Source organism: Sus scrofa, unplaced genomic scaffold (assembly GCF_000003025.6).
Source record: "Sus scrofa isolate TJ Tabasco breed Duroc unplaced genomic scaffold, Sscrofa11.1 Contig1256, whole genome shotgun sequence".
In the NCBI taxonomy this organism is placed as follows: Eukaryota; Metazoa; Chordata; class Mammalia; order Artiodactyla; family Suidae; genus Sus; species Sus scrofa.
This window is the reverse complement of record NW_018084847.1, coordinates 1-61,746: the sequence shown is the minus strand read 5'-3', so window position 1 is coordinate 61,746 and position 61,746 is coordinate 1. Positions and strand designations below refer to the sequence as shown.

At 42.8% G+C, this 61,746-nt stretch overlaps 1 protein-coding gene across 1 annotated transcript; it reads right to left on the bottom strand.

Annotated features, from left to right (window-relative positions):
* Window positions 1-1,271: 1,271 nt before the first annotated feature.
* On the bottom strand, window positions 1,272-20,213 carry LOC110258110 (CTD small phosphatase-like protein; the record flags this gene model as incomplete). Its single annotated transcript, XM_021081264.1, has 5 exons — window positions 20,191-20,213; window positions 19,769-20,033; window positions 11,770-11,802; window positions 4,425-4,526; window positions 1,272-1,327 (listed from the first exon to the last, which is right to left on the bottom strand). Coding segments are annotated over exons 1-5 (479 nt in total), but the record flags the coding sequence as incomplete, so codon positions are not given.
* Window positions 20,214-61,746: the final 41,533 nt, after the last annotated feature.

Sequence of the window (61,746 nt, the reverse complement as noted above, 5' to 3'; positions counted from 1 at the left end):
CAGATCGGGACACCAGGGCCATGCTCATAGTCATGAGGAATGAAGGATTAATTTCTCTCCTAATTCCTACCATGCCAGTGGGCAGCCTCTCCTTTGTTCATTTTGTAACATGAGCCAAGATAATAAATGCAGAAGTCTTAACTGCTTCTCAGATGCTGAGTTAATTCGGCTGATGCTTCTGCAAATGTTAAATGCCCAAGTACCTGCCATTTTGGCTCCCTGATGACTTTTAAAAGCATGAAGTGTGGAATCACTAGGGAAAGCGCTGCCTTTCCCAGGGATGGGTTCCCGGCAGGACCTTCTGGCAGGGGAGGAGAAGAGCCCTGGGTCAGGGGCAGGAGACTGAAGCTCTCATGTTTATTCTTCCTATGGTATGACCTTGAACTAACTCTCTCTCCGGCTGAGCCTCAGTTTCCCCCTGTGAACAACGAGGTGGCTGGGCCAGCTGATTCCCAAGCTCTGACACCCTGCATTCAAGGGCAAAGACGTTACTGACATCATAAGAAGACCTCGCTCAGCCCAAGTTCAAGCACCAAGGGAGCATTTTCTCCTGAGTATATAAACACACAGCCAGAGACTCTCCATTTAAGACCTTGGGATTGACAAGGAAATGACCTGTGATCTTGGAAGATATCATCCCTGTGAAAACCTACAGTGTTTCCTACCATGGTCCAGTATTCATAAATAAACTATTCCCGAGGGGCTCAATGCAAAAAAAGAAAATAAGGAAAAAAAAATCAGAACAAAGATCATGCCAACTGACTAAGGCACCTTATTTAAAGCTCCTGCTGATCAAAAATGTCCCCCCTCCTCCTTACCTTGGGTTGGGTTTTGCTAAATATCCACTGGCAAACAACATGCAGAAGAGACAAGATCATCTGGAGTGGCTGGCATTGGAAATGGACAACTTTCCCCCAGAATCTACTGTAATGGGGTACTATGACCTTTTCCTGTTGTCTGCGAGAAGGGTAGCAAAAGCAATTACAGAGAAATAAGTAACCATCAAAGCCATGGGACAAGAACCAAAATCCACAAAAAAGTAAATTGAACTTGCAACACATCCAATATTGACAAATAGATTATAATTTCTATTATAAATTCAGTGTAAAATCATCTAAGTGAAAAAAAGCAAAAATCATTGCATTTTAAAATAAAGTTGCTTCCTTTGATTTAGTCATAAAATGATACTGAATGGGAATTTAGAAAATAAAGTTCATAGAAATGTAATTCCAAAAAAGCGAACTGAAACTCAGATTAGCTTGATTTCTTACCTGATTATAGTTCCATCGATTTCAACGGGAACAATAAAATCAGCATTACTAATAGGCTAGAGAAAAAAGAAACTATAATTAGTATGTCTCAAAGAACAAAATAAAACTGGGCATTTTAGCACAAAAAAGCTTGCCTGGACCAATGTTTTTATTACGGGAAAAGACAGTTCAGGAGATGCTGAAGCAAGTATGCCTTGGTTCCTCAAAATAAACATAAGGAAGAAAGCACATTATTTTATGTTCTGAATACTGTTACATTTTCAGCATCTTGGTCCAAACTCTTAATCACCTGCTTGGCCCTAACGGACAAGTATGGCATACCTGGTTTGGGAGCAGGGCTCCTCAAACTCCCTATTTAGTCCTTTCAGGATAGCAGAACCTCTGCTGGCCACCAGGGGGAGGAGGTGAGAGTGTGAAGTCCCTGAAGACAGTGCTGTTTGCTGAGGGGGGAGGGGTATCATTTGCACTAGACTCACAAGTACAGGCTGCCCTGTGAGGGACTGCTTGACAGATGCTGGCAGGACATGGACCCAAAGCAAGGCCATAGATATGTGGGTTGAAGTCAGAGGCCAGTGACCACGACCTTGGGCAGGCTCTTTTCCCTCTGACCTCAGTTTCTCCTATCTTCCACAGCTACAGCAATGGGTCTGATGAGTGCCACGCTCCATTCAGCCCTAGCATCAATGATTTAGGCTTGACTGGTACAGTAGGGAGAGACAGCCACCTAGACTGCTCAGCTCAGTAATATAAACCTAGCATTTGCATATTAAAGTAACTCTGACAATTATACTACCTAGCATTTGCACAAACTTGGCATATTTAAAACAATCATTGACAATATGAATTTGAATGACACAAAATTCGAATATGATTTTTTGTAATCTCTGTTCTCAGTGATGACTCATAGACAGTTCTAAATGGAATCCACAAATTAGGTAGAAATGAACAGGCCCAAGAGAACCACCACACCACAAACCCTTGGGACAAGCAGGAGAAGGACAGAGGGAGGAAGAACATGTGTGTGGTGGCCACTGGGCAGGGATACGGATACAGGGTCTCTGGTCAGAATCCAAACTAGCGCCTGCCTTTAGGCCCAGCACTATACACACATGTTGTTCACTGATATGAAACTGTAAAACGTGGAAAATACGAGATCACAGAACATTACTCAGCACTCAGTAGAGAATGTGAGGCTTAAGATCATAGCATCTTCACTCTGATAGCTGGAAGGCTGAGTTTGGTATTTTATAATTCATGACTAAAATACAGAATCGAGCTAGACAACAAAAGACTGAAGGAAGAAACTCTCACAAGGCATGAGACTATGGAGTCATGTTTCACAGAGTATATAATAAGAGGAAAACAGCTCCCAGCTCAGAGCAAGGACCTGCCCTCCATCCTGCACTGGGGTAAATAAGGCTGGGCCAAAGCCAGGGCTGTAAACTTGGGTCCACAGGCTTGGGTGTTATACAGCTGTATGGTTTCAAGGAGAGCAGTTCACATCTTTCAGATTCTCAAAGAGCTGTGAAATACCCAGAACATTAAAAACCATATAATAAAGAATATTCTGCTTGCAAATGACAGCAGGCCAGGGAGGGAAGCAATGAAGAGATGCTGTTCGCATCAGCCTACTGCATCAGTGTCCTCTGAGCAGGCCCTGGAGACAGCAGGGGCTGCTAAGACCCTGCCTCTGGAGCCAGAAACTCTCTGTAATCTCGGGCTGTGTGACCAGCAATGCCCACACTCCCAGAGCTGCCTGGAAGGAAGCTGCCTATGCTGCAATGGCAGCTGACCCCTGCTCTAAAGGGCTTTCCTCCTGAGGGACTTGAAAAAGTCCTGAGCATCCTGCTCACAGGGGAGAAAAGGCTTCCCATGCTGTTCAGAGTTGAGCTGGGATAGAAAGTCACTGGCAGCTCCAGGACCAGCCCTGGAAGGGTTGTGGGGGTGGGGGTGGGGCTGGACAATGATGGACAATGTCCCTATTGCCCCCGTGGCCAGCCAGGTCCTGTCTTGCTGCCAAGGCTGAGTATAGCCCTGCCTCCATTCGCCAGAGGACTCTAGGACAACCACCTGGCCTTGTTCCATCATGGAGGATTCTGCCTAGAGAGAAGCAGGCCCAAGGAGGGATGTTTCTGAAAGAATTTGATGGCTCTTCTGCTTCCCAGACAGCTGTCAAGGAATGACTGGCTGGTGTGACATACACTCCATCTTAGATGGTGTCTTTCATGTCTCTCGGCAAAGAAAGGGGGGTTACGGGCTGGGGGCAAAAGAGAAATGTGGTTTAATTGGCTAGTGACAGTAGAACAGTTCATTGCCAGAAATACCCTAATGAAAATAGGATCAGGACCCTAAACACCCGCTTCTTTTCCCCAACACACCAATCCCCTATTTCCAAACCTTTTCATCACCTCCTTCTTCTAAGCAATTTCAGAAAATGGAAAAAGGATGATCTCATTTCTTAGTAGTGTCGGGACAGCTGTTTTCTGCACGGAGGCTCTTGGGGAATCTGGAGTCTTTGCTGCTCCTCTGGTGGGAGATGGACAGAGAGCAAGGGAGGTCGTGCAAATGGACACTCTCTTAGCTATGAGGCTAGTGAAAAGTCCCAGCATCTTCTTGTCAAGACAATGGTCAAAATCAATGGCTAAATCTGTTCAGATGCCATAACTCTGGACGTCTTCAGAGTTGGACATCTTCCAAAACTTGGTCTGGGAAAATGTCCAGGAAAGTAGGCTGCCTGACACTTTTCAACAGTGCCTCCCTTTGCCCTCCCAATAAAACATACAGCCCATACAGCACTCTGGCTACCCTGACAAACACACAGCAGTGTCCTAAAGTACTGATGGCCTGTGGCACCTGAAAAGTAATTCTGCAGGGGGTAGAGTGTTGGAAAACTCAAGTCTCATAAGTAAGAATGAGGTCTCCAGGATATTGGCAGCCCAGTGTTTTTTTTTTTTTTTTTTTCCTGCCAAACTATGTTAATATTCAACTGCTTGAGTTAATGTTCACCTGAGTTAATAAGCAACTATACTGGGATTTCTTGATGAACAGTGAGGTTATATGCCAATGACCACATGCTTCAGCCTCTCTATTTCTCCTTTTCCAATACAACTGTGACCAAATCACAAAGATCATTAATTGTTGATGCTGATTTACCTTAAATGAACTGTGCACCAATGTTTCATCTAAATCAATGACCACACACTTCTTCCCATAGTCAAGCACCGTCACCTCTGGAAGGAGGTATTTAGCTGGTGGCTAAAAGGGAAAAAAATATCATTACCTTTATATAAAAGATAAACCAATTCCCTTATCATTGTATTATACTAAGTCAATGAAACCTCCTTTTGAAACCAAACGTTTAAGTGCCTGGTCAAGCACATCATTGAATTTTATTAAAAACAGTAAGAACAAGCAGTCTGCAGTTGCAGTTTACCAAACAAATACTGTGTCACATCTGAATGGTTATTATGAGGGCCTGGGCTTTGGAGCCAGACAAACTTGGGTTTGAGTATGAGCTCTATTTGCTTCTCGGCTGTAAGTTGAGATAATAACACCTACCACGAAAGGCTGTTATCAACTATAATTGCAGCAAAATGCCCAGCAGCATCCTGCCTGGCACATGTACAGTGGCTTTAGTTATTATTAAAATGGACTACATGAAAATAAATGCTTAATTATAACAGTTACTCTAGCCATGCAGGCCCATATTCTGAGGTCCTATTTCATCTGAAATTCACTGTGGTATATAAGTATATTTTTAAAGCAACCTAAATGTCCATCGACAGAGGAGCAGATAAAGCAGAGGTGGTGCATATACATGATGGAACATTACTCAGCCATAAAAAGGAATGAAATAATGGCATTTGCAGCAACATGGATGGACCTAGAGATTATGCTAAGAGAAGTTAGTCAGACAGTGAGACACAAACGTCATATGCTATTACTTGTATGTGGAATCTAAAAAAAGGATACGATGATCTTTGCAGAACAGATACTGACTCACAGACTTTGAAAAACTTATGGTTACCTAAGGAGACAGTTTGGTGGGGGGAGGGATGGGGTAGGGGTTTGGGACAGAAATGCTATAAAACTGGGTTGTGATGATCATTGTACAACTATAAATATAATAAAATTCATTGAATTTAAACCCAAAAAAGTATATTTTAGAGCTACATTGGCCCACAGCTTTTTTTTTTTTTTTTTTTTAATGACTGAAATCTCCAAAAAACTTTAAGAGAAACTATAGAACCACCAGGAAAATGCAATGCGAACTGCCCCTCGATAATAGAAAACAGAAATAAAACTGGTCCGTGAACCCTGCGTTGTGCCTGCCCCACTGTGCTATATAATATTGAGTGAATATGGCATTTTCATGCCTTGGAGGGATAAAATGTCCCTGTCTCTGGAAGTTACATTTTAATCCACTTGCTGTGTGTTAACCAAAAATCCATTTACATGTCCTTGTAGTAGCTTCGAATCTTACGAAGAAGAGGTCATAAAGAGTTAGTAAAATGCAAGGTATCTCCAAGCCAATCTTGATCTTGACACTCAATCTTGATGTAGAGTATTTATTTCTTGGGCCATGCTTTCTTCTAGAAATGATGTGCAGTATTTCAGTTTATTTTGTGGCATATTCAGTATCCAATGTTAACGAGTTATTTTTTGCCCTGGAGGAAGGTCAAGCTCTATTCCATTTTTAACGCAGAGCAAAACACAAGAAAATATCTGTCCCTAGCCACTGAAGAATGGATAATTTCGCTTATCCAATAAAACAAGAAAAAAAGAAATCAAGAGGTATTTTCTTTAAATGGCTATTTCTTTTCCTTTTCTTTTGGTCTCAGTTGAACATTAGTCAAGGAATTAGAGTTAGTTTTGGACTTTAGCTTGTTCAATAGTGAATGCAATGTAGGCGGTCAACAGATTAGGTAAATCTGCAAGTGCAATGATGTCTTGGCTGAAGGGATTGTCTAGGGCTGAGCAGGATGAGGCCACGTGTGGGGACAGGAACATTTCTAATGCCAGGTGGGCTCTTTCTACTGAATGTGGGTGTTTCATCCTCTCTAACACCACCCTGATGGCCCATCAATAACCAAGGCTCTAGTTCATGTTTACCAAGCAGCATCCCTGACCAGGTGGGCACTGGGAAAAGACATGCCTTAGATTTGGGGCATGGGATCCAGGGTCCTGGAAAGGACTCTGTCCTTCATTACACATCAGTAAGCAAGCAGGTTTTATTTAAAAAAAAATAAATTTGCAAGTAGTTGTTCTTTATCAAAAAGAGGTTTAAAAAGGCAGGGTGCCCTGAGCCCAACAAATGAACATAATAGAGAAGACTGGGTTATTTCTATTGTGTGGGCCATAGCAGAAAGCAATTGTGCGACTAGAATAAAATTTGTCTTTGTTTTTTTTTTTTGTTGTTGTTGTTTGTTTTTTTGGCTGTGCCTGCAGCATGTGGAAGTTCCCAGGCTAGGGATCGACTCCACGCCACAGCAGCGACCTGAACCGCTGCAGTGACAATGCTAGATCCTTAACCCACTGAGCCAGCAGAGAGCTCCTGTTTTCATTTCTTCTTATACAATTATGTAATAAACATACTCTCACTGTAAAGGACACATACCTAAAACACAAGTATTTCCTCTTCCACGTCCCCTTTCTCCTTTCCCCAGATGCCTCTCTTTTTAGCTTGATGTGTAATGGGTTAGATTTTTCTCTATGACTTTATATGCTAAAACAACATTTTAACTTTATGTAATTGTTAGCCTGGAAAATAAGGATCTAGAACGTCTATTCCCAGCATATCGGAAAACATCAAAGATCTGCCAAAAGTGGCTCAGTTTTTTTCCAAACCTGAGAATAAAAGTGACTTTCTTCGCATATTTAACCCACACTTTACAAGCATTCTCTGAGTTAACAGTAAGGAAAAAGCCTCACTGCATTATTCTAAGGGAGAAAAGAACAAGCAGCGTGAGAGGCAAAGTAAGCAAGCTATTGATTTAGCATTTGTGCTGCAGAGAACAAGGCCAGGCTGGGGCAATGCGCTAGGAGGGCTCCATTAATCCTTCCCCCATTTCCTAAATGCACACAGCTTCTCTGACTGAGAGCCTGGCTCTTAACAATGCAAATTCTTCAGACCCATGGTAAGAATTCTTCTGGACAGCTGTGTCCTGGAAACACATAAGGACACTGGATAATTGCACTAGTGTTTTGTTACTTCAATTGATCTGTTCAGGTGATGCTTGAATCATTAACTAAAAACATGTCCTGAGGCAAAATTTCTCTCAGGCCATTGTAAAGTTGAAGAACAAGAATAACATTAGTTAACCAAAAGAGTCTTTTCTAAACGGAAAGACTTGCTTCAAAGCACAGGTGGGCACTGCCGGGGAGGTAGGAGTGGGTGTAAGAAATCCTGGGGCGGGGATGAGGGGAGGTTTGGGGAGGGCGTTCATTCTAGTGCTCCTCCTGAGACTGGATGTGAAATTTCCTATCCTTGGTGGCCAGCCCTGGCAGCCAGGAATAGTTAATCTAAGGTACCCACCTCATAACACACCCTCACAAACCTTATGAACAAAGTGCCTCTTCTTGCTACATTGGATGGCTATCTGTGCACTGACTTCTCAGGCTCTGAGTCTGCACCCTGTGTCCCTGGAGCCTCAGGGCTCTGGGCAGAGCTCTCAGGGCTGCTATGGAAGGAGCACATGCAACAGCTCTAACTAGGAGCTGTCTTGCTTATACACTCTCCAGAAGGTTTGGTGGAAAAAAGTATACTTCTGCTTATTAAAAGACCTAGGCCAACAGCACAGAAACATAACTGGTAGAAAGCAAATTTTTCCTCTCCCCTTTCAGCATTTTTGGGCTCAGCTTCACTGTCAGCCATGCACTGTGAGCATGAGAGTGGTGTATAACTCGAGCAAAAGGGCGTAAAAAGTAGGTACAGGTCTCACTGGAGCCAAAGTATCCGAGTGAGCACTTTCAGCATTACCACTGAACTTCGTGGTTTCTGAGCTTATTCCTCTGGACTTTTCATTTCCCTTCAATACCCTTCAATACCTGACCTTTACTGGAGAAACCAGCTGCTAACCAGATATATTAAGGGGTCCAAATTGCAGTTTGAAGCTAGGAGTACCAAGTAGAAGGTTTAAGATCAAGTCCAGATAAAGAAGGCATTTCCAACAGGTGTACAAAAGATGGGTTACTCAGTAAATGATGCTGAGACAGCTGACTTGCCACCTGGAAAAGGAAATAAAGCTGGATTGCTACTTCATGCCCTCCAATAACAAGATCCAGAGGGATCAAAGATTTAAGTGTAATGATGAAACCACTAAAATACCAGGAGAAAATGTAGGTCATAGTCATAGAATGAGGAGATCTTTCTAAGAATGACATAAAGTTCAGGAGTCAAAAAAGATAATTCCCCTACATAAATAACACTTCTTTGTGGCCAAAGGGATTATAAACAAGGCCAAAAGGTATACCAAAAATTTGGGGAAAGTGCTAATTGCCCCAGAGTTTAGACAAGAAAAAGTATAAACTCTAGAAGAAATGAACAGGGAAGAAGAAATACATATATGGACAATAAACTTGTGAAAATATGTTCATACTCATTCACGAAGAAACGCAAATAAATCGATACCGTTCTTTACTTTCAGATTAGTAAAGATTAAAATACTTGATAATTACCATTTTTGATAAGGGAATGGACAATCCCATATACCTTTGGTGGGATGTAAATCAGGCTTTGGAGGATAATTTGGCTTTTATCTACCAAAAATGCAAAACATGTCCTTTGATCTAGCATCTCTACAACTAGGAACTGATCACCCAGATATTATTGCTCAGGTGAAAAACACATACGCACAAGAATACCTGTAATAGCACAAAAGTGGAAATAAGGTAAACGCCATCAAATACATGTAAAACAATGCGGTAGATCGTTAGGTACTAATATTTGGAAAGATGTTCAAGGTAGCTTGCTAAAAGCGAAAAACAACTTGCAAAATTCTCATTTGTTTAAATATGCCTGTGTTGATTTAGCAAATTTCTGGAAGGATACATAGCAAATATTAAAAGATTTACTCTAGGGAGTGGGACCAAGCCAGGGAATTTTTTTCCCCTGTTTTAATCTTTCAGTATTTTTTAAAATCATGAGTTTGAATAATGAAAAATATGAATAATGAACTGAATAATGAAAAAATAAGCTTAGTAAAAAGATCAAAAGACCAAGCCTACACATACAAACAGCAGCATGGAAATTTAAAAAGGGGGATTCCTGAAGGGAGCAGCAGAGATAAGGACCCTAGCTGGATCTCCTCTGGGCACTCACAGCCTCAGGGGCACCTTTCATCTTCAGGGCCTAGGAAAATCTTTGAAGGGGTGTCAAACCTGGTTTGCAGGCTCAGCACAAGCCTGGATTTCTGCTCCTATGTGGCAGTACTCCAAGCTCTCAGGGGCTCCCAACACTAACCACGTCACTATGTGGTCCCAAAAGTGCAGGGCTAATGTTTATAGGACCTGAGGCCTCAACAGATGGGTGCAAATTTTGCAGGGGACCCCAAGGCTTGAATCCTCGGGCAGAGCTAGCCTCCAGATGGACTTGGGCTCAGGGCTGCATGCTAAGCAGTTAGTGGGGATCAGACAGTGCCCATCCAGACAACTGCTTTTTGGGAGGTGATAATTCAAAGATGCAAACTACTTTAGCTAGGCTTTATTTTCCTGCAAGACATTTCAGCTTCATCAGCTCTTACCCAATGTCTAACAGGTAGGAGGAGTTAGCAATTTAAAGACCTAACACTGGGCTAAATTATACAAGGTATCTTTTTCCTCTGGGCTATTTAATCCCAGGATTCTAGGAAGAGATTTGTGGGAAAAGGGTCATTTTTCTGTTTTGACTCTGCCAAATGCTCTGATGCAGCACTTAACTTTATACATGGCTATGAATTAATTCTGAGAAAAAACAGGGCTATCAGAGTATCAGAGATAGGGAGAGAGATGCCAACTGCTGTCACCTGTTGAATGTAGGCCCCTTTGCAGGAAAAATATACAAACTACTCTGTATAAAGATTAAAGAGAGATCTCTGCTATCAATCCCATTGGGTATCCTATTCAAACACTGGATAAAAGTCATGCCGACTGATCCATCTTTTTGATCAAAGTCAGTTCCCAACAAAGCCCAACCCCTGGGCATGCTGGCAAAGTCAGAATTACTTCACAAACCCCTGCACCTTGTTAATCAATGGAAGTTAAAGTTGTGAAAAAAATGCAATTATCAAAACCTTTTGGGCAATTTATAAGTGACACATGCCTTACCAAATTTGGAGTCAAACTGTACTCAGGAAATCCATCATTTCTTTCAATGTAAGATTGTCATGTCTCTTGGATGTTCCCAGGAAATATGTGAAATCTGAACCAGAGAATCTCTATGGATTAAAACATCAATTTATGGACACCTTAAAAAACCTAAATCCTTCTCTAAAGACACAGGACTATTTGAGAGATTTTGTTTGATGTCGACATCTCAACTACACATTTCTTTGGGGAGTTGGTCTCTGTTCTGCTCCTTGCTGACTGGCCTAAGGCTTCACGGCTCTGCTGGCAGAGCAGAAGGAAGATAAGGAGTGGCAGGACAGCATCTGTCTGAGAGGTGGCTGGTCCAGGCCTGTGCTAGGGTCAAACACTGGTGCAAGACTGAAAACAGAAGTTGGTGGCCCAAGGGGGCACCTGGTTTGGGGCAGAGCAGCAGTACGGCCAGCTGGCAGGAGCTGGGACAGGGGGTGGCATGAGGGGGGAGGTCCTACAAATTCAAGGAGTTGGACTGGGATGATTTTTCTGATCTCAGAGCCATGGCCAAGCGACACTGTTGAATAGTCAAAAACTGTCTGTTCCCCTTGAAGGAGGGCCTCATGAACCCAGTGCACTGTTGCAAAGAACCCTGATGAGGCAAAAGTACTTTCTCCTAGTCTACGGAGTGGGGCACTGCTGCCTTAGCTTATTCAGTGCCCGGGCGGCCTTTTGCAGAGAGAAAGGTGAGAATCTGGTTTATAGATGCTGGTTCCATTGCTGTTCCTGAGAAAAGAAATTTGTACAGAACTTCCTGCTCACAGTTTAAAATGTGGCTTCACCTTTTTTTTTTTCTTTTTTTTTTTTTCTTCTTTTCATGGCCACACCTGCAGCATATGGAACTTCCCAGGTCAGGAACTGAATCTGAGCCTCAGCTGCAACCTGTGTCACAGTTGTGGCAACACCAGCCCCTTAACCCACTATGCCAGGCCGGGGATTGAACCTGCACCTCTACAGCAACCCAAGCCACTGCAGTTGCATTCTTAACCCACTGTGCCATGGTGGGAACTCTCGCTTTTTCTTTTTTTAAACACAACAGAGCTGTTTATACCACATGATTAAAACTCAATATAAGCAAGAACATTTAAAAAATCTTTTATAGTAGTATGCCCAAAGCTACAAGACGCTATGAAGGTTTAAATAAAAATTTGATAAATATACATACACTTGGTATGGGAATGACCTGCCTCTGGTCACCCTGAGGAAAAAGAAAAAAAAGTCATTGTCAGGTTTAAAGAGACATAGATCACATTCTCAAAAGAAACTTCAAAGCACTCTCAAGTACAGCAGGCACATGACTGCTCACTCTGTACCCGGCGGTATTTAATGAACAGGAGGAACCCAAAGGTTTTCCACCGTTAGGGCCCTGGATTCTACGCTGCCTTCCAGACAGCCTCTCCCCTGACAAACCAGGCCAGGTCCCTGAGGCTCATAAATCATCTTGTTTATTTAAATAGTGCCTCATTTACTCCCAGGAATTTAATCCTTAATTGAAAAGTTAAAAAAAAATAAAAAACCCCAAACCGAGCAACCCATATTTTACTTGATCCATGAATCTCTCTAATAACTGGCTTGTTTCTTCTTTTAAGTAAGTTTTTCCCTAAAAGACTTAAGTCATTACAATATGCAGGGAAAAGAAGACAGTTCCATCAGACGATGAGGAACCCAGTGGCCACCTGGGGTCGGTCCTCTTTGAGGGGAAGACTGGGCAGAAGGTACAGGCAAGGTGCAAGGTTTCCTCCAAGGCCAGAGGCATGGAATGGATTTCCCATTGAGGGGAAGAGAACCTATATCTGTACAGAGTGTTCAGAAAATTCAGGCTCTGAGGAAGGGCTTCAACCATTACTTAACCCTGGAATGTCAGCCATTCCAAACCTGGTTGTTGGAAACACATCATTTTAGCATCATTAAGAAAAGCTAATAAAAGAACATATGTGTCTCCACTGAGAATTCCCAGGGTCTGTGTCTCCTTTTCTTCTTCAGATGGTGAGATGGGAGGTAATGAACCACAGTGTCGTGGTCCCTGATGAGATGCACTGTTCCACGTTCTCTCACATTGAAGGATTTACCAAAGTGTACCCATTTTTATTGAGGAGTCACTGGTGACTGGGGTCTCATGGGAAGGCACCATTCCTGACTGTCAACAGTGGCAGGTGGCTGACACCTTTCTCAGCTCTGCTCAACTCAAAGAACCATTTAGCAACTTCCTGACAATCTCCAGCCCCTCGTCATCACCCCTGCAGTATGACAGCAACTGGAATCTGCTTCCACATCCACTGAGCTTGAGTTTTATGTTCCAGGTGTCCTGACCAGGTGAGCACAAAGGGCAGAGTCACCCCACTTTGACACGGCTCGTTCTATGGGGTCTGGTTTCATACATGGAATAGTCACAGATTATGCAAATGATGCACTACTCAGAGTTAACTTACTTCTTTAAAAAGCCACTTAGACAAATGTTAATTGAAGGAAGTTTTCATGAATGAATACTTGGTCCAGGAAGCTCTCATCTCTGCCAGAGGAGCTGCCTCTAAAGGCCTTTATTCTCTGGTAGATGCAACTAAGGGTTCCAGGAAATCTTCCAGGGGTACAAAACCATCTTCTCATTTCATTTAAGCAGGTATTAGTTAAAAATAACTTTTACCATGACAGCAGTGATTCTTCTCTTTTTTTATCCTCTATAGGCCTAAGGTAAAAACTATGTCCCCTTTATTCACAGTGATTGTCTACATCAATGATTTTTTTATTATTATTATTTTATTTTTATTACTCAAATGAATTTATCACATCTGTAGTTGTATAATGATCATAACAATCTGATTTCAGATTTTTTTTTTTTTTTTAATGGCTGCATCTGCAGCATGTGTAAGTTCCCAGACCGGGGACTGAATCAGTGCCACAGCAGTGACCCAAGCCACTGAAGTGACAATGCCAGATCCTTAACCCTCTGAACCAACAAGAAACTCCCCTACAGCAATGATTTTTAAATTTGGGCAGGGAGAGTTTGAGGCAAGTACACTGAGGGGGAGATATCTGAATGGGGCTGTGATAAGGTTTAGAGTGGAATCTCGTCATACAAATTCCACTGATATATTTTGCTACACCAATATAGCGTAATGTTTAATGTCTCTTAAGGCAAGTTATCTCTTATTATATTTTCCTAAAAATTTCTCAGATATTCTTAGACACTTTTTCTTCTATATAAAACTTAAGTCTTCCTATCCAGAAGCACAGTACATTTCTCACTAATAAGCACTCAAAACTTTTCAATGATTCTCATTTTTTGGTAGTATTTTGGGTTTTCTATGTAAATAATCACACCATCTACAAATAAAACTGGCTTTGTATCTTTTCCACACGTAGACCAATTCTTTCATTTTCTTGTCTTATCACATTAGCCTGTACTGCCAATGGTTCTCCTGTTGTTTGCTGTTTATTTCTAGAAGATAGCTTTTGATCATGTTAAATGGTTTTCTTCTATGTATCTGACTGTACTGTTGATTGCCATTTAAAGGTATATGGCTATTATACACTTCATTCATTAGATCTTTTATCAGAAAATGTCACTCTTTCTCTTTTTTAATGCTTTTAGTTTTTGAATTTGGTTTTGTCTGATACTGATTCTTTTGCCTTTTATTTGATCTGCTTCGTACATTTTGCCCATCTCTTTATTTTCTAACTTTTTTTTTTTTGGTTTCACTGTATATTAGATGCTGGATCAGAAACTATTAGCCAGCTACCCTAACAGTTTTCTTTCTGGGCACATGGTAGGATTACACTTATCCATGTTTCTTGAAGTTAGGTGTATTTATGTGAACTACTCTGGACAATAAAATGTAAGTTGAAACAAATCTTGTTACTTCTGAGCGAAAATTTTAACAGCCAGTGTTCACCAAATTCCTTTTTTTCCTGATGTGAACAATGGTGGAAGCAAAATATGGGCCTTCCTTAGTCTGGTCCATGAACGAGGAGGATAAGACAGAGTTATGTAATATAATAACACTAGCTATTAGTCACATGCGACTACTTAGCACGTGAAATATGGCTAGTCCATATTAAAATGTGTAAAACATACATCAGATTTTGAAGAATTAGTAAGATAAAAGAATGTGCATTTTATCTCAGTGATCATTTTTTCTATTGATTACACACTTAAATAATATTCTAGATATATTGGATTAAATAAAATCTAATATTTAAAAAAAATTTTATGGCTGCACACCCACTGCATATGGAAGTTTCCGGGCCAGAAATTGAACATGTGCTGTCACAGAGACAACGCGAGATCCTTAACCTGTTGTGCCACAGCAGGAACTTCAAAAAATACATTATTAAATCCATTTTATCTTTCCAAAAAGATTTAAAAGATGAGGCTACTAGAAAAACTTATATAACACATGTGGCTCACACTATATTTCTATTGGACAGTGTTACAGAACAGATGGCCCAACAAAACCATGATAAACTTGTAATATGAGAGAAAAACAAATTTTTATTGTTTCAAGCCTTGGGGGATTTGAGGCTGTTACTGAGCATGACTGAACTCACACTGACTCTACATCTACTCAGTCATTCTTTTCTCCTTTGTGAAAAGAACTCTGATATTGTTGGGAGCAGGAACCTGAAGGTTTAGATCTGGCCAATAAGACATCAGGTTTTGATGGTTTCCTGTGAAAGCATTTACTTTCCATAAAAGGGACAGATATGGTGAGTGCTACTCCTCCCTCTTGTCGTCCCTTAAATGTGGAGATGATGTCTGAAGCTTGTGATTTGAGAGTATATATAACAAGCATGAGAATGAAAGCAAACATGCCCAGGACAGTGGGCCAGAAAGATCAAAAGACTGAAGAACAGAAAGAATCTGGGTGCCTGATGGCATCAGCGGGCATCTAAACTCACCGCAGCAACTGCCAGACTTAGGCTTTTTATGTAAGATAAATAATCTCCTATTTGTCTAAGTCATTATTTGTCAGTTTTCTTTTACTTGCTGCCAAAATCATTTCTATCTGAAATAGGTATATTCTTGGCAATAGTATCCAGCTGAATTTGTCAAGCCAATTTGATAAAGTCTTGGTCTTTTGTTAGGAGAATTTGGTTCATTAAACTTGGTTTTATGCCTACTCTGTTAGGCTTCCTATTTACAATATTACTTGTTCTTTTTCCCTTTCTTTAATTTTGATCACTTGTTCATAATTCTGTTCATTTCCCCTTTCACTCTCTGTGAATTCTCAGGATCTATTTTCTAATTGTGCTACAGTTCTATTCCTAATAATTGTATTTATTTCTATGTTTTCTATAATTATATTATAGCTGAATATCAATCTCACGTAGGTTTTCTTTCGCCCCCTTGAGAAATCATTCCATATCTGAAAATGTACATCTTTTGCCTTAATAGATAAATGATATCTCGTTCACACACAGAATTTTCCATTTGTAACTCTTCTCAGTAGCCTGTAAACATTTTTTTTTTTAATTTTTTCATAGTCTTGCAGTATTGCTGATGAGAAGTCTGGAACTAGTATAATTCTCTTTTTGTTTGAAAACATCTTGTTCTGGTAGCTTGTAAGACTTTCTCTTTATACTTAAATTTCAGAATTTTAACCATATATCAAGGCACGTGCATCATGCTTGCCCCCACTAATTCTGCTGTAGATTTGATAAATTGTCTCAGTCTGCATATTCAAGGTTTTTTTTTTTCAGTTCAAGAAAATGTCTTCTATTATTTATTCTTCGTCTGGAATTTCTATTACTTGCAAGTTAGGTCTCCTAGATGCCTTTTCCCTGCTTTCACAACGACCATTTCTGTGTTTCTGGCCTGAATTGCAAGATATTTCTTGCACTTGCTCTTTCAGGACATTAATGCAGTTCTCTGCAGGGACTATTCCAACTCATTTTCTTAGTGCATTCACTGAATTTTTGTATTTAGAAATCAAGGGGTCTTTTAAGTTCTAAAAGTTATTTTTGAACTCAAAACTCATTTCTTGAACTATCATCTTTTGAGTGGTCTACAAAAGTTTTCTTCCATTAGTCCTATCTCAGTAAGGGTGCCAAATGCTAGATTTTCAACTTGGACTTCCTGGGCAGTGGTGAATGGGGGAGCACTTGAGGGCCGGGCTGTATTCCTGGCCTAGCAGAGCCTGAGTTGACAGAGCAAAAAACGGGGAAGAGAGTCCCTACACTACTGGGCTCCTGGAGGGCAATTCAGCTCATCAGTACAGCCCCTCCCAGCACCTCCAGTGGGCAGTGCAGGCCCTTTCCAAGGGGTCTGCAGGCTCCCACTGGCTGGTTGACCTCACAGGACTACGTATTTCAAATCTTCACCTTAGAACTCTAAGAGACGCAAGCATTTTCCTTGGTTGGTGGTTCCCTGCTTCTCACTCAGTATCAGAGAGCATGAATCCTGTGCCTAATCTTTCTCCTGGAGAAATGAGGAAAACTGTAGGCCCTGATGTACTTCCCAGGCTCCATCAGAAACCTCACCTGGGATTATCCAGAAAGGGAATTTAAATGGTCAGAGCCACATGCTCAAGCTGTCATCTTCCCAGAATCCTCTTCTACACATTCACATGTACTTTCAAAATAATCTATTTTCTAAACACAAAACCAATTTAAGCTTATTTTGTGAAAACTGGGAAAAGAAAAAAGAAAAAAGAGGTAGAACCCTATAAACCAACTATAATGGAAAAAATATAAATCATTAAAAAAGAAAAAAGAAGCACAGAGAGGAGAAAATCCCACATAGAATCCCACTAGTCTGAGAAAATCTCTTCACATTTTGGTGTACATCATTCTAATCTTATAAATGCCATAGATATACTTATAAATATTCTTGCCTACTATATTTTAACCTTTTCCCCCTAAGTGATATATATTGAACATTTCCCTATTTCAGCAATATTTATGAGATGTCATTTTTAATAGCTGTATACTATGTAATCATATGATTGGTGCATTGGCCTGTTATTATTTTATCAAGTTGCTTATAATTCTGCAATATTATAATTTATGCTGGATAGTAGTATCTTATAGCTAAATCTTTGTACATCCATAATTACATCACTAAGGTGGAAAACTGCTTGTATGGACAAATAGGTATATTTTTAAGATTTTTGAGATCATACTGCCAAATTTTCTTCAAGAAAGGTAACCATTTAACATTCCTATCAATAACTAATCCTCTAATTCTCTCTCACTATCCTGATGCTGAACCCAAATATTACCTTTAAGGAGTTCCCGTTGTGGTTCAGTGGTTAATGAATCTGACTAGGAACCATGAGGTTGCAGGTTCAATCCTTGGCCTTGCTCAGTGGGTTAAGGATCCGGCGTTGCTGTGAGCTGTAGTGTGGGTTGCAGACGCGGCTCAGATCCCGTGTTGCTGTGGCTCTGGCATAGGCCGGTGGCTACGGCTCCGATTAGACCCTTAGCCTGGGAACCTCCATGTGCCACAGGAGTGGCTCAAGAAAAGGCAAAAAGACAAAAAAAAAAAAAAAACCAAAAACCCCCAAAAAACAAATATTACCTTTAAATCTTTTAATAGTTTGATAGATGGAACAGGAATCCAATTGTTTTAGTATTTCTTTGATTACTAACCACACTGAACATTTTTTCTCATGTTTACTGACCAACTGTATTTATTTTGTGAGATGTCTGTTCATGCCCTCTGCTCATGTTATCTGGGATGTAAAGTTTTATGACTTTTGTGGCCTCGATCTTGACTATCCTCACCATGAATAATCTCCTTTTTCTCTTTCAATAATTTTTACCCAAAATTCTAATCTGACTGATATTACCATTGTACTTCCTGCTTTCTTTTTGGTTATACCTGTGTGATGGCTTTTTGCTCATTCTCTTTTACCTTGTTCTAAGTCATTTTGTTTTGAATATGTCTGTTAGATAGTATGTGGGTAGAATCTTTTTTTTTAACCTATTGTGATGATCTGACTTAAAATTCCTTATTTGATACATATAAAAAAGAATATATAACAAATACATTCATTATTAAAGAAAGTAGTCACATCTATATATATATATATTTATTTATTTATTTATTTGTCTTTTTAGGGCTGCACCTGTGGCACATGGAGGTTCCCAGGCTAGGGGTCAAATCGGAGCTGTAGCTGCTGGCCTACGCCACAGCGATCCGAGCCAACTCTGCGACCTACAAGAGAGCTCACAACAATAATAGATCCTGGAGTTCCCGTCGTGGCGCAGTGGTTAACGAATCCGACTAGGAACCATGAGGTTGTGGGTTCGGTCCCTGCCCTTGCTCAGTGGGTTGACCATCCAGCGTTGCCGTGAGCTGTGGTGTAGGTTGCAGATGTGGCTCGGATCCCGCGTTGCTGTGGCTCTGGTGTAGGCCGGTGGCTACAGCTCCGATTGGACCCCTAGCCTGGGAACCTCCACATGCCGTGGGAGCGGCCCAAGAAATAGCAAAAAGACAAAAAAAAAATAATAATAATAATAGATCCTTAACCCACTGAGTGAGGCCAGGGATCGAACCTGCATCCTTATGGATGCTGGTCAGATTCGTTTCCACTGAGTCACGATGGGAACTCCTCCATTTATATTTATTACTAGCTCTTTTCCAAGTCTCTATTTCTCCTCTACTCTTTCCATTTCTTTTTCTTTCTTTCTTTCTTTCTTTCTTTCTTTCTTTCTTTCTTTCTTTCTTTCTTTCTTCCTTCCTTCCTTCCTTCCTTCCTTCCTTCCTTCCTTCCTTTCTCTCTCCCTCTCCCTCTTTCTTTCTTTCTTTGCTGCACCCACAGCATGCAGAAGTTCCTGGGCCAGGATCAAACCTGCATCACAGCAGTGACCAGAGCCACAGCAAAGACAATGCCAGATCCTTAACCTGCCAGGCCACTAGGGAACTCCATAGTCTTTCCATTTCTTGGTCGGCCCCTGGCTCCTTAACATTCTGTTTCATTCATTCAACTTCCCATGAAAGAATGTTATAAAAATGTGAAATGACACTTATAACTTGCACCAAATATGTTCTTTAGTGGCTAAATGGGATAACTGACATAGCCTTTAACAAAAAAGATGACTTTTTTTGTAATTTCAAATCTCCAAGTAAATGGCTGCACACATACTGTCACAGATTCTCATTAAGGATGTTGGTCAAGGATGGGACAGACACGTGGCTACAGCAGTTCTACATCAACACTGACCTTCTGAAGCCCACCATTCTCCTCCACCAGTGGCGGAAGCACACTGGGGCTGCTACCTGGTGGGGCCTCCACATTATAATCCCGGAAGCAGCAGAAGAAAGAACTGAGGATGCTTCGGCTCCTCTGCTTCTTCAGGCTGACGTTGCACTGGGATGCTGGAAAGACAAAAAAGCACAGTGTGGCCAGCTGCATCATGCACTTGGAGCTGTAATGCAATGGGAAAACCTTAATGAGCAGTTGCCCTGGAGTCCTGATTCCAGGAGACCTACTCAGGACAAGAAGACAGGGGCCACTGGGAAGTTGCTCTGAAAGATTATTACGGGAATCCTAGAGAACCAGATGGTCAATGGAGTTTAGTCCTGCTGGCTGGACAGAATTCTTCTGGCCTTGGCCCAGTGGTGGCTGCTTGCTCATTAACTGACCCAACCCCAGGGTCACGCGCCATCTACATTCCTGAACCCAGCGGATAAGGTCTCCCAACCCTGCACGAAGCACTACTTCAAAATATAGATCCTTGCAGGCACAGATCTCTAAAACTCTCTGAGAAGTCTTTTTCTGTTAAGGGTACCAAGAAAGAATCACTTTGAAACTGGGTTCTTGGACACTCCCTGCTCACCATGGAAATGACTAACTTCATGGTGTATTAAATAAGATGTGTGAGGGCACAAAGCAGCCCTCTTCTTAAACTCTGCCATTTGTCAAGAAATTGATGGAGCCTCGACCCACAGAGCTCAGGTCTGAAGGCTTCCATTACCCTTGAAACAGACACAGCAGGAGAGGTGGAAGAGAAGGTCAGGGCCAGCCAGGGCAAAGCCCATCTTCATAGGACCCGGGCCACACAGTGCCACATTCAATCCCTGGCCTGTCCTGGACTAAGGCTCTGGAGGGAGGGACAGATCCTTGCTGTTACCCAGGGCTCAAACAAGCCACCACAAGTCAGAAATAAAGCGCAAAAATTAGTACAGATGAGAAACACACCTCAGGGGAGGGGACTAACAACTTGAAGGTGCAGGAGCATTTTGCCTGGGAATGCAGCCAGGGCTGTCCCACCACATACCACGTCTGGGTGGGTCAGCAGCACTGAGGAGAGGTACCATGCCTGGGATGCATGGGAATCATCACTGTAGGAAATTGTTAAGTCCACATGATAACTGTTAGAGTCTCTCTCTCCCACAAAGCGTTTCTGGCACAGTTCCTTTCTATACACTTGTGTGATCTGTATAGCATCCACTCTCTCAAAAGATCACAAAACCTTTGCGGAGAATCTTGGGGTACTCCTCTGCCTGCAGCAAAACCAAATGCCTTCAGATAGAAGTTCTGAAAAAGTCCTAAAAGGTTGTTTTGCCAGCATTCCACAGGCATGGATGGTCTCTCCCCTGGGTTTAAGCAAATGGTCCAGTTAACGGAATTCAAGTGAATTAAAGTTCCCCATTCACTAAAGATGAGCTTTAGACCCACGAATCCCTGGAAAAGCTGGCTTTTTTTTTTTCCCTTTGTGAATCTGCAGGTGCGTGGCACAGGGCAACTATCTCCTCACTTCAGGCCCCACACACCAGGCCAGACCAGGCCACGGGGACCACCAGACACAGAGGCCTCCCACGCAGCAGGGGTGCAAGCCATGATGATCCCTGTAACCTGAGGCCTTCCCTCTGGGTTCTAGAACTTTACAGTCCTCATTTCACAGAATCCTCAGAGCTACCCAAGGAGATAGGTGTTACTGCTTCCATTTTACTGCCAAGAAAATACAGCTAGTAATTGTGTGTGCCAGGATCTGAACCCAAGTGGGCCCGTGTCCAGAGTGCGTGCTTTCCCCATGCACCACGCAGAAGACAAGTCTAAAACAACTCAGGTCAGATTAAGGGGGAAACATGCCAAGTGGGGAGAAAAGTGCAGCCAATAAACTCATATTTAATATAAACAAATGGTTAACCCGCTTGGTGTTACTTTGGGTGTTTCAGTTTTTATCCCTCACTCAAACAGTTTAGTCAGAGGAAGAAAAAACTGTGTCTTCCTTGCCTGAGAGCACATTTCTCTGCAAGTAAACAAGTTGTTTGTTCATGTCTCGGAGACACTGAGCAGTCAACCCCCAGGCTGGGCAATAAAAAGGCCTGCAAAATGTACTCTCCCAGATCATGTAAATCTTTCCCATAATTAACTAACTAACAAATAAGTTAATTTCTTTTTTTGGCCTTTTTAGGGCCACACCCATTGCATATGAAGATTTCCAGGCTAGGGGTCTAATTGGAGCTAAAGCCACCGGCCTACGCCATAGCCACAGCCACACCAGATCCGAGGCACATCTGTGACCTATACCTCACGGCAACACCAGATCTTTAACCCACTGAGCGAAGTCAGGGATCGAACCTGTGTCCTCATAAATACTAGTCAGATTCGTTTCTGCTGAGCCACGATGGGAACTCCAACGAGTTAACTTATATGCTTAAAAAAATATTCCTGACCCTGGAAGTATTTATGATTGACACCATAAGATCACTTGGAGTGTAGCAGCCACTAATAGGGCTGGGGGCTCACTATTTGTTCCAGTTGCTTGGGATGCTGTCACCCCCGACTGGGAAAAGGCAGCTCACTCAGTTCTGCCCTCTCTGTAGGAAGAGGTGAAGGAGCCCAGGTGGTCTCATGTCCAGGCATCTTCCTGCTAAATTAGGTTAGTACTAGGGCCTGTAGGAATCTCAAGGCAGTTGGGGCTTTCTAGTTTCCTAATTACCCTTGGACTGGGCTGGTGCTCAGGCTAGCCAGGGAGATGGGTGGATGTCCACAGGGCCAGCCTGAGCCTCACCCCACCCATGGCACTCGCTGTTCCTGCAAGGTCAAGGTGGGGCTGTCTGGGTCTCTGGACCCTGCTGCCTCCCACCCCAGCTGCTGCCTCTCTGCCAGTTAGAATACAAAAGGCCTTTGATTCACTTACCATCTTCTAGTAAAACGGTTTCAGTTGATGTATGGAGTCGAAATCTATATTTTAATGGCCAAATGTTTATCATAGATCAAAAATGCTAGATAAATAATTGTATCTCTGACTTGCTCATAATTGTGCAAAACAAATGGAAAGATTATAATAGAGAAAAGATGGGCAAAAATATGTCACAATGTTAAAAGTACTTGTCAGACACTGGGTATTTACAGCTCTTCCTTCTGTATTTTCTAAATGCTTTATGGTAATTACATTTTACTCTAACAATGGGGTAAGAACACAGCCTTGTTAAGCTTTCTTTCAGCAACTTTGTTAAGCTGAGGAGAAACCATATCCTACTCCTACACCTAAACCCTAGGCTTACTCCTTTGTTTTCTACTCTATGTCTGTGAAGCAAAAAACAGGCAACAGCAGTGTCATAAGTCTTGCAGGAGGTAAACGCCGTCCTGCTCCCTCTCTGTTCTTAATCAAGACTTGGCCTCTCACCACCTGCCCTCACTTGCTCCTTTGAAGGTCCCTTCTCAGATAACATGAGAGGTCTCTTGGTGGCCCAGGTAGCCAGCAAGAAGGTCTTTATCAGAATTGGATATTAAAGACAGTTTAATGCACATATCTTCTGGTTACACTGGTTTGGAGCATATGTTAAAAGAGTAAAGGAGGGAATTAACCACTTTGAACACCAGTCGAAAACATTTCTCAAAGATTTCCTTTTTTTTTTTGGTCTTTTTGCCATTTCTTGGGCCGCTCCTGCGGCATATGGAGGTTCCCAGGCTAAGGGTCCAATTGGAACTGTAGCCGCCGGTTTACGCCAGAGCCACAGCAACTCGGGATCTGAGCCGTGTCTGCAACCTACACCACAGCTCACGACAACGCCGGATCCTTAACCCACTGAGCAAGGCCAGGGGTCGAACCCGCAACCTCATGGTTCCTAGTCGGATTCGTTAACCACTACGCCACGATGGGAACTCCAGGTTTCCATTTTTTAGCTTAAAGACTTAAATATAAGACATGACACCATAAATTCCTACAAGAGAACATACACAAAACATTCTCTGACATAAAACTTACGTCAGCATTTTTTTAGGTTGGTCTCTCAATACAACAGAAATAAAAGCAAAAATAAACAAATAGGATCTAATCAAACTTATAAGCTTTTGCAGAGCAAAGGAAATCATAAACAATGCGATACGAAAAGACAATCTATGGACTAGGAGAAAACAGTTGCAAATGATGCAACTGATAAGAGTTTACTTTCCAAAATATACCAACAGGTCATACAATTCAATAACAACAACAAAAACCCAATCAAAAGTGGGCAAAAGGCCTAAACAGATATTTCTCCAAAGAAGACTTAGAGATGACCAACAGACACATAAAAAATGCTTGATATGGCTAATTATTAGAGAAATCCAGATCAAAATCACAATGAAGAATCACCCCACACCAGTCAGAATGGCCATCATTATAATCCTCAATGGGGAAAAACTGAAAGCCTTCTCACTCAAATCTGGAACAAGACAGGGATGCCCACTCTCACCACTGCTCTTCAACATAGTTTTGGAAGTCTTAGCCACAGCAATTAGACAAACAAAAGAAATCAAAGGCATCCATATAGGAAAAGAAGAGATCAAACTGTCACTGTATGCAGATGACATGATTCTATACCTAGAAAACCCTAAGGACTCAACCCCAAAACTCCTTGAACTGATTAATAAATTCAGCAAAGTGGCAGGATATAAGATTAACATTCAGAAGTCAGTTGCATTTCTGTATACCAGCAATGAAGCATTAGAAAAGGAATACAAAAATACGATACCTTTTAAAATTGTACCTCACAAAATCAAATACCTCGGAATACACCTAACCAAAGAGGTAAAGGACCTATATGCCGAGAACTATAAAACCTTAATCAAAGAAATCAAAGAAGATGTAAAAAAATGGAAAGATATTCCATGTTCCTGGATTGGAAAAATCAATATTGTGAAAATGGCCATCCTACCCAAAGCAATCTACAGATTCAATGCAATCCCTATCAAATTACCCAGGACATTTTTCACAGAACTAGAACAAACAATCCAAACATTTATATGGAACCACAAAAGACCGAGAATCGCCAAAGCAATCCTGAGAAACAAAAACCAAGCAGGAGGCATCACTCTCCCAGACTTCAAGAAATACTACAAAGCCACAGTCATCAAAACAGTGTGGTACTGGTATCAAAACAGACAGACAGACCAATGGAACAGAATAGAGAATCTGGAAATTAACCCTGACACCTATGGTCAATTAATCTTTGACAAGGGAGGCAAGAACATCAAATGGGAAAAGGAAAGTCTATTCAGCAAGCATTGCTGGGAAACCTGGACAGCTGTATGCAAAGCAATGAAACTAGAACACACCCTCACACCATGCACAAAAATAAACTCCAAATGGCTGAAAGACTTAAATATACGACAGGACACCATCAAACTCCTAGAAGAAAACATAGGCAAAACACTCTCTGACATCAACCTCATGAATATTTTCTCAGGTCAGTCTCCCAAAGCAATAGAAATTAGAGCAAAAATAAACCCATGGGACCTCATCAAACTGAAAAGCTTTTGCACAGCAAAGGAAACCCAAAAGAAAACAAAAAGACAACTTACAGAATGGGAGAAAATAGTTTCAAATGATGCAACTGACAAGGGCTTAATCTCTAGAATATACAAGCAACTTATACAACTCAACAGCAAAAAAACCAATCAATCAATGGAAAAATGGGCAAAAGACCTGAGTAGACATTTCTCCAAGGAAGATATACAGATGGCCAACAAACACATGAAAAAATGCTCAACATCGCTGATTATAAGAGAAATGCAAATCAAAACTACCATGAGATACCACCTCACACCAGTCAGAATGGCCATCATTAATAAATCCACAAATAACAAGTGCTGGAGGGGCTGTGGAGAAAAGGGAACCCTCCTGCACTGTTGGTGGGAATGTAAACTGGTACAGCCACTATGGAGAACAGTTTGGAGATACCTTAGAAATCTATACATAGAACTTCCATATGACCCCGCAATCCCACTCTTGGGCATCTATCCGGACAAAGCTCTACTTAAAAGAGACACATGCACCCGCATGTTCATTGCAGCACTATTCACAATAGCCAGGACATGGAAACAATCCAAATGTCCATCGACAGAGGATTGGATTCGGAAGATGTGGTATATATACACGATGGAATACTACTCAGCCATAAAAAAGGATGACATAATGCCATTTGCAGCAACATGGATGGAACTAGAGAATCTCATCCTGAGTGAAATGAGCCAGAAAGACAAAGACAAATACCATATGACATCACTTATAACTGGAATCTAATATCCAGCACAAATGAACATCTCCTCAGAAAAGAAAATCAATCATGGACTTGGAGAAGAGACTTGTGGTTGCCTGATGGGAGGGGGAGGGAGTGGGAGGGATCGGGAGCTTGGGCTTATCAGACACAACTTAGAATAGATTTACAAGGAGATCCCGCTGAATAGCATTGAGAACTATGTCTAGATACTCATGTTGCAACAGAAGAAATGGTGGGGGAAAAACTGTAATTGTAATGTATACATGTAAGGATAACCTGACCCCCTTGCTGTACAGTGGGAAAATAAAATTAAAAAAAAAAAAAAAAAAAAAAAAAAGAATGGCCATCATTAAAAAGCCTACAAATAATAAATACTGGAGAGGTTGTGGAGAAAAGGAAACCCTCTTACACTGTTGGTGGGAATGTAAACTGGTGCAGCCACTATGGAAAACAGTATGGAGGTTCCCCAAAAAACTAAAAACAGAATTGCCATATCCCAGCAATCCCACTGCTGGGCATATACCTGAAAAAAACCATAGTTCGAAAAGATACATGCACCCTAATGTTCACAGCAGCACTATTTAAAATAACCAAGACATGGAAGCAACCTAAATGTCCAGTGAGGGGGTTCTTTTGTGGTGCAGTGGGTTAAGGATACAGCGTTGTCAACACAGTGGCTTGAGTCACTGCTGTGGTGTGGGTTTGATCCCTAGCCTGGGAACTTTTGTAGCTGCAGGAATGGCCAAAAAATTAAAAGATAAAAAGAAGTCCATCAACAGATGATGTGGTGCATAGATACAATGGAATACTATTCAGCCATAAAAAAGAATGAAATAATGCCATTTGCAGCAACACGGATGCAACTAGAGATTATCACACTAAGTGAAGTTAGAAAGAGAAAGGCAAATACCATATGATATCTCATATGTGGAATCTAAAATGGACTTATTTACAAAACAGAAACAGACTCACAGACATAGAAAACAAACTTATGGTTACGAAAGGGGAAAGGGGGGAGGGATAAATTAGGAGTTTGGGATTAGCAGATACATACTATTATACATAAAATAAACAAGGACCTATTGTATAGCACACTGGGAACTACATTCACTATCTTGTAATAACCCATAATGGAAAATAATCTGAAAAAGAATCTTTTATATTATTTATATTTCATATTATTTCATATATATATATATCTGAATCACTTTGCTGTACACCTAAAACTAACACAGCATTGTAAATCTATTTTTCATAAAAAATTTTCATTTTTAATCAGATTAAGGAGGAAGACGTCATTGAAAATCATTCCAAAGGTTTCTGTTGCTTTCCCTTGATCATCCCCCCCTCCTATCACACCTGCACCTGCCCCCTCACTTCCGGTTTTCTCATGGTAGACTCCTCATCATACTGACATCCTACTTCCCCTTCTTCCTCTGCTCCTCTCCTCACTTCTCAGAATATCCCTGTTCTTTAGGGGTTGGTTCAAAATCTACCTTTTGGAGGAAGCCCACTCCAGCCAGTGGAAGGGATCAGCCACGGAACTCCCATTCCTCTCTTCCAACTACCAATTCATCCGCCTGCCTGCTGGACTGACATGGCCCCTGGATGCCTCCTAGGAGCCGCTCAGCCAGCATGTCCCCTCTTAACTCAGGGCCCCAATCTCCTAGTCTAAGCATCGATCCTCCTCCCTCTCATTAAGTTGTTGGCGTGGGTATCCTTAGCAGCCCCTAAGTCTGTCCTCACAAGCCCTTGTCCTGGTCTGATCCCAGCTGGGGCCCTCATTATCCTGGGGCCTGGAGAACAACAGTGGTGGAACTTGTTTCCTTGTTGCCAATTTTGTGTCCCATATAATGACATGATCTACTTCAATGAAGCCCAAGAGGTGAGGAGAATGTTTGATGGATCTGAGTGTGGCCCCCGAAGTCACCTTCCTAGGTGTAGGCTCAACCAGCAAATGGTTGGGACTTAAGTGACGTGATTTCTTAAGTGACATGATTTCTCCTTATGTGAATAATGGGGACAATAGGCTTGTTGTGACAATTTAATGAGTTCTTAAAAAATACTGAGAACACTGCCTGGCACAGAACAAGCTTTTCATAAACGTTAACTCTTATTACTACCATTATTAGTCTCTTAAAAGCATTTGCTCTATAAAGGAACTGGGGTTCTCTAGGTAAAGCATGGCTCATAGGCTGGATTCTGTGGATACAGTCTGTTCCCTGGCATCTGACAACTAGGAGGCATAACTTACTATAACAGATCCTGGTTACTTAAATTGTCATTTAGAAAGGAAAACTAGAAAAATTTCAGAAGTGACTCTACTCAATTGCTCTAAAAACTATAGAGAGGTAGAGATGAGGAAAGAAAAGGGAGAGGGGTAAGTGTCCAGATAAATGCTATTGGGGGCTGTTGACCTGCTTTCCCTGAGAAAAAGAAAATGCTTTCAAGTCAAGGGGAGGAAGCACCTACTCTCTCCCACCCACTTCCTCAACTCCCGTCTGCTGAGCTCTGGACCCAGGGGCTCCTCGCCCCAAGCTGTGCATCAAAAAGGAGCACGTTCCGTGTGTGGAGGACCCATGAGGACCATGCAAGGAGGCCAACAGACCCATCAAGTCTCCTGCAGGCTCTCCTATTGGGCTGTTATATGCCACCATTTCCCCCAGGCTCTGGGAGTGCAGGCCTGTCAGAAGGACTATCCTCTTCTCTTCCTTAGTCCTGCTAATGAAGACACACTCACGGCTGGTCCCAGTGGCCGCCCTTCATCTCACACAGACTGTTGGCCCACAGAATTGGAAATCCACAGGGAAGGAAGGGGAGAACCCTGGCAGGGTCAGATGGGGTGACCCTAAGACTTAAGTTTCTCCATCGCTCTGAGCAGTCCTGGGTGGGGCAGAAATCCCTGGGGAAGGCTGTCAAGAATTGGAGATGTGGGGTGTGGGCCTCTGCCATGCCCATGGCGTGTGTGACACTTGAGGACAAACAGGCACATGGCTGTTTTCTGGATTCCTCTTGGGAACTAATGCTTCTCTTGAGGCCCCTGGACTTGGTGTTATTGAAGCCCAGCAGATAAGGACCCTGCTTCCCACTCCTACACATCCCCCTCTTTCTCCTCCAAGGGCCGGGGACCTCCCATCCTCTGGCAGAGAAAAAGAGGGGCTGAGAGAGAGCCTATGGATGGGGTGGGTGACACCGGATGCATAGATGGTTGCCTTCCTTGAGTCTTTAATCCTAAGGAGAGACAGGAAGCCTCTCAAATACCTTCCTGGCCTCTCTGGGCAGAGGGCTGGCCCAGGTTAGAACCAGTATCTTCAAAGCACCAGCTGCTGACAGGGAGCACAGGAGACATCTGCCCTGTCTGCCCCCAGAATCCATGACCCTTCTTTCCCATCAAAGTTCCACCACTCTCACCCCACCAACTTCCAGTCCATTCCCAAAACCTGTCCAATCAGAGGCACACGACTGGCTCAGGGGTTGGTGCACGACCCATCTGGGCCAAGGAAAGCCTGTCCCCGGATTCAGCTACACTATTGTTAGAACTGTTCTCTTTTTGCTGGTTTGCTAAGCTGGCAGGACGTAAGCCTGGAGCCACCAGGGGCCATCATGGCCACCAAGTGAGAAGCACTTTCCTGAACACATGAGCTGAAACTGAGGAAAAAGTAGCTGAGACAAGGAGAAGGGCAGGGCTCTGGGGACTTGGTTTCAATAAACTGGACCTTCCTGGAATTTTCATCTATATAAGAAAATAAATCCCCTTTTCCTTTTAAGCCAGCATGTATTGAGGTTGTGTTATTTGCATTGGAAAGGATTATCCCCGAAAACGTGGGCTCCTAGGCTCAGCAGCGTAGAAACACTGATGATTCACAAAAGACACGCATACCCAGCAGGAGAGACCCTTGAATGAGGATCCTGATACAGTATGCATCCTGCTGTGATGGGGCAGCACAGGGCACTGCTGGGGCCCAGAGAAGGGCACACAGTCCAGACTTGTCGGGGGGTGGGGGGAGTGACTTTGTAGGAGAATTGTCTTCTAAGCAGGGCTGACAATTTTATAAAATCATTGGAGGGCAGAAAGGAGGGAAACAGCAACGTGTAAAAGGCCTGAAGTGAGAGGGAACATGACAGAGTTGAGAAATCAAAGTGGTGAGGAGTATGAGATGGGGGTGATGACAGCAGGGACCTTGTAAACCTTGGTGATGAGTGTGGATTTCATCCTATGGGCACCGGGAGAGCACCGGGCAGATCTGCAGTACAAATGCCGTGGTTTGACTTGTACGGCTGAAACTGAGTTTAAATTTTAAATTATGACTAATGCATGCTCTCAATCTGCATCGAAGATTTCCAGGATATTTGTAAATCACAGACGTGGATGCTTGTGTAAAGGGCCTACAATGGAATTTCTTATTTAAAAACTTGCTGGAGTTCCCGTCGTGGCGCAGTGGTTAACGAATCCGACTAGGAACCATGAAGTTTCAGGTTCAATCCCTGGCCTCGCTCAGAGGGTTAAGGATCTGGCATTACTGTGAGCTGTGGAGTAGGTCACAGATGCGGCTGGGATCCCACGTTGCTGTGGCTCTGACGTAGGCCGGCAGCTACAGCTCCGATTGGACCCCTAGCCTGGGAACTTCCATATGCTGAGGGAGTGGCCCAAGAAATGGAAAAAGACAAAATAAATAAATAAATAAATAAAAACTGGCTTTATTTATTTATTTATTTTTGGCTGCACCTACAGCTTGTGGATGTTCCTGGGCCAGGGGTTGAACTCATGCCACAAGCAGTGATGATGCTGGATCCTCAACCTGCTGAGCCACAAGGGAACTTCCAAAAAGCGACTTTCAATGCAAGTTACACGAAAAGAAAATGGAGGAGTTCCCGTTGTGGCTCAGTGGGGAGGGAACCGGCATCAGAAGTAGATTCAAGCCCTGGCCTTCCTCGTGGGTTAAAGATCCGGTGTTGCCACAAGCTGCAGTGTACATCTTGCTGCAGCTCCAATTCAACCCCTAGCCTGGGAACTTCCATATGCCACAGGTGTGGCTCTTAAAAAAAGAGGGGTGGGCTTGAGAATACATCTGGGTTCAAGTCTCAGTCCTGACATTTGTTAGCCAGTGAATTCATCTACCCAAGCCACATCAGCAATGTGGGAACCATAACATCTACCCCCACAGGATTGTTGTGTGGAGGCAGCAATAACAGGTATGTTTGTGTAAGAGAGAAAATCTACCAGCAGCTTAAGGCATAGCAATAAAAGCTTATGACTGGTTTAGGTCCAGTGCAGTGTCTCACTGGGAACAGAAGCTAGCTTGTATTCAGATAACCATCCTCACAAAAACAGCTTGGCTTTATGAGAAAACACGTAGGCAGACCCATTTTGGTTTTGGTTATGTGAATTCTAAACTTAGGACTTGAAGGAGCTCTTTAAAACTCTACCTCCTAGCTAGTGAAGGTTTCTTTGTCTAATAATAATAATGTTAGAAAGTAAACAAACAAATAAGAAGCAGCTCCACATGAGAAGCTTAAAATAAACCCCAGGATTTGGGCTTTTTCGAGGAAATCTTATTGAAACATGGTTAGAAATAAAGTGCTGTAATTAAAAACATGGACTGTCCAGGGGAAAGTCCACCAAGGCTGATGTTGGGGTTTGGTCCCTCAGTGGGAGGAGAGGACTTGTTTATGTCAACAGATGGAAGGTATCTCTGAACCCACCACTGGGTGGTATGATGGTCTGAGAGGGAGGCATTTCTTTTTTCTTTTTCCTTTTTTTTTTTTTTAGGGCCACAGCTGCAACATCTGGAAGTTCCCAGGCTCGGAGTCAAATAGCAGCTGTAGCTGCCAGCCTACACCACAGCCACAGCAACTTGGGATACGAGCTGCGTCTGTGACCTACACCACAGCTCACGGCAATGCCAGATCCTTAACCCACTGAGCAAGGGCAGGGACCGAACCTGCAACCTCAAGGTTCCTAGTCGGATTCGTTAACCACTGAGCCATGACGGGAACTCCGAGGGAGGCCTTTCTAATCATTCTCTCCTACTGCCTGGAGAGCTGACTGGTTCCCTTCTATACCCAGAAAGTGAAATGTTGACCCCAAAAGCCAGTGTTCCCTAATTAGTGTGACAGCTGCCCAGGCCACATAACTGCTGACCTTTTACAGTAATTCTTGATTGGGACATGGTTTAGATTCCAGATGTGGAGAGGCTTATGAACTTCCCTGAACCCCTGACTGCAGCACGACAATCACGACAATCTCTGGGTCTACCCCAGTTCAGAGCTTTGCACACTCTCCTCTGCAAGCACCCCACCCACCTGTCTTTATCTGTGATCTGTCCTTGAACTCCCAGTGCCCCACACACTATACCATCAAAGGAGTAGTTCAGGGTCAAGACAAAAGCAGCTGAAACATAGGTGGAAATGTTTGCTACTGACTATGAATCCACCCCGTCATTCAAGTTTCTCCCTAAGTGAAGAAACTGCATTTCAGCAGCTACAGAGGACAAAGGTGACCTTTCATTTTCACACTGCCAAGCCAGCCTATGTGTTGGTATAAGTTCCTGACCACCAAATCCAGAATAAGACAATATCTAGAGGAAAACTGATTTCACATACAAAGTCTCCTGCTAATGTGTCAAAGCATTAAAACCTCAGAACCAGCTTCTTTTCTGTCACAAGAGCAGAACTGAGAAAGATACTGTGTAGCAGATTTGTGCAGTCCACATGTTTACAGCAGAATATTAAAATATGTGGACACTGGAGTTCCCTGGTGGCCTAGCAGTTAAACATCTAGTGTTGTCACTGCTGTGGCTCGGGTTCGATCCCTGGCCCAGGCCCTTCTGCATGCCATGGGCACAGCCAAAAAAAAAAAAACAACAAAAAAAAAACCAAAATGAAACAAAACAAAAATATGTGGACACCGACACTGTTGTGCCTGCAAAACAGCAGTTTCTCAAAGTAAGGCTATTTCTTCACATGTGGGGATGTCATGGCATATTACAAGCCTGAAGAGACCATGTAGCGAATTCACAACCTACATTACTACATAAAATGCTAAACACCTTTTTTTTTTTTTTTTTTTTTTAAACGGGAGGCGAGCAGATCCTCATTTAAGTGAATACACCATTTCTTCTCTTGCAGAACTGCGCTGCAATCTCTGGCATGCATCCCAGGGCCGTGGTCTGGAATGGGTGTCTAACAGGAAATTCTGGGCAGTCTATGCATACATTACATTCCTTTCCCACCCCGAAAGAGTTGTCAACAAACACAACTTTGCTCTGTTTGATTAAAAAGGGGGGGAGGGAGTTTGGGGGGGCGGAGAGAGGCCAGGGCACAGACCTCACAGAGTTCAAAAGCAGATGTGGTTGTGAGAATCCAAACTTCCTTTTCTCCTAGAAGAAGGACTTAGTTACCTTCTAGAGATGTTCAGTCAGTCCCTAGTCTATTTCTGAGTCATAGATTTGCCCAGGGAATTGCACCCAACACTCTGAAAGAAATACACCTTGGGCAGCTCTTTCTCTGCTGCAAGCTGTAACTGGCAGTGGTTCTTTCAGCCAGTGAGGTAAAGGGGAAGAACCCGTAAGGGCTGAGGGCTAAAAACTGGGCAGGAGAAATTCTATTCTCATCCTCCTGAGATGGTGGGAGGTTGTCCCCCCCACCCCCACCAGGTTCACAGTGGGTTCATAATAGCCCATGTTAGCTGAGAGCCTTGTTGTAGGAGGCCCTTGACATAAATCACCTCTGGCCTTCACTGGAAGAAAACCAAGACTCAAGAGCATACTGCGCAGTGAGGGCGCTGGGGGTCAAGGCCAGAGCAGCCTGACTGGAGGGCGTCCGGCCTTCCCACCACCCATTCCTGCATCTCCCTAGCACTTTGCAGGTTTGAGTCTTATTTCCAGGGAGAAACTCTAACTCTGAATATGAGGCCTTGTGCCATCCCCGCATTCACTCCAAATACCACACTACTGAAAACTCTAAAATAACCAATGATACTCCTGCAGCCCTATTAGCTGAAGCCACTATGAGTTGTTCCACTATGAACATTTTTAGATTTCATCAGATATCCTTCTATAATCTTAATTTTGATTGGCTGTACTGTATTCCACTGTATGGATGTGTACTGTGCTCTACAGTAAACTAACTCTGGACATTTATGTTGTTTCCCTTAAAAACGTGTCACAATAGGAATTCCCATCGTGGCTCAGCGGAAACAAACCTGATAGCATCCATGAGGACGCAGGTTCAAGCCCTGGCCTCACTCAGTGGGTTAAGGATCCTGCTTTGCTGTGGGCTGTGGTATAGGTCGCAGATGCAGCTCAGCTGACGTTGCTTTGGCTGTGGCATAGGCCAGAGGCTACAGCTCTAATTTGACCCCTAGTCTGGGAACCTCCATATGCCATGGGCACAGCCATAAACAGACAAACAAATAAAAAAAAGACTTAAAAATGTATCATAACAAATATTGTAATTCCTTTGCAACTACTGTGCTGGGAACAAGTCAGTTGTTCATCAATGTGGGACAAAATATATATCCCCTGTGGGATATTATACAGCTATTAAAAGAAGACTACAGCTCCAAGTGCACTGACAGTAGTTAACACTTAAACAAGATTCACCAAGGCATTGTTCTATGTACTTTACATACACTGACTCATGTAATCCTTTCAGGAAACTTATGAAGTAAGAACTATTATCATATTCATTTTATAGATGAGGAAACTAAGGCCCAGAGAGGTTGAGAAACTTGCCCAAGATAACACAGCTACTAAGCAGTAGACTTTATTCAAACCCAAGTAGACAAGAGTTTAATTTCCACACTATTTTGCCTACAGATAAGGGAGCACACTCTGAGATATATTAAATGAGAAAAGCAAGGTACAAATGGAATGTTACAGAGTGCTACCATTAACCTTTAGATACACAATCAAATAAATTAACAAAATTAAAAACACAAGCATGTTCATATTCTTCTATGTACAAAGAGCATATCTAGAAGGATTTATAAATAACTGGTTACCCCATGGGAGAGAAAAGGAAGACACACCAGAAGGGAGGGAGAATGACTTTTCACTCTATTTCCTTTAGTATCCTTTGGCTTTTGTTATCAGTATTAAAATAATAATTGTATATTGCATATTGTGCATTAAAATAAGAAAAAATGAAAACATCAAAAATAATAGTGCAGTAAGCATAGTATACATAATTTTATTGGCACATTTGATATAGACTCTAGGAAGAAATTCCTAGAAGGGTAATTGCTTTTCAAAGACCAAAGTCTTGGGGTGTTTCTCCTTGGATCAAACACTCTCTGACATAAACCACAGCAATATCTTCTCAGATTCATCTCCTAGAGTAATGTCAATAAAAACAAAAATATGCAAATGGGACTTTTAGTTAAACTTACAAGTTTCTGCACAGCAAAGGAAACTCTCTAAACAAAACAAAAAGACAATCCACAGAAGGGGAGAAAATATTTGCAAATGAAGCAACTGACAAGGGATTACTCTCCAAAATTTATAAATAGCTCCTACAGCTCAATACCAAAAACAAACAAAAAAACAAACAACCCCATCAAAAAATGGGCACAAGATCTAAACAGACAATTCTCCAAAGAAGACATACGGATGACCAAAAAACACGTGAAAAGGTGTTCAACATCACTCACCACTAGAGAAACGCAAATCAAAACCACTATGAGGTACCGCCTTACACCAGCCAGAATAGCCATCATCCAAAAGTCTACAAACAATAAGTGCTGGAGAGGGTGTGGGGAATAGGGAACCCTATCACACTGTTGGTGGGTATTTAAATTGGTGCAACCACTGTGGAAAACAGTATGGAGATTCCTCAGAAAACTAAAAATAGAATTCCCACTCCTGGACATCTATCCAGAGAAAACCATGACTCAGAAAGACACATGTACTCCAATGTTCATTGCAGCACTACATACAATAGACAAGATATGGAAACAACCTAAATGCCCATTGACAGAGAAGTGGATAAAGAAGATGTGGTACATATACACAATGGAGTATTACTCAGCCATTAAAAGGAAAGAAGGAGTTCCCGTCGTGGCGCAGTGGTTAACGAATCCGACTAGGAACCATGAGGTTGCGGGTTCGGTCCCTGCCCTTGCTCAGTGGGTTAACGATCCGGCGTTGCCGTGAGCTGTGGTGTAGGTTGCAGACGTGGCTCGGATCCCGCGTTGCTGTGGCTCTGGCGTAGGCCGGTGGCTACAGCTCCGATTCGACCCCTAGCCTGGGAATCTCCATATGCCGAGGGAGCGGCCCAAGAAATAGCAACAACAACAACAACAAAAGACAAAAAGACAAAAGACAAAAGACAAAAAAAAAAAAAAAAAAAAGGAAAGAAATAACGGCATTTGCAGCAACATGGATGGACACAGCAATTATCAAACGAGACACCAACATCAAATGCTATCACTGACACGGAGAATCTGCCAAAAGGACAGAATGAACTTCTTTGCAGAACAGATACTGACTCACAGACCTTGACAAACTTATGTTTTCCAAGGAGACAGGTTGGGGGGTGGGGGATGCACTGGGGGTTTGGGATGGAAATGCTATAAAATTGGGTTGTGATGATTGTTGTACAACTATAAATATAATAAAATTCATTGAAAAAAATCATGAGAAAAAATACCAAAGTCTTTGAAAAAAAAATGTCAAGCCTCTTGATATCTATGGACAATCTGCCACCAAGAGATGAGGTGTCAATGTATACCCCCTCTATTAAGCTGAATGTTGAAAATGGCGACTCACTGCTGCTTTAATGTGCATTTCCTGGAATGCCATCCAAGTTCTACAATTTCTCTTTCGGTCAACTCTATTTCTTCTTTTGAGAACAGTGCTTATATATATATTTTTACCTATTTTTCTATTTTTTTTCTTTGACTTGTAAGGTTTCCTTCATCTTATATCAGCAACACAATCCTTGAGCTGTTTCAACACTGGAAATTGTCTATTTGTTTTCAATCTTTTACTTTTTTTTTTTTTTTTTTTGTCTTTTGTCTTTTTGTCTTTTGTTGTTGTTGTTGTTGTTGTTGCTATTTCTTGGGCCGCTCTCGCGGCATATGGAGGTTCCCAGGCTAGGGGTTGAATCGGAGCTGTAGCCACTGGCCTACGCCAGAGGCACAGCAACGCAGGATCCGAGCCGCGTCTGCAACCTACACCACAGCTCACGGCAACGCCGGATCGTTAACCCACTGAGCAAGGGCAGGGACCGAACCCACAACCTCATGGTTCCTAGTCAGATTCGTTAACCACTGCGCCACGACGGGAACTCCTACTTTTTTTTTTTAATAGTAGTTACGTATGCACAGAAGTTTTAGTTTTTAAGCAGTGAAATCTAACAATTTTTTAAATGATTCCTTCTCATCCTAATATACTATTCCTTAATATTTTCTTCTAGTTCTTTCTTAAAGTAAATAAAGTAATTTTTGGGGGGTCTTTTTCGGGCCGCACCCCAGGTACATGGAAGTTCCCAGGCTAGGGGTGAAATCAGAGCTGTAGCTGCTAGCTTATACCACAGCCACAGCAATGCAGGATCTGAGCTGTGTCTGTGACCTACACCACAGCTCATGGGCAATGCCAAATCCTTAACCCACTGAGTAAGGCCAGGGATTGAACTTGCATTCTCACAGATACTAGCTGGGTTCATTACCACTGAGCCACAACAGGAACTCCCTCTTTTTTTTTTAAGTAAATATTTTTTATCTCTTTGGAGTTTATTCTGGTACACAGTAAAATACATGAATCTACCTCCCCCACAAATGATTAATCAAATATACTAACAATATTTACTGAAAAATTATCCTTATACATTGATTTGGGCATTCTATACTGTTCTACTCTATCCCATCCCACTCCACTCCACTCCCCTGCTTGTGCCAGTAACACATAGCTTTGCTACTGTAGATTTATTGCTTTGTATTTAATAGTGCCAATCTTCCTTCATTTATTTTTTCAAAAACTTCTGGGACAGTCTAACTCTTTATGCTTCCAGATGAATGTCAGAATCACTTTATCAAGTTCTAAAATATACCATTGGGATTTAGTTGCATTAGGCTAATGAAATATACATCCACTATTTCTAGTTAATGCCATTAAAGTAATTAAAGGAAGGTTAAAATGATAAAGTTAAAAAATCTATTTGTTGTACCTTATTCCTAAAAACTGTGCCAAGATTAAAAGTAGTCTTGGTTATCAACTTAAGACAGATTGTTATAAGATGTTTTATATAAATTCCAAAGAAGATGCCTACAGAAAAGATAAAAAGAAAATGAGAAAGGAATAAAATCATTTCACCACACACACACACAAAAATATTGGGAGTTCCTGTTGTGGCTCAGTGAGTTAAGAATCCAACACAGTGTCTGTGAGGATGCAGGTTCTATCCCTGGCCTCACTTAGTGGGTTAAGAATCTGGCATTGCTATAAGCTGTGGTGTAGGTCACAGATGCAGCTTGGATCTGGTATTGCTATGGCTGTGGTTCAGGCCAGCAGCTGCAGCTCTGATTCAACCCCTAGCCCAGGAACTTCCATGTGCCTCTGGTGTGGTTCTAAAAACATAAAAATAAAAAAGAAGAAGAAAAGTCTCAAGTAAATAATCTAACTACATTTCAAGGAATTAGAGAAGAGCAAACTAAGCCCAAAGTTAGCAGAATAAAGGAGGTAACAAGGATTAGAGTAGAAACAGAATAGAAAAACAACTTTAAAAATCAATGAAATTGAGGTGGTTATTTCAAAAGACCAAAAAAGTTGATAAACCTTTAGCTAGACTAACAAAAAAGAGAGAAGATTCAAATAAGTAAAATCAGTAATGAAAAAGAAGACATTACAACTGATGTTACAGAAATAAAAATGATTATAAGAGACAACTATGAACAAATATGTGGCAACAAATTGGATGACATAGAAGAAATGGAAAAATTCCTAGAAACATACAACCTACCAAAACTGAATCATGAAGAAAGGGAAAATATGAACAGTCCAATAATGGATAAGGAGATTAACACAGTAATCAAAAACTTCCCAACAAAGAAAATTCTGGGGCCAGATGGTATCAATGGAAAATTCCACCCAATATTTAAAGACAAAATTAATGTCAATCCTTCTCAAACTTTTCAAACAAATTAAAGAGAAGGAAATACTTGAAACTCATTTTATGAGGCCAGCATTATCCTGATAACAAGGCCAAAGATATCACAAGAAAAGAAAACCTTAGGCCAATAGCCCTGTTGAATCCAGATGTCAAAATCCTCAACAAAATACCAGCAAACCATTAAAAGGATCATATACCATGACCAAGTGAGATTTATTCCTGGAATGCAAGGATGGTTCAACACACAAAAATCAATCAATATAATATACTATAGTAACAGAGTGAAAGATAAAGATCACGTGATCAATAGGTGCAGAAAAAGTATTTGACAAAATTCAACACCATCTCATGATAAAAATAATTTAAAAAACTAGGATTCAAAGAAAATGAACTCAATATAATATAGGTTATATAAGAAAAGCCCACAGTTAACATCATACTAAGAGTAAAAAATAGGAGGCTATTCCTCTAAGATCTGGAATAAGGCAAGGATGCCAATTTTTACCACCTCTATTCAACATGGTATTGCAAGTCTTAGCGAGAGCAATTAGGCAAGAAAAAGAGATAAAAGCATCCAAATCAGAAAGGAAAATGTAAAATGATCTCAGTTCACAGATAACATGATTTTATATACAGAAAAACTTAAATATTCCACAAAAAACTACTAGAACTATTAAATGAATCCAGCAAAATTGTTGGGTACAAAAATCAATGTATAAAAATCCACTGCATTTCTATCCACTTGTAATGAACAATCCAAAAAGGAAGTTGAGAAAACAATTGCATATACAATAGCATCAAAAAGAATACACTACTTAGGAATAAACTTAACAAAGAAGGCAAAATTTTCTACACTACAAAACAATGCTGAAATAAAGAAGACATTAAAAATGGTAAGACAGCCTGTATTCATGGATTAGAAGACAATAATTGTTGGAGTTCTCTTCATGGCTCAGCGGTTAATAAACCAGACTAGGATCCATGAGGATGTGGGTTCGATCCCTGGCCTTGCTCAGTGGGTTAAGGATCTGGCTGTGGTGTAGGTCATAGACATGGCTCAGATACGGTGTTGCTGTGGCATGGGCCGGCATCTGCAGCTCCGGTTCAAGCCCTAGCCTGGGAACTTCCATGTGCCGCAGGTGTGGTCCTAAAAACAAACAAAAAACCCTAGATATCCACATGTAAAACAATACAATTGGACTCTTATACCATGCACAAAAATCAACTCAAAATGGATTAAAGACTTAAATGTTGAAACCTAAAATTATAAAGCTCCTAGAAGAAAAAAACACAGGGAAAAAAACTTCATAACACTGGTCTTGGCAGTGCTTTTTTGGATATGACACCAAAAGGACAGATAATGAAAGCAAAAATAGACAAGTGGGACAACATTAAACTAAAGCTTCCTGCACAGCAAAGGAAACAATCCTTTGTGAAAAGGTAACCTACGGGATGGGAGAAGATATCTGCAAACCATATGCTTAGTTAGAGGTTAATATCCAAAATATATACGGGACTCCTACAACTCAACAGCAGAAAAATTCCCCAAATAATCAGATTTTTTAAAATGGGCAATGGACTTGAATTGACATTTCTCTTAAAGAAGATACATAATGGCCAACAGGTGTATTAACAGATGTTCATGATCACTAATCAGGGAAACATAAATTAAAACTATAATGAGGTATCACCTTACAAGGAGGTGTCACTGTAAAGATAACTATTATCAAAACAAAACAACAAAATAACAAGTCAAGGATGTGGAGAAACTGGAACACTTGTGCACTGTTGGCAGGAAAGTAAAATGGTGCAGTTGTTGTGGAAAACAGTATGGAGGTCCCTTAGGAACGAAAAATCTCCTATTTTTAATAGTAAAAAATATTATTATTATAGGTTACAGTAATCCCACTTCTGGGTACTTATCCAAATGAACTGAAAACTGTATCTCAAAGAGATACACTGGCATTCACTGTAGCATTATTCACTTTTGTCAAGAGCTAGAAGCAACTCAAATGTCTATCAGTGGATGAATGGATAGAGAAACTGTAGTGTGTGTGTATAATGGAATACTGTTCAGTAAGAAAGAAGGAAATACTGTCATATGCTACATATGGATAAACCTTGAGGACATTAAGCAAAACTAAAAAGTTCCAGAGATTTGATGCACAACAATGTTCATATAGTTAACAATACTGTACTGTGCACTTAAAAATTCATTAAGAGGGTAGATTTCACATTATGCGCTTTTTTAAAAAAAACACATGAAAAGAAAGAGTGGCTTTGGGAGGAACACAGCTCCCACTGATGGAATGAACACCTGTTCTGTCCAAGAGGCTCACATGCTTGGCTTTATGTAATCCTCACCTCCTGTAGGAATCACCACCCTCATTTTGGTGGCTGAGGATACAGGCACTGAGATTTGGCCCAAGAATGCACTGCTATGTACCAAGTGGAAGAACTGGAATTTGTACTCAGGCTGTTACAATGCAAAGCCTACACCTTTCTGCCCACTGTCATTATGACCACTGGGATCTCTCTCTTCCTCTAGCCTGTGAGTGACCTGAGTGCAGCGGTGTGGCTTCTTTACTCCTGGCTCATCACCACCATCACCCAACAGTGGGCACTGCGAGTATCTTCTAGGTAACGAATGCATTTGCTTCTTGTGGATGAGAACCACAGTTCATTGATAAAATTCCACTAACACCTGCTATTATTGGGTCAATCTTCTTACAATGAATTTAATTGTTATTATAATTTTTAAAATTTTTATGGCCACACCAGGGCATATGGTAGTTCCTGGGCCAGGGATCGGATCCAAATCACAACTATGACCCACACTGCAGTTGCGGCAATGCTGGCTCCTCCAACCCACTGGGCTGGGCTGGGGATTGAACCTGCACCTCCACAGTGACCTAAGCTGATGCACTCAGACTCCTAACCTAACCCACTGCACCACAGCAGGAACTCCCCAAATGTATTTAATTAGAATTACTAAAGTATTTGTTTTTCTCAAATACCATATGATATCACTTATATCTGGAATCTAATATAAGGCACAAATGAACCTTTCCACAGAAAAGAAAATTATGCTCTTGGAGAATAGACTTATGGTTGCCAGGGGAAGGAGGAGGAAGTGGACTGGATTGGGAACTTGGGGTAATGGATGCAAACTATTGCCTTTGGAATGCATTAGCAATGAGAGTCTGCTGTGTAGCACTGGGAACTATGTCTAGTCACTTATGATGGAGCATGATAATGTGAGACCATAGAATGTATACATGTATGTGTAACTGGGTCACCATGCTGTACAGTAGAAAAAAATTGTATTGGGGAAATAACAATTAAAAAAAATAAGAATATTTTAAAAAATAACAGGAATTAAGTCCATAGAAACTTTTGACAATTTGTGTCTTGCAATGTATTCAGTGTCATGCCTAGTAGTGAAATGTTGTGTACTTAGTTACAAGATAACGTAGACAAGATGAGTTTGGATTAGAGTTTGCATTATTGATTACTGATCTGACCTTAGTGAAGGAAATACTGGCCCTTAGTGAAGGAAATACTGGCCATTGACATAGCCATCTCAGTAATTCTATCAATCACTGTATATTTGAGTGAGTAGTATTAGGGCAGGAAGACTTGCCCCCGGTTTTTTTTTGTACAATGTTATTTCTTCTAAAAGTGTTTTTCTTGATTCATGTAGACCTTGGAGTAAAAGTCTTCAAGGAAACTTAAGTGTCTAAATGAATTATGTTCATGTTGTTTAAATATAGGTTTTCCAAGTGTTAAGCAAGTTGCTGTATGTTAATCATTTGCATTATTCTTGCATATGGAAGAACAAATCAGCTTTTCCCTATCTGGCAAGAAAAATGTTGTGTTGAAATAAAATGCAGATAACTGAGTTCCAATTTCATCAGGGGAAAAAAAAAAAAAGAATTACTAAAGTAGCAAGGCAGTTCACCCAGAATATTCCACTTCTACCATGGTTCTACAATTAAAATGTAACCGTATCTACATTTTTTTCTCTAATCAATCTTACCAAATATGGGGTAACAACTGAAAAAGGAATTAATCACCTCAAGTAATGCCTCATGAGTCCTCAATAATATCCCTCAAAGCACGGACGCTTCCCTATGCTAAAAATACAAAAAAAGCTCAAGTCAGTCCATCAGTAAAACTTCAATTCTGACCTGGGTTGCTAATGACCAACTCTGTACAAACCTGACTTATTCCAAGTCTCTGCTCTCTGTGAGGCAAGACCTGGATGTCTGGTTATTCTGCCATGAGGGTTCCTTGATCAGAGGCCCTCCCACTCTTACCAGTCAGTTCAGTGTACCTGACGACAGGAACTGATATTCCTAAGTTGGTCCCATTGCCGCACCTGGGCCTTCACCTGCCCAGGGACAGCAGGAAATCTCTGGAATGGTTTGATTTTCAGAGCTGGAGGATCTCAGAGGGCACTGAAGTGGGTGGTTTCTACATGAGGACCTGGGATGTAAATTGTGAGTTGGGGTCTCTGGGAGCCCAAGCAGCAACACAGATGCAGACTCATGCGGAAATGCCACATTCTGCGGCCACTGGGAAGACACACACCCACATGTGACACTCAGTAGCTGTTTCTTACTCACATTGTTAAAGGGCTTCTACGTCTCTACTAACAAATGAGAACAAAAATTAGTTCCCTGGGTTCCCGCTATGGCACGATGGGTTGGGGATCCAGCATTGTCTCTGGGGCAGTGCAAGTTTGATCCCCAGCCTGGTGCAGTGGGCAAAGGATCTGGTGTTGCTGCAGCTGCAGCTCAGATTCAGCTCCTGGCCTGGGAACTTCCATATGCCGCAGATATGGCCAAAAAAGGAAAAAAAAACCCAAAACTCTTTAATAGCTTATCTGATAGACTTATATGGGGTCCATGATACAGGTAGGGTTGAGAAAAAAATAACAGCATTTCTTGTGCGGGCGGGAAACCCACAACCTCACCCACCTTGGTTATTTCTCTCAGTTCCCTGGTGTAGCTTCAGTTAAGGTTCTCCCATCTCCTTTTGCTCCGCTCATTTCGGCTTTTCCAGTTTTATCTCCATTTATCTGTGCAGTATGTTTTAGCCTCCTTTTGTTAGCCAGGCTACCATCTCCTCTGTGATTTTCAAAGCCCTCAGAGACCTCCCCCGCCGCCACCCAGTCACTACTGGTCATTCTTCTGGGCTCACGTAGCAAGACTGTCAGCCCCAAAAGGCAGTAAATTCATCCAGGATATGTTTATTTAGTGTCTGCTGTGTCACTATGCAGGTAGTATCCCAGGTGCTGAGGAACAGAGCAGTGGCAAAATTTACAAAAATCCCCACCTTCATTGAGCTTACATTTCAAGGGGAAGAGACAGACAGGAAACAGATGTGTAAAACACAGAGTAGGTCAGATGGTGACAAATACTGTGGATCAGAGTAAAGCAGGGAAGAGGTTCAGGAGTGGTTCATAGATGCAAACTATTGCCTTTGGAATGGATTAGCAGTGAGATCCTGTTATGTAGCACTGAGAACTATGTCTAGTCACTTATGATGGAGCATGATAATGTGTGAAAATAGAATGTGTACATGTACGTGTAACTGGGTTACCATGCTGTACAGTAGGAAAAAACTTGTATTGGGGAAATAACAATTGAAAAAGAGGGGTTTGTATGTGTGTTGTTTTAAATAGGGTATTGGGGGAAGACCATACTGATTAAGTGACATCTGAGCAAAGGCCTGAAGCAGGTGAGGGGGAGCCTTCTGGGCTTAGCACAGCAGGTGCAAATGTCCTGAGGTGGGATTGTTCTCAGCATATGTAAGAATATCGAGGGGTCAGTATGGCTGCAACAGAATCCCTGAGGGCACAGTGGTAGGACAGAAAGTCAGTAGTGAAGGGTGAGGTTGGAGCCTGGAGACCACTGGAAGGACTTGGCTTTTCCCCTGAGATGGGAAAGTTGCTCGAGCAGTGCAATAAAAATGGCAGGCTTATGGCAGGGCCTAAATAAGGCTGCTGAGGGCCAAAGTCAGTCCGCTGAAGCTACTACCCCCAAGGAACACTCCTGCCTTTGGAGAACAGCCAGCCACCCCCGAAACTGATGTTTCTCCTCCTGTCCTTTGTAAATCACTCTCCAGTGGCCTCCACACACACCTCAGCCAACATTCCTCCAGCAATGTTTCCACATCCTGACCTCTCAACACCTGCCCTGTTCCCAGGACCAGATACATACTTTGCAGGATCCAGAACAAAATGCAAATGCAGGGGCCCTTGTTTAAGAAGTTAGAATTTCGAGACGCTAACAGCAGAGTATTAAACCAAGGGCAGGCCCTCTGTGAGGTATAGGTCGGACCAATGATGTCAGCCCTGCTCATTCCTATTAGATCCAAGAAGGCAGATGAAGGCAAGGAAGGCCTGGAATGCAGCCCCCTCTGCCTCCTAGTCAGAGGGTAGGGGAACAGCAGCCCTTGCTACATTCTGCAGAGAGCTGCATGTGTCTGGGTGGAGGAGAAAAACACGCCCAGGGGCCAGTGCTGGGAGGGTGCCCTTCTACAGGGCAAGGACAGCCTCCAGGAGGGGAAAGCTTGACAGTGACAGCTAAACAGAGATGTTTCCTGAGTGCCTCCTGTCATGGAGGGAAAGAAACCACGCAGGATGATGCAGTCAAACATGCACAGTGGTTGGCTGAGTCTTCCCTTGGGCAGAGCAGTCATAGCCAGGGGAGGTGAGTCTGCAGCTGAGCCCGGAAGCCGGGACATAAGGCATGTAAAGGGACATTTATATGGGAGAAATGGAAAGTTATAAAGGCAAGCAAGTAGTCAGTGTGTTTAGCGGTGATGAGAAGGCCAGTTTGGCTGGGGGCAGAGGAGGTGAGACCAGGTGAGCTCAGAGCAGGGAGGGCCTTTAGCCTGAAAGTGGGGGGCGGGGGAAGGTTGAGTGAATTCTTTGGGGCAGGGCAGGGACAGGAGGAGAGTTGTACTCTTGGAAGGCTTGTCTGACAGTGTACGAAGGACAGAGGAAGGGTCATGCAGGCAAGGGCAGGGAGTGGGAACCCCCCCAAACTATCTGGGTAGAGCCTTCCTACCATCAGCAGTGGGGCTGCATAGAGGGACAGACAAGAGAGAGTGCTTAGGTGCACATCTGCAAGCAACCAACCACAAATAAGATGACTATACACCCCTGAGACAAAGTTCTCTGGCCAGATGCCCAAACCACGTGCATCCCACAGAATTCCTAATTTTAGAAACCAGACTGGAACTTGTCTGACCAAAATAAACCTGGCCCCAAATATTTACTTTTGTCGTTATTTTGCAGGCAGGAAGACCAGGAAAGCCGCTGCACGTTTTACACGTTACCCAGCAGGGTAACTCCTCAGGTGCTCTCTGGTACAGCCTCGCTGGGAAAGGCTGGCAACCACGATGCTGGGGGTCTCTGAGGACAAGTAAAAGCTGCAGGCATCAGGTCCACCAATCACTGTTTTTCAGTCTCTCAAATATCAATTTGGGACTTCATAACCCTTTCGAATTCCTTTTTCACATGGAAAAATAAGCCCTCCAGTTGTGGGACAGCAACCAAAAGGGACAAAAGAGCAGCTGGCAAAATTTATTTTCATCATATAAACAGGACACATAGTACTCCTTCTCTCTCTTTAGGCCAAGTAATGGAAACAGCTTTTGTATGAATCATAATGAACTTGGAACTCTTACCTCAGGAATTTTAAGACAAAAATAAAATAAAATAAAATAAAATAAAATAAAATAAAATAAAATCTCACCTTGGACTATACCTTTGAATGTTATAAGGCAAGAGGCTTGCTGTTCTCCTTCCCAGTTTTTTTTCAAACATAGAAACCTTTTCCTGTTTCAATTTGTTTTAAGAGAAGCGTAAAAGAAAAGAATTTATGCTTGCAACATTATAATTAAAACAGGCATGCGCTCTCATGGATATAGACAGATGTCTTCAGATTAATTTCGAAAATTCCTACTACATATAAAATAGATAACTAACAAGGACCTCCTGCACAGCACAGGGAGGTGTGCTCAATGTTCTGTAATAACCTACATGGGGAGAAGAATGGATATGTGTATACATATAGCTGATTCACTTTGCTATTAACCTGAAAGTAACACAACATTGTAAATCAACTATAACCCTATAAATATTTTAAAAAACTGCATATAATCACAAAATTAAAGTTTAAATTTAAAAAATCCCTGCAAAGAAAGTTTTTTGGGAAAATTCCATCAAATCATATGCTTGTGTTGTTTCCTTCCTACCACCGAAGTTTTCTGACAGCCTAAATGAGTGATTTAATACTGTTTGGATTTTGAACTTGTTGGTGTGTTGTTTCATTCCAAAGACATTTTGAGAAAATCAAGGAATACTTAGAAGGCTGGAAATATGCACATTGACAGCCTATAGTTTTTAACTGTACCATTTTAATTCCCTTAAGAGCATGACTTTATAAGAAATATTTTTAGTTATTTGTTCCTTAACCAGGAATTTTCCAGGGTATCAAGCCTTTATAAATGGGAACACGTTAACAAACAATCCCAAGAAACTGCTCTAGATAAAAATGCATAAACCACATATTTCAAAATAAACACCCCATTTTGGGGACTGCACATGGAATAAGAAGTACCATGTGACTCTTCCTACACAGAGTTCCACTCTGGAAAGATGGGATATTTTAAGAACACACTTGAACTATCAGTTAGGATGGCAGCCTCTCCGCAGGCTTCCTAGCATCTTCAGGGTTTCCCAAAAGAAGAGCTCAGGGCTCCTTCCTCTGAATACTTCGATGTCACTTCAAGAACACCAGAAACACAGATACCAACCCCAGCTTTTCCTCCCGCATCCCACGCCATCAATCAGCCACTGGCCCCGGCTCTCCTCCCCATCTGCTCAGCCGTCACCCTGGCCCACGCCATCAGGGACCTCTGCCACAGTCTGAGGATGACAAGTCTCTTCCACCCACTCTTTCAGAGTCATCTTTTCTGAAATGCAGTTGTGGTCAGGCCCCTTTCCTGCTTGCAACCTGGCTCGGCCTGGGTTCTTGTACTGCGACGCGAGATATGGTAACACAGGGAAGCGAAGGCTGCCTGGTGAACTCACCCCTTACCATCCAAGAGGGAAACGCTGCCCTGGATTGTCAAATATCCACATGCTGCAACAGCTCTGCCAGGCCGGCGGGCTGTGAGCCTGGGCTGGGCTCCAGCCTTGAAGAGGGCCCTGACACAGAAACACACACTTCAGTGTTTCAGGCCAGGGGGTGGCAAGGCCCCAGCTGGTAAGCAGGTTGTGCTCACAAGGCTCACTTGCCAATCACCTGTTTGGACCCTGGCATGTTATTTCCCATAAATCCCAGGTGACAGAGTGACAAGTTGCCCATGCTGGCCCAGAAGGGCGGGTTTTAACCCCTAACTCAACACAGCCACATGTGCAAGGAAAAAGAGAAGCAATGTATTTAGTAAAGATTTATCTGGCGCCAAAGTAAGAAAGCCTGCTAGCTCCTTAAATAAAACAATATCCCGATACTTCCCTAATGGATGGTGGAGGGAGAATCTCCAGATGGGCTGGAGCAACTGGAGTTCCAGCCCAATTCTTGTCCTGATATCCACACTTACTTTGGGAATCTGACTGGTCCCTGCTGCCCCTGCTTCAGGTGCCTCAGGGTGCCGCTTCCCAGACCAGGTGGACTCAGTCTGGGGACTGACCTTGGCCGTCATCCTGCCCAGCACCACAAGCCTTCAGTCTCAGGACAGCATCCAGGAGTCAAACTCAGATGGGGCTGCCCTCAGGTCCCACTACCTCTGCTTCCCCAAGTGGAGGCCTGTATTCTCCAGGACCTGGGAAAGAGTCCTCAAGCATATCTGAACTCCCCAGAGGCAAGGCCCCAGACAGAGGGCAGAGAGGGAAGAAACAGGCTGTCCCAAGATGACTGCAAGTTGTAATGACCACTCCCTCACAGGGGCATGTCCCCCACCATAAAGATGAGGCCTCACAGGCCTCCGAAATTCGTAAGTCTACATCAGCACAAAATCTGCAAATATTTTGTGTGTGTGTCTGTGCTCAAGTGTGGTGGTGGGTGGGACTGCTTTCTCACACAAACTATGTGCCAGGCATTGATTAGACACTGAGAGATTAAAAACAGTTAAGTAAGGAAATATTTCTCTCCTTGAGAAACTTCCAACCTGTGGAGGAGACAGGTACAGACCCAACTACCTATAACAACAACAGGTCTCTCACCCCCGTTCTTCGTCCTGACTGTGGAGGAGACAGTGCGAAGGGACACCCTGCTGTGACGGTCAGCCCAGTATGGACGGAGGTGCCACTCCTCAGATGGGAGCCATGGAAAGAAGCTTGGACAGCAGCTGGTCTCCAAAGCCTTTTCCCTCGGGCAAGTCACTGAGTCAATCACAACTTAAACTCTGTTATGTGGGGAAAGAAGTGGCCCTGTGCTGGCCTCCTCCAGAAGATGCTGTGAGGAAAAGGTGACACAATGGAGAAGAAAGTACTGGGATAACCAGACTAGGACAGGCAGAGACGACTGGCCCACGGCCCTCCTCTCCTGCATCCTTCCCTCTCTCTGGAGGGTTCTGGCTCCTGGGCTTACAGAAGCCCAAGGGGCACTGATTCCAAGCCCTAGGTATAGGAGAGGGCTCAGGACAGACTGGTCCCAGGACACCAGGTGACTGAAGGCAGGGAAAAGACCAGAACCGGCTGAAGGATTAGGTCCTCTTCAGCCCAAGTGACAAATCAAACCAAAACATTCGCTCCATTCCCCACAGCAAGTGCAAGGCATCTTCATTAAGTCCTCTGGGACTGCTGAAAGCCCTACAGCACGGGGGTCGAAGAGGATGTGGGATCTTAAACCAGATGTTATTCTTCCCTCAGAAAAGGTCACTGTTTTGAAAAATCTCAGTCTTGAGGAGGATGTTTCCAAACTGAAAATGCCATCAGCGCCTGGCCCGTCGCCACCCACGGACCAAGCAAGGAAGAGCCTGGACACCCACGCCTCCTGCTGGGGCCTCTGCGGCCCCCACCACTGATGTGAACCCTCGAGGCAGATGTTCCACAGCCTGGGAAACACAGCTGCTCTGAGGAGGAGCAGAACTTTAGAACCACCAAAGCTGCCAATTAAAAGGAGGGGAAGGCTGCTTCTTTCTTGAGCAGCCTGAGCAGCTCACATCTCTGCTTCCAGCACCAGACAAGTGAGCTCTGGAGAGAGCTGGCCCCACGCTGCTGAGTCTCACGGAGACCTGGCATGTCCAGAGCACACTCTATCTGCTGGAAGGAAGGTCTGGGAGTTCATTTCTGGCAGCCAGGCCAGCTTGGCCCCCACGACATGGTACTGTGGCGCATCTCCAACAACCTAAAGCAGAGACCATGAATTCCTGTCTTTCATCCATCCTCACTATTTAGCTGAACCCCTCTGCCCTATGGAGGTCTGAATAACGCTCCCCTGCAAAGAGAGCCACATACCAACCCCCAGAACCTATGGCAAAGGGAAGACGCAGATCCGTTTAAATTAGGGATCTGGAGTGGGGGATTATCCTGGTTTCTCCAGATGGACGCTACATGTAATCACAGGGCTCTAAAAGGATGCCAATGGCCAACATAGAAAGGAGGAGGTGTGAGAGGAAAATGAGAGTCTGGGGTTACAAGCCAAAGAACGTAGGCAGCCTGGAGCAGCCAGAAAGTGAAAGAAGTCCATTCTGTCCCCAGAGCCTCCAGAAGGACACCACTCTGCCAACACCTTGACTTTAACCCAGGGAAACTGACTGGACATCTGCTCTCCAGAGCCGTAAGAGAATACACGCATGCTATTCAAGCCATCATGTTTGTGATAACTCCTTACAGCAGCCACAGGGAAGGAACCCCCTCCCTCCCCCCGCCACCGCCCCAGAGACTGAGGCACCCTTAGGGCTTCCATAACTCCTTGTCCTCTTGAATTAGCTCTCTGGACCCTGACCACTTTTGCTGGCTCCCTTCTCCAACTGTCCTGTGAGCATCTTCACTTGTCTTGCCTACCAAGGAGAACGTACTGCAAACCCATCTTCCTTCTCGGGGCAGGGCCCAGTCAAGCACAGTCCCTGGAACCCAGGACCCTGATGGAGACGCCATCATCCTGAGGACAGGGAGCCCTGCCCCTCTCATTCTGCCCAGCAGACCCCTCCTCAGCTGCGGGCTCTCCTGGTTGCTAATGCTCCAGCTCTTGAAACTGCAGCCACCCCCACCAATTCTTCAACTTCTCCAGGACCCGGTTTGGGATTAAATAACCCTCCTGGAAATGGTCCTCAACACCTGCCCACCTACTTCCTATTCCGGTTTCTACCTCACACTTCACTTTTAAAATAAATATGGAGGTGAAATATATTCAGAGAATCTGTCCTGTCGTGTTGTGTTAATTATCAACTTGAGGCAAAATTCCAATACTGTTTTCCCAGAGAAGGGAAAAGCATTAAATCCTGTATTGAGGAAATGGTTCTGAATGTCCTAAGGAAAAGGGTCTTATCTTGGATAAGCAACCAAGGATCAAGGATCCTCTGCTCCGGAGACCAATAAGTGCACATTCCCAGGAGTCCAGCAGTCCATGGTGGAGAGACTTCTATAGAAAAGCGTAGTTTTCAAACTTTTCTCTTTTATGGCCGCACCTATGGCATATGGAAGTTCCCGGGCTAGGGGTCAAATCAGAACTGCAGTTGAGGAGTTCCCGTCGTGGCGCAGTGGTTAACGAATCCGACTAGGAACCATGAGGTTGCGGGTTCGGTCCCTGCCCTTGCTCAGTGGGTTAACGATCCGGCGTTGCCGTGAGCTGTGGTGTAGGCTGCAGACGTGGCTCAGATCCCGCGTTGCTGTGGTTCTGGCGTAGGCCGGTGGCTACAGCTCCGATTCGACCCCTAGCCTGGGAACCTCCATATGCCGCAGGAGCGGCCCAAAGAAAAAGCAAAAAGACAAAAAGAAAAAGAACTGCAGTTGCCAGCCTACGCCACAGCCACAGCCATGGTAACACTGTATCCAAGGCACATCTGCCATCTACACCATAACTTGTGGCAACGCTGGATCCTTAAACCACTAGCCAGGCCAGGGATCGAACCTGCATTCTCATGGAGACAATGTTGGGTTCTTAACCCCCTGAGCCACAACAGGAACTCCTCAAACTTTAAATATAAATGGCTATCCATTTAAAACAGTAACTCATAGACTTCCCTCATGGTTCAGTGGGTTAGGATCTGGTGTTGTCACTGCTGTGGCATGTTGGTGTTGCTGTGGCCCTGGCCAACAACCCCCCAAACAAATAAACAGCCACTTTTACAAGGAACCCCAATCCAAAATACTAAAAACTGGGAGGAGCTACTCTGCGTGGGAGGAAAGGGGGAGGAGAGGAGGCAGGAAGAACTGCATCTGACCCACCCCGCCCAAGGGAGATTCTAACAACCCAACCACTGATATTATAAACAATTACTGTTTACTGATTACAATCTGTTACATAATACATTAACACAAATCCTATTTCAATAAAAGGTGCTCTTGCTCCTTCCACAAAGTCCCCTAGTGTTCCACGCTCATTATTCTTTTCCCTTCTAAAGTGGGAGCTCTCTGAGCAGGGAACAGTGTTTTCTTCATGATTCTGACCAGCTAACATCAGAGGGCCAGATCATAAAAAGTCCTTATTGTTTGTTGGGTGAATGAATCAAACTGTTTCCAAGCTCCAGGCATGTCCTTTATTAAGACTCCATGGCTGCAAAAAGGCAAACAAACAAACCAACCCAACTGGCCACAACTAAAGAACACAATCGCTTTGTATCACCAAATGCATTTAAGTTTTGGTCTACCTAAATCAAGAAATTAGTGAGGAGGGAGCTATTAAGAGAACTGATTGATAAGGAAAACAGAATGTGGCTGGAAGGACAATGAAGCAGCCTTCTAGAACTTTGTGACATTCTAGAGAGAGGTGGACCTCATTTATACGCTGGAGGGTTGCAGAATACCTTAATGCAAGAGGTTGGCATGTTCCACATGTGTCTGAAGGTAGTGAGCCAATCTTGGAGCAGGGGCAGGGAGCTAGAAGACCAAGCACATGCATGGTGAGGGTGGGGGTGGGGGGCCCATGGGGGATGGGCAAGGACCGCAGGCCCTAGCAGACCTCAGCTGGATGAGGCAGCGATGGGGCAGGTCCAGCAGGGATGGAGGGGCTTAATGAATGGGACTTGAGGAATGTCCTAATGCCAGGTGGACTTAAGTTCCATTAATTAAGCCACAGGGGAATGAAGTGACCTGCACAAAGTCAGAGTTGATTAGAGGAGATGGGGCTGGAAGATCTCCGGCCCTAAGATTTTCTCTCTCATCCAGTGAAGCAAGGGTGCTTGTAACTGAGTCTAGGGAGCATATGTCCTCCTGAAGCATCTGGTGTCCCCCACCTCTGCTTTTTGTTCCATCTCCTCCAACTTGGATGCCTCCCAGGTTTTCCTTCAGCCCTATCTTTCTTACCTTTTAAGGCCCAGTTTTAAAACTTTTTGAATCCTTCCCTAAAACACCAACCAGCACTTCTCTGCCCAAATTCTACTATGACTTTGGGATCTTGGTTCATCCGTTCTTTTCTTGAATTTCCGCTGTCAACACAATAGCACTGAATTTTTAATTGGTTCATTCATGTCTTATTCAACACCCCCACTGCCCAGACACTCAAATTAAGGTTGAACAAATAAAGAATAGAGGTTCATACTTTACAGTCTGTCTCTGGCTGAGAACAGGCAGTGCCTGAGGCTTCTTTACCCTCCTTTGAAAGTTCTAAATAAAAAGTATGATGACCGAGTACACTTGTACTGAACAGAAACATCATAGTAAACCGTATCTAGTACACTTCAGTCGGCATTTGCTGTTGGGCTACATTGTCACCTGGATATATCAACCTAATAAGGTCTAAATTTATTCATCTATATTGGGATATAATTTAGGACCATTTCTCAGCAGATAATTTCCTAAATAATTACAATGCGAGTGTCTAACAGTTTAGGGCAAAAGATGTGCCATCAATATTAAACAGGCTACACAAACGCTTTCTTACATTTCATTTGTGTGTGTGTGTGGAAAACTCACTCTACATGAGTAAGATTATTCTTACTCTGCCAAGGTCTATCTAAAATGCCACAGCAGTTTAAGGGTGAAACTTCTTCTCTGTCATTGGATTGAGCTCCTCAGGAAAGGGAGTGAGTGTGTGCTCTATCCCTCTCACCTCTGTCCATCCCTGGGCTGTGTCCCTGTCCTCACCCAGAAGCAGGACCAGGTGACACCTTGGTAAGTGTCTGCTGAACAAATGAATGAACAGGCAAATGAAGGTGTGTGCCGCCCAGTCAAGTAAATGCCCTGTCCTTTCCACACAGGCAGTGGGCATCAGCACAGGGTCACTGGGAATCTCTTCTCGACATGGACACCCAGTGTACATCCAGACTTTGCCTGTGACTTGTGCCCAGCATGTCAATCCTCCTCTCTGGGCCTCACTTCTCGAACCCTGATTCATTTTAACATCACCTGCCGTCCCACCTTCCTGTCAGAAGAGTTGTGAAGAACAAACAAGATGGTTTATGGGAATGTACTTTATTGCTCTAAGGCACCATGTTAGTTTCCTCGGGCTACCCTATTGAAGTACAAGCTGGGTAGCTTAACACCACAGAAATGTACGGTCTCGCGGTTCTGGGAGTCTGAAAGCAGGTGTCAGCAGGCCATGTGCCCTCTAAAGCTGCAGGCACAGTCCTTTGCCTCTTCTAGCTTCTGGGGTTTGCTGGCAATCTTTGGCTTTCCCAGCTTGCGGATGCATTATTCCAATCTCTGCTTCCATCCATCACACGGCCATCTTCTTTCTATGTTTCTATCTGTTTCTGCTCCCCTTTTATAAGGACACAAGTCACGCTGGATTAAGGGCCCACTCTACTCCAGTATGACTTCATCTTAACTAATTATATTCGCAATGACCGTATTTCCAAAAAAGGTCACATTCTGAGGAACTGGGGGTTAGGACTGCAACATATCTTTTGGCAGGACACAATTTAATCCACAATAAACACCATGTGAACAGAAGCACCACATTTAAAAACCAGGAAAATAATTAGACTAGGTAATTTGGACTAATATTCCTGCTGAGAACAAGAAATGCTGGAAAATGTTTTTTAAGTTCTGCTTGAAGTTATGGAAAATTAGCAGGCAGTGAAAAATAACACAGCCAAGATTTTGGAGCAGAGAGAAATAGAGAGGTAAGCTTGACATTTGGGGATGCTCTTCCTCTAAGATGCCTGCCATTTCTGGAAGAGTTAGTACAGAGGCTGAAAGCTGAGCATCACTCTGGACAGCTTGTGGAACCAGAGAAACTAAAACTGGAGTCCTGTTCCCAAAGTGCTACACACTGAGAGTAAAGATGAACCACAGGCAGACCAGTCCTCCTGGTGCAGAAGTCCTCTTAGTCCCTGAAACTGGGCTACAGTGATAACAGACCACGGGTACTCCAGGGGCCTGACAGAGGAAAGAGAAATTCTCCCTCAAGGAAGATAACATCCTCCAAGGTCCCAAGTTATTTCTGTAAGTTTTCATCTTTTTTGGCTGTGCCTACAGCATGCAGAACTTCCTGGGCCAGGGACTGAACCTGCACAAAGGCAACGACCTGAGCCACTGCAGCGACAATACCAGATCCTTAACTTCCTGCACCCAAGAGAGCTCCAAGTTTCATCCTTTGCCTGAGTGCCATTGATATCTGGCACTCAATGAAATCTAACCAGGTAGATGAATACATAAGACATTATGAATGGGTTTCAAGATTAAAAAAAAAAAAAAAACCCCGGCAATAGAAACAACTCACAAGGGCTAAAAATAAAGGTGTTAGCAACACAAATTTTTTTTTAAACTATGCCTAATATTTTCAGAGTTGAGAGATAAAATGGAAAAGTTTTTCTGAGAAGTAGAAACAAAATAAAAAGAACACATATAAATTCTGGAACTTAAAATAATATAACTAAAATTAAGAATTCAATAGATGGTTTAACAGCAGCTTAAACACAGCTTGAAGAGAAAAATCAGTGAACTAAATGATAGGGCCAAAGAAAATATCTAGTTTGAAACTCACAGAGACAAAGGGTAGAAAAGAAAGATGAGAGGGTAAGAGATATAAGAGATACAACAAGAAGGCTAATAGATCTGTAATTAGAGTCACAGGAGAGAGGAGAGAAAATTGGGCAGAAGACATAACGGCCAAGAATTTCAAAACTTAAGAAAGACATCAAGCACAGATCCAAGATCTTAAATGGATGAGTCCCACACAAGACAGATAAAAAGGAAACTATACCTAGGCATATCACAGTAAATTGCTGTGCACCAAAGACAAAGTGAAATCTTAACAGCAGACAGAGGGGGAAAAGATGGACTGTCATCAAAGGAAGAACAATGAGAATGACAAGTGACTTTTTAAAGTCAAAGTACTAAAGGAAATATCTAGATGTTTAAAGGACAAATACCAATTTTAAACAAACTCTTAACAAAGAAATAATACCAATCTTACACAAATCCTTCCAGATAACAAAAAGAGGTATTTCCCAACTTATTTATGAGACCAACCAAACTATGACATAAACATCTGGTAAAGACATTACAAAAGAGTAATATCACAGACAATCTTTGTCATCAGCATAGATATAAAATCCTGAACAAAATACTAGCAAAGTGAATTCCGCAATATATAAAAATGATAATACAGTATATCACAAGCAAATCGGCTTAATGCAGGAATGCAATTCATCATATTACCAGACTAAAGGGAAAATCATATCAGTAGATTCAGAAACCTAATTTGATGAAATGCAACATCTATTTATGATAAAACTCACTGAAAACCAGGACTAGATAAGGACTTCCTGAGTCTGATTATCTGGTATTTATAAATAACTATACACTCATCATACTTGAATGTAAAATGCTGAAAGCTTTCTGCTAAGATCAAGGACAAGACAAAGAGGCCTGAATTACCATGTCTATTCAACATCATACTGGTAAAAAAGAGGTATAAGAAAGAGAAGGGAAAACCCCTTCACAGATATTTTGATTGTGTGCATAGATAATCCAAAAGAATCTTCAGATAAATTTCTACCATCAACAATTAAGAGATGTAAGGTTGGAGATATAAGGTTAGTCTAGAAATATCCAAATTTCAAATCACTAAAATAAACAGAAAAGGAAAATTTAAAGTGAATTGACACTAAAACCAATAAAATATCTAGGAATAACAAAGATATGCAAGACCTATATGTAGAAATTTTTAATGTTAAGTGAAGAAATTTTTTTTTTTGGTCTATTTAGAGCCACACCCACAGCATATGGAGGTTCCCTCCCAGGCTAAGGGTAGAATTGGAGCTGTAGCTACCAGCCTACACACAGCCACAGCAACATGGGATCTGGGCCATGTCTCAACTTACACACAGTTCATGCAATGCCGGATCCTTAACCCTTATCCTTGAGCAGGCCAAGGATCAACCCGCCCATGGATACTAGTCAGGTTATTAATCGCTGAGCCAAGATGGGAACTCCTATGAAGAACTTTTTTTTTTTTTTTTTTTTTTTGTCTTTTTGCTATTTCTTTGGCCGCTCCTGCGGCATATGGAGGTTCCCAGGCTAGGGTCGAATCGGAGCTGTAGCCCCTGGCCTACGCCAGAGCCTCGCAACGCAGGACCGAGCTGCGTCTGAACTAACCACAGCTCACGCAACGCCGGATCTTAACTCACTGAGCAGGGGCAGGGACCGAACCCCAACCTCATGGTCCTATCGGATTCGTTAACCACTGCCCATGACGGAACTCCAGAAACTTTTAATATCCATAGAAAACAGACAGGCATACACGTTCATGGTTTTGAAGATTCAGTTTTGTAAAGATGTCAATTCTCCCCAAACTGGTTTACAGATCCAGCAAATCTCAATGAAAACCACAGCAGTTTTTGTTTTTCATTTTGCAGAAACTGGAAACATAATCTGATTCTAAGATTTATAAGGAATGCAAAAGGCCAGTAACAGATTTTCCACTGGATTTGGAACTTATTATTGAGCAACATAAGAAGCGTAATTTAGGCAAAAGAATAGAAAACAGGCCAATATATAGACGAGAAGGGCAGAAACAGTCTCAGGCACGTATTTATTCACACACAGAGAGACCAATGCTGCCAGATTTCTGGAGCAACAGCCCCACTCTGGAATACTCCTGGGGCAAGGTCTTCCCCTCTCTGCACCTTGGTTTCTTCACCTATAACATCTATAATTGGGACTAGGTCATAAATTCTGTTTTTGAAATAAAAATAAACAGATTAATAAGCATTCCTAGTTTGTAGAGTGTATCCAGTTTCTTATTTCCACCTGAAAGCAGACCATTTGCCAGGAAACCACTCCCCTTCTGCTTTCCGGGAAAAAGGAATAGAGTGATTTAGGCCCCTGTGTCCTGCCACCTACAGATTTTGGTCCAAAATATTCCAGGCAGTTGCATAGAAAGAGTATAGCCCGGTGAACCATGCAGCATTCGTTCGTTTAGGAGGCGTATGAGGTATGGTTAATGGGTAGGCTGGTTTTAAAATACTATTTTTTGGGTTCCCTCATGGCTCCACAGGTTAAAGTTGGTTTGTCTTACAGCACCTTGATCTGATGGGGGGCAAGTCATCCTGCCCATCCTTGGTGGGATATGCATGGGATGCCAAAATGCATAACAGTAACAATAATAATATTATGCTGTTCATTTATATACTATTAAATTTCTAATCAAACTAAGCTTTCTGACCTCAGTTATCCTTATCTGTGGAAGACAGTTAGGTGAAGATTAAATTGAATAATGCTTATAAGTACTTCCGAGAGTTTCTAGCACATAGCAAGCTTTAAATTAAGTGGAACCATTGTTGAAACACACTGGGGCTGGGTGGTGATGAAGACAAGGTAACAGAATAACCAACTAGACTTGTGAGGGTTTATCACACAGTGTCTAAAGGATGGTTAATGTTCAATAATACGTGTGCTCAGGGGAAGTACTAATTACTGGGCTCCCACAAACTTGTTTATAGCATCACACTCCTCTGTATTAGGAATCACTGGATTCCTAATCATTTCTGCCTTCCACTATTACGGAAGATTGGGCTTGCTCCCAGTCCCAAAACACACAATCTAGCAACATCTAACACATTTTCCTTTCCTCCCATCCTGAGCATCTGAGGGCCCCTTCCTCACTTGTACCTGGGTAGCCTGTGGCCCAGCTAACACTGGTTCATCTACTGAGGGTCTACCTTACCCCAAAGACTCCTAATACAAAACCGCCTATATGGGAATATTTTAAAACCAACAAGAGGTGGGGTACTACAAAGTCTATTCCAGAACTTACACCTGGCCTGAAAACGTCTGCCTGGAAGGGAGGTGCAGACCGGGTTGATTGCAGGAATAGCTGCGGTGCTTTGGGTCCTTCTCTGCTGGGACAGTCCTATCACCTCTGGACCTCATCCCAAAATACATAGCCAAGGTGCTTTGCAAGTCACAGATTATATGCTATGCTGTAATTAACTGGAGAGGTGTTCCTTTTTTTGGCCATGCCATGGCATGCAGAAGAAGTTTCCTAGGCCAGAGATTGAAGCCATGCAACATGACCTGAGCATTGCATGACACCGGACCCTAACGATTAGGCCACGATCTACGAGGGTTTTCCTAATGGCAGTTTTTGACAGAATCTTGCTCCTCCCTTTCTTTGTAGAGGGTTTCACCTGCCACCCAGGTGTATGGACAGCCTCCTGATTCCTACTGCTACTCCTCCTTCTGCCCTTTCCATCAAGAGAATCTGAAACCTATCTTGGAAATCCACTAAATGGTTTTTAAAAACATTTTTGTCTAGTGAAATCTCTGCTGCTTGTCAAGGGTTCTTCAGGTTGGGCATTCTGTGGGACTAGAAACAGCTCACCTGCACCCAGGTAAAGAAGAGCTTGTTAACCCTCCATCCCTCAGCCCTCTGTGTGCCAGCCGTACAGCTCTACTTCCCTCCAGGGTCCTCCCTCCATGATCTTGCTGAGTGACCACACGGAAGTCTCAGTCTGCATCCTTGACTCAGTTCTGAAGTTCCAAATGCTCTTCAAATTGCTACCCAAAGTAGTGATATCCCCAATTTGTGCAACCCAAAGAGGACTACATTCGGACAATATTCAGTGGAAAAGCGAAGGCGGCAGCTGTTGTAACTCTCTCTAGGACTCACACTTTGCTTGAATTTCCTGAGTCCAGCAATTAACCAAGTCAGTCTTCCATGCTAAACTGTTTGGAAAGAAGCAAGAGCATTAAGTGATTTAAATTACCTACACCCTCACTGTAAGCTCTGTACCATCCCAGCACCCTTGAGAGATACAGGACAACATCACCCAACAAAACCCCATTTACAGCCACAAAGCAGAGCAGAGGCCTGGACTTAGCACACATGACAGGAGCCTTGACCTTGGAACCACTGGAGCTTGAGAAGGGCTGAAACCCACATTCTCACCTCCCAGGCATCAGGGCCCACATTCACATGCGGTGAGCTCATACCTCTCTCATCAGCCCTTGGCCTCCACCTGTGGCACAGAGGCATCCAGCCTCTATGTGTTTCCCTGGGACAAAGGGACAGTGATTTTGGTGGCAAGCAAACTTTATCCCTGGGAATATGGTCCTGAATTAAAAAAATAAAAAGCCAGTAAGAAGTATTTATACTATTTTACAACTAATTTTTCAGGAATATGTCTGCTGTCCTTTAGATGCATATTCTTCACAAATAGCATCTACTTCTAAGGAGCTGAGAAATTTCACAAAACTATCTTTAAATGGAACTTCCAGATCTTGGACTAAAAGCATGCAGTCTAGCCTCTGAGAATCACAGGCTCAAAGGGAATTTAGCAAGTAAAATCTTGGGACCTTATGCTAACTACTAACTACTGTATAGTTACTATGTGGTGTAGAATGCTGTTAATACTTCACTCGTACTTTCCATTTAATCCTCTTAACAACCCTATGATGTGGTTATTATCCTCTCATTTTCCGGATGAGGAAGCTGCAGCACAGAGAGGTTAAGTCACTTGCCAAACATCACATACAGAGCTAATAAGCAGTGGAGACAGGCTCTGAATCCAGGCAGTCTGGCTCCACTGCTTACATCTTAACTACTATTCCCGGAATGTGAAGAGAATAGGAATGCGTGATACATTCACTCTGTGGGAAATAAAAGTTTAATGTTTGATCGGCATACATTTAAGATCCATTAGCATCAGCTCATGGGCACCACGGTCCTGAATTCCAGCAAGGGTGACTTGCCATCACTTTATTACCTCCCACAGGTGGGGCATGGCATCACCGCCCTGCTCAAGATCACAGAGCCCCATGATCATGATCGCAGAATCCCTGGTGGAAAGGGCCAGACTTTCTTGCTGCAGGAGGAGTCAGAGATCTGCGGTTACCCATCCTGGCCCCTTTCTATCCCTCCTGCTGCTGACCGAAAAACAACTCCACATCACGAAAAACAGGAAGCTGGTGAGCAGATATGCCAGAACAAACAGGTCTACTGTTCCTAGCGACTGGCCTGAGCA